At 34.4% G+C, this 72,089-nt stretch overlaps 6 protein-coding genes and 2 non-coding genes across 8 annotated transcripts; 2 read left to right on the top strand and 6 right to left on the bottom strand.

The window, feature by feature from the left end:
* Positions 1 to 1,617: 1,617 nt before the first annotated feature.
* Positions 1,618 to 3,153, bottom strand: LOC146903747 (callose synthase 3-like). The gene is made up of 5 exons (XM_085727914.1): positions 2,898 to 3,153; positions 2,545 to 2,645; positions 2,153 to 2,277; positions 1,973 to 2,066; positions 1,618 to 1,745 (listed from the first exon to the last, which is right to left on the bottom strand). The coding sequence occupies exons 1-5, from the start codon at positions 3,031 to 3,033 to the stop codon at positions 1,725 to 1,727; spliced, it is 477 nt and encodes a 158-aa protein (XP_085584040.1). The 5' UTR covers positions 3,034 to 3,153; the 3' UTR covers positions 1,618 to 1,724.
* A 4,741-nt stretch (positions 3,154 to 7,894) lies between these two features.
* On the bottom strand, positions 7,895 to 8,617 carry LOC146903746 (uncharacterized). The gene has a single exon (XM_085725377.1). It carries the CDS (start codon positions 8,615 to 8,617, stop codon positions 7,895 to 7,897), a length of 723 nt encoding a protein of 240 aa, XP_085581503.1.
* A 7,336-nt stretch (positions 8,618 to 15,953) lies between these two features.
* On the bottom strand, positions 15,954 to 16,060 carry LOC146903745 (small nucleolar RNA R71). Its single transcript, XR_015020759.1, has one exon. It is a non-coding gene; the product is annotated as a small nucleolar RNA R71 (small nucleolar RNA).
* Positions 16,061 to 22,727: 6,667 nt separating this feature from the next.
* On the bottom strand, positions 22,728 to 22,834 carry LOC146903744 (small nucleolar RNA R71). The gene has a single exon (XR_015020758.1). It is a non-coding gene; the product is annotated as a small nucleolar RNA R71 (small nucleolar RNA).
* Positions 22,835 to 36,062: 13,228 nt separating this feature from the next.
* On the top strand, positions 36,063 to 43,804 carry LOC146903743 (clathrin interactor EPSIN 2-like). Its single transcript, XM_085724702.1, has 14 exons — positions 36,063 to 36,159; positions 37,002 to 37,088; positions 37,240 to 37,291; positions 37,493 to 37,572; positions 37,648 to 37,726; positions 37,858 to 37,941; positions 38,078 to 38,223; positions 38,611 to 38,952; positions 40,368 to 40,409; positions 40,547 to 40,636; positions 40,712 to 40,932; positions 41,196 to 41,374; positions 41,748 to 42,843; positions 42,949 to 43,804. The coding sequence occupies exons 2-14, from the start codon at positions 37,054 to 37,056 to the stop codon at positions 43,413 to 43,415; spliced, it is 2,913 nt and encodes a 970-aa protein (XP_085580828.1). The 5' UTR covers positions 36,063 to 36,159; positions 37,002 to 37,053; the 3' UTR covers positions 43,416 to 43,804.
* A 2,870-nt stretch (positions 43,805 to 46,674) lies between these two features.
* LOC146903742 (pentatricopeptide repeat-containing protein At4g13650-like) lies at positions 46,675 to 48,044 on the bottom strand. Its single transcript, XM_085724703.1, has one exon. It carries the CDS (start codon positions 47,879 to 47,881, stop codon positions 46,814 to 46,816), a length of 1,068 nt encoding a protein of 355 aa, XP_085580829.1. The 5' UTR covers positions 47,882 to 48,044; the 3' UTR covers positions 46,675 to 46,813.
* A 3,059-nt stretch (positions 48,045 to 51,103) lies between these two features.
* Positions 51,104 to 51,538, bottom strand: LOC146903741 (uncharacterized). The gene has a single exon (XM_085725376.1). It carries the CDS (start codon positions 51,536 to 51,538, stop codon positions 51,104 to 51,106), a length of 435 nt encoding a protein of 144 aa, XP_085581502.1.
* Positions 51,539 to 52,726: 1,188 nt separating this feature from the next.
* Positions 52,727 to 54,235, top strand: LOC146903740 (uncharacterized). Its single transcript, XM_085727209.1, has one exon. The coding sequence runs from the start codon at positions 52,806 to 52,808 to the stop codon at positions 54,057 to 54,059; it is 1,254 nt and encodes a 417-aa protein (XP_085583335.1). The 5' UTR covers positions 52,727 to 52,805; the 3' UTR covers positions 54,060 to 54,235.
* The last annotated feature ends 17,854 nt before the right edge of the window (positions 54,236 to 72,089 follow it).

Here is a 72,089-nt window from a genome sequence, read left to right as displayed (position 1 = left end):
CGACAGTGAAATCTTTACTGCAAGAATCTTGAGGCAATATAGGTAGATCCAAATTCTTGTGATAACATTAGCTAGAAATAATTGGTACAATTAAGTTATCTAGCAAACCATAAAAGATTTCAAATTAGAATATTGGATTGAACACACAACCTTATTTATTATCATGTTTGTTTCTGGTAGTGCACTGATTGTTTCTAGAGTTCTTGATTTTCACATAAATATATGAATAATAAGGATCTTGCTTGTTTGTTTCTGGTGTTCTTTATGACCAAATTGACAAATCCAATTCAATCCAAAATCGCCACCACCATCGGCTACTGGGAAGCTAAAATTAAGGATCGAAGAAGCTTTCAATTTGGAAATTAACGAGATAACTGTCGGAGATGGTGACGGAGGAGAGAGAGCAAAGGAAGGGGATGATGGTTCATCGTGGAGGGTCGGATTGGGTGGTGGTGGTGATGGTGGTGGTGGTGGTGGATGGCCATGGAAGAGGCGTTGGAAGATTCAGTGAAGTGGCGGGGACAAGGAGGAATATGAGTTAGAGGGTGAGTTGTTTGATCTGATACTGAGACACTATGATAAAGAAATGTTCTTACCTTGATCTGACGGTCAAAAACAACTTTCCCATAGTGGGAAACTCTTTCCCAGTCCCACCCTAAATGCCACCCAAAATCTAATATCGGTAGTAGGTGGCATTTAGGGTGGGTGAGGGAAAGAGTTTCCCATCATGGGAAAGTATTTTTCAACCATTAGATTAAAACAGAACACTGATCTTACTCCAGGCTGTCCACACCATATATTTTGTGTCACTGTCTTCAATCTTGAGACACCAATAGACCCACCACCACCTCATCAGACCAACGCCTCCTTCCTCGGCCTCGCCGTCGACTCCCCTCGTCGTCGTCAACTCCAACCCTCCTCGTCCTAGTGAAAAATTCCAGATCTGAAAAAATTGGTACTCGCCATTGGAAAAAAGCTGTGGTTCTGGTTGTCTCGGTGTTAATCGTTGGCAAGCTAAACAGTGGTTGCTGCTGCAACCTTTGGAACCAGCACGAATCACAACCACCACCATCAAATATGACACAGTCCCATGATTTCTTATAAAAAAATTCATCACAAAAAGTCCATAATATTACCCTTGTTAATTTGCAAATCTGGATATTGATGAATAACATCTCACATGAAGTAGAAAACAAAATTAAAAAACCAAGAACTGTTAAAATATTGATTCGAACATGAATAACTTTGCAGACATTTTTTTTTTCTAAAGGTTGAAGACAATGTTAAAAAAAAAAAACTGTTGACCGACCATAATTGTGATTTAGTGGTGGTGAGTCAATTGTAGTCTGGGTTGAAGAACACAATGTGTTTTGGTGGTGGTGGTGATAGTGGTGGTGGGTGACTGGGGACATGAAAGAGAGAGGGTGGAAGAGAGTGTAAAAGTAATCTAGTGGTGAAGGAGTATGATAAGAGTGTGTTCTTCATTTGATCCAATAGTTAAAAATTATTTTCCCATAATGGGAAACTCTTTCCCTCACCCACCCTAAATGCCACCCGGTAGTATAATAATAAGAGAAAAGATAGCATGTGCTGCCGTCAGAGTAAACGAGTTTTACACAAACGTCCGATAAGAATGTAGTGTTTCAAAGTTATTTTAAAAATAAAGGTTACAAATAAATTAGGATAGATGACAACGCAAGTTTATCTCCGTCTTCTCAGCAACTTTATCCTCGTCTCTCCAAAATCTATTACAATGACAACGCAAGTCAATCATATGAATAGTACAACAACCGGCATAAATCTAACAAGCTATTGTAAAACCGGTTCAGAGCTAATTTTCAACCAAGTGACCTCTAGGAAAACCGGAAAATCTAACAAGCTATATTGAATATGGGCAAATAATATAGGTTCAGATAAAAAGGGAACACTAATAACAAAATATAAAACTTAGGAGCCATAGAAAATAACCTACCTCTTGATCAACTTCTATAGATTTGGTCATGATAACAGCCTTCAAAACATCAAAAAGAACATTAGCAATCTGATATGCCTTGGTAAGCTGTGTGCTGGAAAGAAGAGACAAACCATCATTATTCATCATACAATTGCAAGGAAACATTAATCAATCTGAAAAATTATGTAGAGAACCAACCAGTCAGTTTTATCAGCAGCATTTTGTAAAGCTTGGATATATTTTTTGTAGTAATGCGGATAAGAACTCTGCATCTCACGTGCATCACTTTTATTTACCCTTCCCTTCAAAGTTGGATAATTTTCCTAGCAATTATACAACAAATGAAAATCTTAGCATAAAATTATTGAAGTTACTTTTAAGAACAATGGTTGGTATTCAACGCGTGTCCGACATGACACATGTGATTACATTCAATTATGTCATTTTCTTAAATTACTACTTGTGTTGACGTGTCATTGCCTGTGTCAGTGCTGCATGAAAATAGCATATCGCGAAACAATACTGATTTGTTTAAATTCCGCTACGGTATAGCCACTATTTAACAACAATGAAAAGTAAAAGGATGTTACTCTTTCAAGGCGTTGAAGAAAGGCGGTCTTGAATTGGCGAACACCCTGACCACTTGAAGTAGGATCAAACCTATGAGCTTTCTCAAAGGCGTAAAAGCGACCTACAATGCAATAATATCGATATCACCAAACACAACATAGAAATAACCTATGAGCTATGAAGCACAGACACTCCTCGAATTACACATGTCTGACACCGACACAACACCGACACATATAATTATACTGAATTATGTGATTTTTTCGAATTATCGGTGTCCGTGTGTCCGTTTCCGTGTCCGTGTCCGTGCTTCTTAGCCTATGAGTAATTCGCTATAAAGAATGGAAGAAGTTGATTTTAGAAACAGACTTACATAAATACGCAACTCTAGGATGAGTCTTTTCAACTTCATTAGCAACACAAAGAATGGGTGCAATTTCTTCAACGAGAGAGGAAGGAACAACGTCACTATCAAACATTGACTCTACTACATTCCCTGCGGTCTTCATTGAGAGAGAAATAAGTAGCCGCAAAAGAGAGGGTTATTTCAAATTCTAGGTTTGGAATTGCAGGTACTTCTTTTTGCTTTATAATTAGAAAGATTCGTATTTTTGTTCCAAATCCTAGGATAGAAGGAGGAGATCTTGATTTTTTATTGTTTCAAGTAAAAATTACTCAACTAGTTTTCTATGGTTACAAAGATAAATCACTCAATTAATCATCTAACTTAATTTCAAATAACAATTCAAATATTTATCTTTTTATTTTTTTCATTTTTAAACTTCTATTTTCTATTTGTCAAAAAAAAAACTTCTATTTTCTAAAATGTTAACATTATTATTCTTTTTATGTGAAAATTCCTAAAATTTCAAGTTCTTTAAACAATATAAATAAATATAGTGTTTCTATAAAATATTTTTTTTATTTAATGTGAAAACATCGCCATGTGTTCATTGTGAATTTTTTATATGTGAAAACATTGTTGTGTGTTCATTGTGAATTTTATGTGCCCATATATTTATATGTACGGATCTTTTTAGGAGAAACAACTATTTTGGTCCTTAGATGTGCACCAAAAATACAAAATAGTCTCTAACTCTAAAATATGTTAGCCATTTTAATCTCCGACGTTAAATTTGGTCGTTAAGTGTACAAAAAAGCTGAGTTGACATTTTTTTGACTAAAGAGATGGTGTGACATGACATTAGGGGTGAAAGAGACAAAGACAAATGTCCACGTGGCACTGACATGACATGACATTATGAGACACTTTCACTGTTTAACAAAATTAAAGACATATTTGACCCTAAAAATGAAATTTACTTTGCTTTAATAAAGGGTCAAGTTGTAACTACATAAGTAATTAACATTATTAAAGTATACTTCATCGATCTTTCTCTTCTATCTTCAGGAAGGGGATTCTCGTTGATCCTAGATAAGGTCGGTTGTTAGTCATAAGAATTGTCTGCCTATCCTTGCCACCTAGTGTTTGTGGACATATTTGAATTGTAATGTATTGTCGTACTAGATTGTGAGTCATTCATCATATCTTACGAGAGTTTAATAGTTTTGAAGCCATTGAAGATTGGAACCTCAAAAGTGGTTAGCCTGCTGAATACTGATGATAAACAAAAAGCAGTCTTATTTTATTTCGTATATAAAAGAAGGAAAAGACAAAAAATAGAGAAAAAAAGCAAAAGAAAACACCAAGTTTATGAATTTTACATCTCATTACATCAAAGTGTAACATAAGACTAAGATAGGAAGGAGGAGGATGAGAAACCACAATAGTCAAATTAAAAGATTCACAATGCCCTAAGTTTGCTCAAAGATCCGCACAATTATTGACTTCTCTATAAATATGAGACACTTGCACAATCTAATCCTAGAGGTTGAGAGAATGAAGAATATATACCAAGATGTTGGAGTGTATAAGTGGGTGCGACACCCTTTTTTACTAGGCTAACGAAAGTCAAAATCTATAGATAAGCTTCTAGCAAGCTTTGTTTAATTGTGGCATCAGAGTTGTTCAAATATCTTGATTATGTCTAATCTTGTTTCGTTAGCTTAGCATCTGTGCTGGTCACGAATGTACATAATGATATTATGATATATGCTTTATTATATCTTGTCTAGTTAGCTTAGCAAGTTAACTCCAGCTGAAAAGGTGATTTTTTTAGAGATTCGCTAAAAGAAAGTTAAATGTAAGATTATTTATGTTTGGATACATCCATATAAAAGTGAATTGAACAATACATTTAAGACTTGTTACATCAAAAAAAAATTAAGGCTAAAATCAATTGTAGCAATCAAAAACCACAAATTTCGGTTTCATGTAAAGTCGATTCTACACGTAAAATCAATTCAACTTTAACACATCCAAAGATGTCAAAATCAATTCTTTTTTTTTTTGTCAGGTAGCCTAGTGGCTAGAATTCACCTTATAAGGTGAATAAGTGGGGTGTCAGGTGTTCGAACCCCTGCCCCTGCATATAATAATGCATTGTCCTACCAATTGAGCTAAGTTCACGGGACTTGTCAAAATCAATTCTACATCTCAAGAATCGACTTAAACCCCTCTAAAATTGAAACCAAACATACACCGTATCAATAGTGATAATGTCATTTGTCCATGTGAAAATATTAACCATTTGCCCACCTTTTAGAAATATTTTTTACATATAATCCTATCCTTTTTACACTGTTCAACAATATGTAAGGGGAAAAATGATTGTTTACTAATATCAAAAAATGTCATGACTAAAAAAACATAGACATTAAAATGTCTTTTTGAAGATAACTTCTTCTCAGCACATTTCCATCAACGTGAAGGCCCATACTTGATTCTAGAAACCAATAGATCTTTAGTAGAACTTCCTTGCTAAACTGCAATAACTAAATATACAAAGAAACAATTAGACCCTAATTCGCACCAGAATGAAATAAATAACCATTGAACCAACACATAAATTAATAACGTTCTTCTTATATATTCAGTTATTTTTAAAAGCATAGTTAAGTTTGAGTATAGCAAAACAATAACAAAATCTGAACCAAAATTCTTAAAAAATGTACAGTTAGGGGACATAAAAGGAAGGTAATCGAAGTACTTACGAAGCGATAAAAAAAATCACTAGAGCACATAAATCTTCAAGTAGGACGTGTAGAAGGCTTCTTGCAGTACTCTGGACAACAAATATAGGGAATAGTAGTATTAGGCACATGATTCTAATCAAAATCAACGGGAATAATTAAGCATCCAATAAATATAACTATATACAAGGAAGTGTAAGAAAGAACTAAGAATATGATAAGTCTGTCTGTGTCATAGCAGCCTAAAACAATAACTCTCTTGATTCTTGAAGCAGTCATGACTCAATGAGTAACCAAACAAGTTTTGGGCTCAGAAGCAGCCTTAAGGATAGTAAAAAAAGGCACCCATAAGATGTTTAGCTTTTGCAATTGTACCAAAACCTTTAAAGTTAACTATAAGCATTGTTTCGCAAATCGAGTGTTAACACTCCGAGTTTACCGAGTTTACGTGTTTAGGTACCAAAATCGTGTTAACTCGGAGGTAAACTCGATTTCTGGTAAAATCGAAAGGTTTGACGAGTTTGACCGAGTTAACACTCAGTAAACTCGTGTAAACTCGACCGAGTTTACCGAGTTTTATGAGTTTACAACTAACCAAAAAAATCGGCCCTTTTTTTGGGCCCTTTTTTTCTAAACCCAACTCCTTTTCTACAAGCCCAAAGACTGAAACGTTTACTAAATAGTTACCTTTACAGTAACACGTTGTTCCTGAGATGGAACATTTCTTTTTCTTTCTTCTCTAAGTTCTCAAACCATGAACAAGGGAGCACATATCAGTTAGGGTTGCGATTCCAACGGTGGAAATTCATATTTTGACGCCGATGATTGCGACGCCGGTTAGGGTTGCGGTTGTGGTGTTTATTGACCTTTTGAAGAAATTAACTAGTTTATTTTTTAGATAGTTTTATTAACAACTTTAGGAACTTGTGAAACTTGCTTTTTTGGATGGTTTTATGGATGGCTTAAACTTAGAGACTTATGAACTTATGATTTTGTGCGTTAATTTTTGTATTTTGATGCTAAGTTGAACACAATGTTTTATTATGGTAGTTTGGTATAATTTGCCTTTGTAATTAAGTCATATTTTGCACTATTGACCTATTTACAATATTATATTAGCTTATATATGTCATGCATATAATAAATTTTATATAATTTTTAATTTTAGGTAAACTCGTACGAGTTCTCGAAACTCGTACGAGTTTACGAGTCGAGTTTACCTAGTTGAAACGAGTTGAGGTAAACTCTCGAGTTGTAAAACCTTGACTATAAGTGACAAACTTTATTGTTCTTGAGCCACACATCCACTGCTCCGTAAAGTTTAAAACAATCCAGAAAGTCTAACTCCTATCATAATTGACTTAAAACAATCCAACAAAGTTAATTATAAAGCCTAAATAAAATAGGATAGAATAGAAGCAGCTAATTGTGAGTTAAGAAATGTAGAGGGATAAAAATGGAGAGGAAAGGCCTCTAGTGTAATGTAGGACCAAAACTTCGGATTCAAGGCATGTCCGACACCGACGTTTCAAAAGAATAAACATTCCTCGCCCAAATTTTCTCCCAAAATCCATCATCTAAAACAAACAAATCTACAAGAATCAGAGTAAGTAAGCTAATATAGCTATGTTGGTATGAGTTGGGTTGGGTTTGATTTGGTTAGCGACGATTTGGACCTTGTGGAAAATGCGGAATTTTAAGATCTTTAACGATGTTAATTTTGTGGTGGATGTTATTGTGGAGGATGTTAAAGTGCTAGCTTGGAAGTGGACGTTGAGTAGGATGAACATTACGGTTTGCTTATTTTTTGAGAGGTGTTGGGATCCTCAATGGTGCCTTCGTAGGGTACCTATGCGGTTGTAACTTTCCTGGTGTAGTTTCTGTTCATTTTCTGGTGGCTGCTGCCCAGCTGTTGCGCCTGCAATTTTTCTGCTTCTTTCCTTCTGCAGTAGCGTGAGGTGCCGTTTGGCACTTAGGGGAATGTTGGCTTTTTGTTTGGGTGGTTGTTCTGCTACGGTATTGGTCTTGAGGCAGGGGTATGCCTGTGTGTTTCGGCATGTATATGTCGGCCTCAAGGCTGGATTCTAAGTGGTTAGGGGTTTTTTTATTGGTGTTTTGGTGTCCCGTATGTTGGTATGGGCATATGACACAGTTACAAAGCAGAAATCAAGGTCAGTTTTACTAGATATCATACAGTTTATATGCAAATGAATGCCTTACAGCAGCATTAATAAAAACGAACATATTTTGTAGTATACACAACAACATTATTCAATTTTACATACCTCCACAAAGCAGTCCTGCTGCAAGTAAAACATCTATAAGTTTTGCACCCCAGTTGATTGTACGGTTCTGTACAGGGCCAGCTTCCTCGACAACGTTATTCAAAGGCTGATCGGAAACAATCTCTGAAACCGAGTCCACATCACTATTGCTATCACGAATAGTAAACCACCTTGCAATTTCAGTTAACTGTTGCCTGCGGATACCAGCCATGGCAGCATTTAACTGATTTTGTGAAGGAACAGGTTCTCCATTAAGTGCACTTTCTCTTAGTGCTTCATGTATCTTCAAACAATCAACAACTTTCTTGACATCAGATGTTCTAATATTAATCGCCACATTTTCACATATTTCACAAATGGTAGATCCAAGATGGGCAAACCATTTGAGAGCACAAGCATAGTGTACCATAGCAAGTTCATCTTTACAAGAACAACCAAGTGGAATCAATGTATCTTCATGGGACAAAGCAATCTCCAAACCATTCTTACATTCAAAAATCTCCCCATCAGGTCCAACAAATTCCATTATCTCGGATTCACTTTCAGAGTTGGCATCTATAACTGAGGCGATACCCATATATTCCAAGGCAGCATCTCCCCGTTTGTCAGACTCAGCACAGCGGCACACCCTACAACTCCTCTCCAAGCACATCATCTCCACCTTAGAGGAACTGCCATTGCTAACTTCTTTTTTTGCATTATTTTCTTTATCCATCTAATCACAAGAAATTTCAATTTCATTTCATCGTTATTTCCATTTCAAGTCTCAACAATTTCAAATACATGTACCTTAAATCTAAACAGCAGTAGAACAAGTTCAGATATCGAAACAGTTCAAATACATTTAAACCTAGATAGTAAGCAGAACAAATTCATCAAACGCCATAAAGAAGAAACAGTTCATAATCGTGTTTATCAAAACACTTGAGAATCGAGTTTACATCTTCTAACTTGAGCGAATTTCAATTAACCTTAATTTGAATTTAAACTTGTAAAATTTCAATGCAAGTGAATTCAAAATAATTTCAATTTTAAATACATACATTTAACTTTAACATAACCAAAATAGGAACAAATTCATCATGGAATCACCATAGAGATTGCAAACAAATATAGAAACAGTTGAGAATCATGTTTACCGACCGAAACGCAAATTTCTTGTTTCATTCCTTGAACTTCAATGCAATCAGCGTATCCGAACAATGAATCTGCAGTAGTAAGAAAGAAAGAAGAATAAGAAATCCAAAATCACAAAACAAACTCAGAAATTTTGAAAAAAAATCTGTAACATTGTAGAAATATGAGATAATAGGAAGAGAATCAAGAACACATCACGTAACAGAGACTAGAATGAAGATTGATCGAAGGTGCTTGAATTTTGGCGCCAAATGTTCTTCGGTTGGCACCTGTGACTCGTGCGTGAGAGAAGAAAACGTTAATGGAATTTGATTTGAAATCACGCTTGTGTTATGTTTGGGCTTATAAAGGCACATTTTCTCTTTAAATGGATGATTGCCCCCCCCCCCCCCCCCCCCCCCCCCCCCCCCCCCCACAAATACAATTCATTTTTAAAGACTAATTTGATCAACAAACATACATTTCAGGACTAAATTATTAAGATTTTAATAAGGGCTAAATAAGAAAATAGTCCCCCTAAATATACCAACATTTGATTTTAGTCCTCTTAATATTTTCTTTAGGCTTTTGGTCCCTCTAAAATTTTTCATCTATGAAATTAGTCTCTACTCTACATTGAGTATTACACTAGAGCATGGACTAATTTCATAGATAGAAAATTTTAAAAAGACCAAAAACTTAAAGAATATTTTAGGGGGACTAAAATCAAATGTTGATATATTTAGGGGGACTTTTTACTTATTTAACCCTTTTAATAATGACATTTCATAAAAAAATTAGTTATTTCTTTAGGGACAAAAATTGTGACTTTCCCTAAAATTAAATAGGGTTAAATAAGTAAATGGTCCCTCTAAATATACCAACATTTGATTTTAGTCCCTCTAAAATATTCTTTAGGCTTTTGGTCCCTCTAAAAATTTTCATCTGTGAAATTAATCCCTATTTTTTATTCAACTCATGTCTAACCTTCATATTTTTCAATGAAATTTTCCAGAAAAGGATAGAATATTATGACAATCTCTCCAAACAAATTATTTTAACAAAACATGAATTAAATACGAATTTTAATGTTTTTGTGCTAAAAATTTCATATTAAATTCATGTTATGTTAAAAAATTCTATTTTTTTTTAAATATTGTCATAAGTGTTAGTTTTATTTCTGCTATTGCATGTGCAAACCCACAGATATGCCAGGAATAATACCTTATTGATCAATTTATTTTTGCCAAGTTATCATATGGAGAGAGTCAGATGTTGAGCAAGGCATTCTTTGAGGAGGAGGAGGTCAAAAGGTAATTGCTTAGCATTTGACCACCAGGTTTATTTTTTAACAGTTCAGATTATCATAATTTAGTCCATGCAGGTCAAAAGTTAAAATTTGAATGGTTGGCGTCATTGCGCTAGAAGAAAATTGGTTGCTTAAATATCAAATGTTTGAGCTCTGTAGCACCAACACCTATGATGGAAGGTGTTTTCAGTGTCCGACACGTGTTGTATATGTGCCTAATTCAAAATTCACGTTATCCAATTGAAAATCATTAACTCATCAAATAACTAAGATACCACAAGTTTCTAACTCATCAAATGGGTGAAAATCACTCCGATCTAGCAAGTAAGAAATCTCCTATGTCATCACGGATAGTTGTACCAATCTCCATGCGATTACGAATAGCCAAAAAAGACGCGTTAATGTTACATTTCAATCAAATTGGGAAGAGGCTTGGTCCATCGATCTCGCATCCCATCTACTGGAGAGCAAGAAGGTTGTTGTCGAATGACCTGAGCACTACACCAACCTTGCAACAAGTGTTTGCTTCGCATAACAACATATTTCGCAGAATCAAATAAAGCCACCTGAAAAAATTTACAACTGAGAAATTATCTCAATATTCCAACATTTCCAATAAATAAATGATTAGTACAATATATCATACTAATAAAAGAACTAAGTGTTAAAATTATGTATTTGATTTGTTTTGATTCGACCGGTTTTCAAAATAGGAGATTCAAAAAACATCTATAAATATTTTTTGTGAGCTCTTCATGGGAGAATCAGTTTTAGATTGAAATTTTAAACCAAAATAAACGACTGAAGTTTTATAAAAGTGTTACCAAATTGCTAAATTTGTTTGAAGTTCAAGCTCTTAAAATGGACTGCGACAAGATTTGAAATGACTAATGTATGTAACTTATTGAAGACAGACAAAGTGTGTTTGAAATTCAAACTCTTAAAATTGACTACAACGAGATATGAAAAGGGGCAATGTATAGGATCTATTGGAGACACATAAAGTTGTTTTGAAATTATTATCCAAAAAAAGCGACTATTAAAATGATACACAATGAAGCATAACAAGGTAATAGATAATACAAGAACATAATTTTAAATTATTAGGATCCAAAATTTCACATTAAGTTTAAATTTTGTTGTCGATATGAAATTTTATCCGTGGTTTGTAAAATAAAATAAAATACTCCTTTAAGTCTTAAAGTTTGCCTTAAACCCTAATGAACTCGAGATATTCAACAAACTTAAACCTTCATTTGCCAATAAAAAATGTAAATTTCACAAATTGCAGATGCAAATAATAGTAAAAATGTACAAAAAAATCCAAAAACTAGGAATCGACATAATGTTAAGTTTGTGGGCACTCTATTGTATTCTGGTTATGTTTAAAATGCAAATAACTTGAAGAAATTAGGCTCAAGACTCCAAAAATCTACCACACGAACACTATAAAAATCTTCGTCAAAAGGAAACAAAAGTTCATAAAAAAAACTTTTTCTAAGGAAACAACTCCACTTTCCCACAAGCTTTTCCATATTGTAACAAACTTTGCATGTAGATCTTGAAGTTTTAGTGGTGAAAATAACTTGTGGTATTTGTTATTGTTGGTATCTCTTTCTATGATCAAACACATTCGTATTATACACTATGAAAATACAATATATCCATTATTTTGTAAGGTGTTGCATGTGTATTTGTGGGTTATATCCATTAGTTAATTTTGATATTGGTTAGACTATATATCTCAATTTTGATTTTTTAAATTTCACGATTTGCAGTAAAATTTAATTGTACACTAGAAGATAAAATAAGGATTCTTAATCCTTACCGAAAATTCAACTATTACAAGGATTAAAAAAAGTTAACAATCTCCTACTCGAATTGTATAAACATTCTCAATAATATCTTCAATATTTTGAACTCAATAAGGTAAAAGTCAATCTCATTTGCCACCCATACTTGAGAAAAAAATTATATTAGATTGCCAAAAATAAACACAACCTGAACATTTATTTTTGTTGCAACATGATACATATACTTTTTTTATGGACACGTGAGATCTATACTTAACCACTATCATTTGATTATATAACAAAGTGTTTATGAATAGCAAATACTCGGATTTTTTTTTATTGAAAAAATATATCAACTTATTCAACTAATCATATTTATCATATCAACTTTAACTGAAGGCCAAAAAAATAACAACTTTAATGTGCCTAATGGTGTAGCTTTTTGAGGGGTGCGGGTGCGCTTTAGGGTGTAGTTAAGAATTATTTTATGGCTAAATATATATTTTAAGACTTAAATTAGAAATATAATACCAAAAAAAAAATGATTCATTTAAGCCTATTCTCGTTATAAGATTCTAATAATCAAGTCAAGTTATCCTTAATTTACTAGTTCCTAACCAATTTTTAGATGATTTAGGTTTTTTTTTGCAAGAGAGATGATTTAACTTGTTGGTTAATATATATATATATATATATATGTGTGTGTGTGTGTGTGTGTGTGTGTGTGAAATATAAAGAAGGAATTGGTGTTTCTATAAACACAATTTTGAACTATTTCTATATTTATTTGCAATACCAATGTGTTTCAATGAATTTGTTTTTTATGGATATTTAGGTTAAAGTTAAATGCATTTGAAATTGAAAATTCTAGAAGTTTAAATTGAAATTACGGAAAATTGAAATTGAAATTCTTCTACAAGCACAAGTTAAAAGAATTATATTTATTTGCAATATCTATGTGTTTCGATGAATTTGTTTTTTGATGGATATTTAGGTTAAAGTTAAATGCATTTGAAATTAAAATTTTGATGAATCGACATAAATTGAAATTCTAGAAGTTTAAATTGAAATTACCGCAAATTGAAATTGAAATTCTTTTAGAAGCTCAAGTTAAAAGAATTATATTTATTAGCAATATCTATGTGTTTCGATGAATTTGTTTCTTACGGATATTTAGGTTAAAGTTAAATGAATTTGAAATTGAAATTTTGATGAATCGACTTAAATTGAAATTCTAGAAGTTTAAATTGAAATTACGGCAAATTGAAATTGAAATTCTTCTAGAAGCTCAAGTTAAAAGAATTATATTTATTTGCAATATCAATATGTTTCGATGAATTTGTTTTTTTATGGATGAATCGAAAAAATGGTTTCTGATTTTTCTGTTCATCTAATTCCATTTGTTTGACTCTATAAGTTCTCTCAATGATCTTTCCTTAACTGTTCCCTATAATAAACGAGCAAAATTTAAAAAAACAAACTTGTAGTAATAAACTTCCAATTACTAACAATATATAACACATGAATACAAAATAAAATGCATATTAATTACCTCCGAACATAATCGATATAAAGGGACTTGAGTTTTTTTTTCACCGCTATCGCGAATTTGGTCCAATGTCAGCATCTCTAATTTAGGATCCTTGATAGCACACAAGTTTTATTTAATAAATAATCAATTATAATTTCTTGTTACAAAAGGTTTTAGATGAATAAAAAACCTTATCAATTAGGTTCATGATACCTCAATGAATTAGCACATGTAAGATTCAAACTGAGACCTCTTGTTCGAGTAGGCAGCAAAAGAACAGATATCCCACTCTTTAGTTGGTCGAACATTTTCAACACATTTTTGTTCCTCCCAACTAGAATGTTCACCCAAGCGGTAGCACTCAAATCTATCATTGGTCTTAAAGTACTCTTGGATTATGTCGAGCTGTTTACTGAACTGCATATGAGCAGTAAAACGCAAATGAATCACTAGAGTAGATGCCTAGTAGAATATAATATCATTATAATTGATGAATCATAGATTAGTATATTTTAATGCTTTATTTAGTTTAGTTTTAAATAAGATTTGATTTTATTTTATTGCATTTTATTTCCTTTTAGAATATTTTACTTTAAATTGCTTTTTATTTTATTTTAGGAACGAATATATGGTGGAAGGTGTCTTGGAGCAAAAGAAAGAGGACTGGAGCAAATACAGTGCGAAAATACGAAGATACGGAACAAAAATATGTTCCCACCAAGTCAGAAGCTTGGCACGGCCAGTGCCAACATGTGGCACGGCCGTGCCACCTCCAGGAGCCTCTTTTGCTGCTTTTTCTTCGGGCCCAAGTTACCCTGTTGTAGCTTTACTGTTTTACCCTTTTAGTTGCTTAGTTTCTAAGTCGATTGTAAAGCTATAAATAGAGTAGCTCTCCACCATAAACATTCATCCTTTACTTTGTTTATTTCAAGTATTATTTCAATAAAAAGTCTTTATTTCCCTTTTACTTTCTTTGCAATTTATTTTACTGTTTTTCTCTCTTCTTCCCCCATGTCTACGATGAACATGAGTGAGTAGACTTCTTCGTCTTAGGATTGTTGGGGAGTCTAATGACTCAATCCTAAACAAAACAAGCCTAAACCCTAATTTCTATGTAACCCTAATTTCTAATCTAGATTCACCGTCTTAACGTGGATTAACAATTATCAAACTGTGGAAGCGAAAGCGGAGGGTTTGATAATCGTTAATCCATCATCCCAAACATCAATTCATAAAGCGAGAGCGGAGTCTTGATGTTGGAACAAGTGAATCTAGACAATAATTGCAAAACAGTGAAATAGTCTTTGCAATTATTGAGACAAAGAGTAGTTTCAATCCTCTATGCATCTTCTAGTAATCATGTCAGCGAAATAGGCTTGGTTGCTAGAAGTAAACTCTCACCGGACTTTCATCGGAAAGGTGAGGGGCTAAGGGAAACCGGTCTTTAGAAATTAGTGTGTAAACCATGAAATTAGATGTTTAGGTCTTTTCTAGTGAAGGATTTGTCATTATGATGAACCAATGATCCCGAGGCTTTTTATTAATATTGTTTTTATTTTCAGCAATCAAAACCCCTTTTTACTACTTTTCTCCTCATCTAATCATTCACTAAAGGTTAATTGAATTGAACAACTCCCTAGCGGAACGATACTCTTTCTTACTACTATTACTTCGATAGATCGTGCACTTGCGGTTTGGCCCTATCAAGTTTTTGGCGCCGTTGCCGGGGAGTTAACTAATTTAATTAGCTTTTTCTTAGTGATTAGAATTCTCTCTTATTTCTCTTTTCTTTTTATTTTTAACTTTTTATTTTTCTGTTATCGTTAACTTCTTGGGTTCTCAACCTTTTATGCGAAGAACTAGAAATCAAACGGTATTCATACCCGAGACCGAAAGGTTCTTACATAGAAGAAGGAGAGCAACACAAAATAACACCGCCATGGCCAATCGCACTCTCAAAGAGTATGCAACGCCGTCTACGGCTGAACCACAAGCTGTTATTGTGTACCCAACGGTTGAGGATGACAATTTTGAAATTAAACCTGCCCTACTTAACTTGGTGCAGCAAAACCAATTCTCGGGATCCCCCACTGAGGATCCCAATCTTCACATCTCTGTTTTCCTACGAATTAGTGGAACCATGAAGGAGAACCAAGAAGCCGTAAGACTTCATCTCTTTCCCTTTTCATTAAGGGATAGAGCTAGCGCTTGGTTCCATTCCCTCGAAGTCGGTTCCATTACTTCATGGGATCAGATGAGGCAAGCATTCCTTGCCCGTTTCTTTCCACCATCTAAAACTGCTAAACTTAGAGACCAAATCACGCGGTTCAACCAAAAAGATGGGGAATCTCTCTATGATGCGTGGGAGCGTTTCAAAGAAATGCTAAAACTTTGTCCCCACCATGGCCTAGAGAAGTGGCTTATAGTCCACACTTTTTATAATGGCTTGTCTTATACCACTAAGATGTATGTTGATGCAGCTGCAGGTGGAGCACTTATGAATAAGAACTACACGGAGGCGTATGCCTTGATTGAAGACATGGCTCAAAATCATTACAAATGGACCGACGAGAGAGCCACCACTAGTTCTTCATCCTCCAAAAAGGAGGTAGGTATGTACGAAGTCTCTAACTATGATCACCTTGCTTCTAAAATTGATACATTAACTGAAAAACTTGAAAAACTCAATGTTAGTGCTATCAATTCCGCTTCTACTCCTTCTTGTGAAATATGTGGTATAACTGGTCATGCTGGTGTTGATTGCCAACTAGGTAGTGCTATTAACGGTGTTGAGCAAATGAATTATGCTCAATACAACCAAGGGATGAGACAAAATCAAAAATTTTATAAAAACCAAAATCCCTTTGGACAAGTAGCACCACCCGGTTATGCAAACAACCAAAGATTCACTCAGAAATCCAATTTGGAAATTTTGTTGGAAAATTCTATTGCCAACCAAACTAAACAACTTCAAGAACTTAAAAACCAAACCGGATTTCTGAATGATTCTCTTTCCAAGCTCAATACCAAAGTTGATTCTATTGCTACTCACTCTAAAATGCTTGAAACTCAAATCGCTCAAATAGCCCAACAAGTGGCTACCTCTTCCCAAACACCGGGAGTCTTTCCTGGTCAAACCGAAGCCAATCCCAAAGCCCAAGTTAATGTCATATCTTTTGGGGGTAGTAAGTTAGGCGAAACTTTTGCTAAGGTTAAAAACATTGGGAAAGAAAGTGCCAAGCCTTTAGGTGATAAAATTGTGATAGAAGAAGCAAAACCGCTTGAAGAAAACAAAACTCCATCCCCCTTAAATCCTGATAAGCTTAAACTAGAGGGTAAGTTTGAAAAATTTGTTAACACACTTAGGAAGATTTGCATTAAACTTCCCTTTGCTGAAGCTTTGTCTAGGATGCCTCTATATGCCAAGTTTTTAAAGGAAATTTTTTCAAAGAAAAGGGCTATAGAGCATAATGAGACAATAGCCTTGGCCAAGGAAACTAGTGCAATCATCCAAGAAGCACCCCCTAAGCTTAGAGATCCAGGTAGCTTTGCCATACCATGTGAAATTGGGAATGAAACCATAAACAAAGCCTTATGTGACTTAGGAGCTAGTGTTAGTTTGCTGCCTTTATCTCTTCTCAAAAGGATAGGGATAGGAGAGTTGAAACCTATCGAAATAGAATTGAAGCTAGCTGATCGTTCTACCATGAAACTTGTAGGATTTGTCGAGGATATACCGGTTAAGATAGAAGGGATATACATCCCAACTGATTTTGTAGTCGTTGACATTGTGGAGGACGAAGACGTCCCCATAATCCTAGGTAGACCTTTCCTAGCCACTGCGGGAGCTCTTATAGATGTCAAGAACGGTAGGATAGTATTTCAAGTGAGTGATAAGATGGTAGGATTTGAGTTGGAAAACGTTATGAAAGGTCCTGCTCTTTACTCTTGTTGCATGCTTAACGATCATGTTGTGAAAGAACGTTTTATAGCGTCATCTACACAATATGATATCTTTGATCCATTCTAAGGACTCTTTCTAACCGTCAAGCTAATGACATTAAAAGAGCGCTTCGTGGGAGGCAACCCACGCATTTAATTGCTTTTGTTTTGTTTGTTTTTCTTTGTTTTAAGTTGTTTTGTAGGTAATTGTCCAAGTTTGATTCGAAAAGAATGAAAAAAAATTGAAGCCCCAGGACCAGAAGGTTGGCACGGCCCGTGCTAAGGCTGGCACGGCCGTGCCAGGTTTTCAAAGCAAATTTTGAAGCATGAAGTCAGTACATTGGCACAGCCCGTGCCAATAGGTGGCACGGCCGTGCCTGACATCTTGTAGCCTATAACACAAAAATTTCTTTCCTTCTTCCTCATTCACAAACCACAACCCTCTTTCATCTTTCAAACTTATCTCTAAACCCCCATAACCACCCATCTTCAAACCTTCATATCTCCCTCAAAACTTCACCAATTCACTCAATTCTTTCACCAATCAATCACAAACTTCATCCTAAACACAAACCACCACTCAAAAACAACTTTCATCCACCCAAACCAATAATTCACCAAAACCCTAATCTTTCAAAACCTAACCCAAACACCACAAAAACCTTAACCAATCTCCACATCCAAACCAACAAACCTTCCTTAAACATCAACCCCAACCCTAAACCAATCCTTTCCACCAAAAATCTTCCCAAACCCTAAACCTTCAAAACCAATTACAACAAGGGTCAATGGCTTCAAGAAGAAGTGGTAAGGAACCAGCAAGCTCTCAAGGAGGACTTCCCCCAAAGAAGCAAGCACAAGTGAAGAATCATGGAATCCAGTTCAAAAACAACAAGCAACGGGACATGTATAAAAATCTCATCTCTAAACACTTGCATCCTTCTCGTTATCCTGATCCCAATACTTTGGGTATGCTAGAGCTTTTTGATGATGTTTTTAGGCTGATAGGAAAGTTAGGTTGGACTGATTTGCTGAAACCTGTGCGGGGTTATGAAAATTTCACTTATGAATTCTTGAGCTCAATAGATTTTACCAAAGATAAGTTGGATTATGATAATCCTAACCATAGAGTTGTTTTCCGGTTGATGAATATTGATTATGACATGTCACTTCAGCACTTTTGTGAGGCCTTAGGTTTTGCAAATGAAGGATATATTCATGATCATTGGGATCCTAGTCTAAAACCGGTTAACTATGACCCAACTGCCTTTTGCAAACAAATCACCGGTCTTAACAAATACGTCCCTAGGGCGAACAAAGCTAGCAATATCCACAACCTCGTACTTAGGTACCTTCAGAGGGTAATGGCTTGCACTATTTGGGGTAGAACCGAGCTAGGAAACACTAGAACCGATGAGTTGTTCATGTTATGGGCAATGCTCTACAACCACCCCGTCAATACTTGTTTTTATTTGATTGATCACCTAGACTTTGTCGGTACTAGACCGGCCGGTAGAGGAGACATAGTGGTGGGTGGCATCATTACATATATAGCTAGGTGTTTTGGAGTGGGTGAAGATGAGGGAATCAAACCAATTGAGGGAAACAATAGGCTTAACATAGAAACCCTTATTGCTATGAATTTCATCAAACATCGTCCACCCCTTCATTACCAACTTAAGCTAAATGTACCAATCATGTTTTTATTGCCTAACCCATCTCGGACTACCACCGAGGTGGAAGAAAATTGGTTGTATGTTAATGATGTGCAGGTTCTTGGTGAGCAAGATGATGATGAGGGAGAAGGTGCAAACTTGCATCATGATGAAGGAGACGGTGCTAACTTGCACCACGAGGGGCACCATGGCCATGAAGCCGGTGAGCTTAATGAAAATCAAAGATGGGTATGGATTCACAATGAGATTGAGAGGATGAGCACTGAGCAACAAAGGCAAGGTGTTGAGTTATCCGGGCTTCGAAACGATGTCCAAAGAGGAAACCGTGTGAATAATGAAAACAATGAGATGCTCCGACGGATGATGCAACACCTCCAACTTCAAGGTCCTCCATATGGACCTCAATAAATTGTGAGCTTTCCTCTTCCTTTATTCCTTCTCTCCTCTCTCTCTCCTACTCTTCTTCTACTCTTTCTTTCTTTCTTCTTCTTCTTCTTCTTCTTCTTCTTCTTCTTCTTCTTCTTCTTCTTCTTCTTCTTTTTCTTTTTGAATCATTGAGGACAATGCTTCCCCTAAGTGTGTGTGTGTGTGGGGGGGGGGGGGGGGCTAATAAAGTGTCTAGAGTCGTAGTGTCCAAACTCCCTTGAACTTTATTCTTTTGTTTTGTTTCTATAGTGAAAGGCATGACTAGTAGCTTGTTTTTAATGTAAAATATGGCATAAATTTTTTTGTTTTGTCTCTTCTTTAAGTTGCTTCTTGTACATAAAAGTAGTTCCTTACGTTTCTTGTGTTCTTGCTATACCCATGTCTTGTTTTATTGTAAAATTTTCCAATGAGAAAAGCACCCGGTTGCAATCCTTGAGCAAATGTATGAATATGTATTTTAAGGAACACGTTCTATCTTTAGTGTTAACTTAGACCCTTTAAAGTCTTAAGAGTAAAAGTAGTATAAGTTTGTGTGGGAAATTAATCAATGTTCTTAATTGTTATATTCTTAAATTATTAAAGTTATAATGGGGCGGGAGAATGGCACCAACATGTGGGGGAAAGGACAATCCCTAACTTCCTAATTGTGGTGGTGACTCCCTAATTTGAACTTAAATTAAAACAAATTCATCAATGCTAGGGGGAAAGGACAATTACATCCAAAATGACTTCCTACGCGGAGATGAAATAAAATAAAATTTTGCAGCACTGCTTAGGGTGATTTTGAATCTAGGGGGAAAGGACAATTACATCCGAGAAGACTTCTTACGAGGATAGATAGCCCCTAAGCATCTGCAGCCCCTTGTGCTTAATTGTTAATCTAATCTAATTTTAACTTAAATTCCCATCACTCTTATATGAAATGAAGAAAGGACTTTTTTCGGTTACTTTAGCACTAAGGATAGAACCTATTCCTCATAATATCTGTCTTATACAGGAGCAATAAAAGGGTTGGACTGCACACACACACTCACTTGAGACTTGATGTTGGGTAGAATAGGTTCATGAGAAGCATTTGAAATTGTAATTAGTGTACTTGAAGCAAAGCCTTTCTTTTGAGACATGTGTTCTTAATATTGCCATGAATAAATCTTTTGTAGCTGCTATGTCTATTGCCTTTTGCTTGAGGACAAGCAAAGATTCAAGTGTGGGGGAGTTTGATGAGTCATAGATTAGTATATTTTAATGCTTTATTTAGTTTAGTTTTAAATAAGATTTGATTTGATTTTATTGCATTTTATTTCCTTTTAGAATATTTTACTTTAAATTGCTTTTTATTTTATTTTAGGAACGAATATATGGTGGAAGGTGTCTTGGAGCAAAAGAAAGAGGACTGGAGCAAATACAGTGCGAAAATACGAAGATACGGAACAAAAATATGTTCCCACCAAGTCAGAAGCTTGGCACGGCCAGTGCCAACATGTGGCACGGCCGTGCCACCTCCAGGAGCCTCTTTTGCTGCTTTTTCTTCGGGCCCAAGTTACCCTGTTGCAGCTTTACTGTTTTACCCTTTTAGTTGCTTAGTTTCTAAGTCGATTGTAAAGCTATAAATAGAGTAGCTCTCCACCATAAACATTCATCCTTTACTTTGTTTATTTCAAGTATTATTTCAATAAAAAGTCTTTATTTCCCTTTTACTTTCTTTGCAATTTATTTTACTGTTTTTCTCTCTTCTTCCCCCATGTCTACGATGAACATGAGTGAGTAGACTTCTTCGTCTTGGGATTGTTGGGGAGTCTAATGACTCAATCCTAAACAAAACAAGCCTAAACCCTAATTTCTATGTAACCCTAATTTCTAATCTAGATTCACCGTCTTAACGTGGATTAACAATTATCAAACTGTGGAAGCGAAAGCGGAGGGTTTGATAATCGTTAATCCATCATCCCAAACATCAATTCATAAAGCGAGAGCGGAGTCTTGATGTTGGAACAAGTGAATCTAGACAATAATTGCAAAACAGTGAAATAGTCTTTGCAATTATTGAGACAAAGAGTAGTTTCAATCCTCTATGCATCTTCTAGTAATCATGTCAGCGAAATAGGCTTGGTTGCTAGAAGTAAACTCTCACCGGACTTTCATCGGAAAGGTGAGGGGCTAAGGGAAACCGGTCTTTAGAAATTAGTGTGTAAACCATGAAATTAGATGTTTAGGTCTTGTCTAGTGAAGGATTTGTCATTATGATGAACCAATGATCCCGAGGCTTTTTATTAATATTGTTTTTATTTTCAGCAATCAAAACCCCTTTTTACTACTTTTCTCCTCATCTAATCATTCACTAAAGGTTAATTGAATTGAACAACTCCCTAGCGGAACGATACTCTTTCTTACTACTATTACTTCGATAGATCGTGCACTTGCGGTTTGGCCCTATCAAGTTTTTGGCGCCGTTGCCAGGGAGTTAACTAATTTAATTAGCTTTTTCTTAGTGATTAGAATTCTCTCTTATTTCTCTTTTCTTTTTATTTTTAACTTTTTATTTTTCTGTTATCGTTAACTTCTTGGGTTCTCAACCTTTTATGCGAAGAACTAGAAATCAAACGGTATTCATACCCGAGACCGAAAGGTTCTTACATAGAAGAAGGAGAGCAACACAAAATAACACCGCCATGGCCAATCGCACTCTCAAAGAGTATGCAACGCCGTCTACGGCTGAACCACAAGCTGTTATTGTGTACCCAACGGTTGAGGATGACAATTTTGAAATTAAGCCTGCCCTACTTAACTTGGTGCAGCAAAACCAATTCTCGGGATCCCCCACTGAGGATCCCAATCTTCACATCTCTGTTTTCCTACGAATTAGTGGAACCATGAAGGAGAACCAAGAAGCCGTAAGACTTCATCTCTTTCCCTTTTCATTAAGGGATAGAGCTAGCGCTTGGTTCCATTCCCTCGAAGTCGGTTCCATTACTTCATGGGATCAGATGAGGCAAGCATTCCTTGCCCGTTTCTTTCCACCATCTAAAACCGCTAAACTTAGAGACCAAATCACGCGGTTCAACCAAAAAGATGGGGAATCTCTCTATGATGCGTGGGAGCGTTTCAAAGAAATGCTAAAACTTTGTCCCCACCATGGCCTAGAGAAGTGGCTTATAGTCCACACTTTTTATAATGGCTTGTCTTATACCACTAAGATGTCTGTTGATGCAGCTGCAGGTGGAGCACTTATGAATAAGAACTACACGGAGGCGTATGCCTTGATTGAAGACATGGCTCAAAATCATTACAAATGGACCGACGAGAGAGCCACCACTAGTTCTTCATCCTCCAAAAAGGAGGTAGGTATGTACGAAGTCTCTAACTATGATCACCTTGCTTCTAAAATTGATACATTAACTAAAAAACTTGAAAAACTCAATGTTAGTGCTATCAATTCCGCTTCTACTCCTTCTTGTGAAATATGTGGTATAACTGGTCATGCTGGTGTTGATTGCCAACTAGGTAGTGCTATTAACGGTGTTGAGCAAATGAATTATGCTCAATACAACCAAGGGATGAGACAAAATCAAAAATTTTATAAAAACCAAAATCCCTTTGGACAAGTAGCACCACCCGGTTATGCAAACAACCAAAGATTCACTCAGAAATCCAATTTGGAAATTTTGTTGGAAAATTCTATTGCCAACCAAACTAAACAACTTCAAGAACTTAAAAACCAAACCGGATTTCTGAATGATTCTCTTTCCAAGCTCAATACCAAAGTTGATTCTATTGCTACTCACTCTAAAATGCTTGAAACTCAAATCGCTCAAATAGCCCAACAAGTGGCTACCTCTTCCCAAACACCGGGAGTCTTTCCTGGTCAAACCGAAGCCAATCCCAAAGCCCAAGTTAATGTCATATCTTTTGGGGGTAGTAAGTTAGGCGAAACTTTTGCTAAGGTTAAAAACATTGGGAAAGAAAGTGCCAAGCCTTTAGGTGATAAAATTGTGATAGAAGAAGCAAAACCGCTTGAAGAAAACAAAACTCCATCCCCCTTAAATCCTGATAAGCTTAAACTAGAGGGTAAGTTTGAAAAATTTGTTAACACACTTAGGAAGATTTGCATTAAACTTCCCTTTGCTGAAGCTTTGTCTAGGATGCCTCTATATGCCAAGTTTTTAAAGGAAATTTTTTCAAAGAAAAGGGCTATAGAGCATAATGAGACAATAGCCTTGGCCAAGGAAACTAGTGCAATCATCCAAGAAGCACCCCCTAAGCTTAGAGATCCAGGTAGCTTTGCCATACCATGTGAAATTGGGAATGAAACCATAAACAAAGCCTTATGTGACTTAGGAGCTAGTGTTAGTTTGCTGCCTTTATCTCTTCTCAAAAGGATAGGGATAGGAGAGTTGAAACCTATCGAAATAGAATTGAAGCTAGCTGATCGTTCTACCATGAAACTTGTAGGATTTGTCGAGGATATACCGGTTAAGATAGAAGGGATATACATCCCAACTGATTTTGTAGTCGTTGACATTGTGGAGGACGAAGACGTCCCCATAATCCTAGGTAGACCTTTCCTAGCCACTGCGGGAGCTCTTATAGATGTCAAGAACGGTAGGATAGTATTTCAAGTGAGTGATAAGATGGTAGGATTTGAGTTGGAAAACGTTATGAAAGGTCCTGCTCTTTACTCTTGTTGCATGCTTAACGATCATGTTGTGAAAGAACGTTTTATAGCGTCATCTACACAATATGATATCTTTGATCCATTCTAAGGACTCTTTCTAACCGTCAAGCTAATGACATTAAAAGAGCGCTTCGTGGGAGGCAACCCACGCATTTAATTGCTTTTGTTTTGTTTGTTTTTCTTTGTTTTAAGTTGTTTTGTAGGTAATTGTCCAAGTTTGATTCGAAAAGAATGAAAAAAAATTGAAGCCCCAGGACCAGAAGGTTGGCACGGCCCGTGCTAAGGCTGGCACGGCCGTGCCAGGTTTTCAAAGCAAATTTTGAAGCATGAAGTCAGTACATTGGCACAGCCCGTGCCAATAGGTGGCACGGCCGTGCCTGACATCTTGTAGCCTATAACACAAAAATTTCTTTCCTTCTTCCTCATTCACAAACCACAACCCTCTTTCATCTTTCAAACTTATCTCTAAACCCCCATAACCACCCATCTTCAAACCTTCATATCTCCCTCAAAACTTCACCAATTCACTCAATTCTTTCACCAATCAATCACAAACTTCATCCTAAACACAAACCACCACTCAAAAACAACTTTCATCCACCCAAACCAATAATTCACCAAAACCCTAATCTTTCAAAACCTAACCCAAACACCACAAAAACCTTAACCAATCTCCACATCCAAACCAACAAACCTTCCTTAAACATCAACCCCAACCCTAAACCAATCCTTTCCACCAAAAATCTTCCCAAACCCTAAACCTTCAAAACCAATTACAACAAGGGTCAATGGCTTCAAGAAGAAGTGGTAAGGAACCAGCAAGCTCTCAAGGAGGACCTCCCCCAAAGAAGCAAGCACAAGTGAAGAATCATGCAATCCAGTTCAAAAACAACAAGCAACGGGACATGTATAAAAATCTCATCTCTAAACACTTGCATCCTTCTCGTTATCCTGATCCCAATACTTTGGGTATGCTAGAGCTTTTTGATGATGTTTTTAGGCTGATAGGAAAGTTAGGTTGGACTGATTTGCTGAAACCTGTGCGGGGTTATGAAAATTTCACTTATGAATTCTTGAGCTCAATAGATTTTACCAAAGATAAGTTGGATTATGATAATCCTAACCATAGAGTTGTTTTCCGGTTGATGAATATTGATTATGACATGTCACTTCAGCACTTTTGTGAGGCCTTAGGTTTTGCAAATGAAGGATATATTCATGATCATTGGGATCCTAGTCTAAAACCGGTTAACTATGACCCAACTGCCTTTTGGAAACAAATCACCGGTCTTAACAAATACGTCCCTAGGGCGAACAAAGCTAGCAATATCCACAACCTCGTACTTAGGTACCTTCAGAGGGTAATGGCTTGCACTATTTGGGGTAGAACCGAGCTAGGAAACACTAGAACCGATGAGTTGTTCATGTTATGGGCAATGCTCTACAACCACCCCGTCAATACTTGTTTTTATTTGATTGATCACCTAGACTTTGTCGGTACTAGACCGGCCGGTAGAGGAGACATAGTGGTGGGTGGCATCATTACATATATAGCTAGGTGTTTTGGAGTGGGTGAAGATGAGGGAATCAAACCAATTGAGGGAAACAATAGGCTTAACATAGAAACCCTTATTGCTATGAATTTCATCAAACATCGTCCACCCCTTCATTACCAACTTAAGCTAAATGTACCAATCATGTTTTTATTGCCTAACCCATCTCGGACTACCACCGAGGTGGAAGAAAATTGGTTGTATGTTAATGATGTGCAGGTTCTTGGTGAGCAAGATGATGATGAGGGAGAAGGTGCAAACTTGCATCATGATGAAGGAGACGGTGCTAACTTGCACCACGAGGGGCACCATGGCCATGAAGCCGGTGAGCTTAATGAAAATCAAAGATGGGTATGGATTCACAATGAGATTGAGAGGATGAGCACTGAGCAACAAAGGCAAGGTGTTGAGTTATCCGGGCTTCGAAACGATGTCCAAAGAGGAAACCGTGTGAATAATGAAAACAATGAGATGCTCCGACGGATGATGCAACACCTCCAACTTCAAGGTCCTCCATATGGACCTCAATAAATTGTGAGCTTTCCTCTTCCTTTATTCCTTCTCTCCTCTCTCTCTCCTACTCTTCTTCTACTCCTTCTTTCTTCTTCTTCTTCTTCTTCTTCTTCTTCTTCTTCTTCTTCTTCTTCTTCTTCTTCTTCTTCTTCTTTTTCTTTTTGAATCATTGAGGACAATGCTTCCCCTAAGTGTGTGTGTGTGTGGGGGGGGGGGGGGGGGGGGCTAATAAAGTGTCTAGAGTCGTAGTGTCCAAACTCCCTTGAACTTTATTCTTTTGTTTTGTTTCTATAGTGAAAGGCATGACTAGTAGCTTGTTTTTAATGTAAAATATGGCATAAATTTTTTTGTTTTGTCTCTTCTTTAAGTTGCTTCTTGTACATAAAAGTAGTTCCTTACGTTTCTTGTGTTCTTGCTATACCCATGTCTTGTTTTATTGTAAAATTTTCCAATGAGAAAAGCACCCGGTTGCAATCCTTGAGCAAATGTATGAATATGTATTTTAAGGAACACGTTCTATCTTTAGTGTTAACTTAGACCCTTTAAAGTCTTAAGAGTAAAAGTAGTATAAGTTTGTGTGGGAAATTAATCAATGTTCTTAATTGTTATATTCTTAAATTATTAAAGTTATAATGGGGCGGGAGAATGGCACCAACATGTGGGGGAAAGGACAATCCCTAACTTCCTAATTGTGGTGGTGACTCCCTAATTTGAACTTAAATTAAAACAAATTCATCAATGCTAGGGGGAAAGGACAATTACATCCAAAATGACTTCCTACGCGGAGATGAAATAAAATAAAATTTTGCAGCACTGCTTAGGGTGATTTTGAATCTAGGGGGAAAGGACAATTACATCCGAGAAGACTTCTTACGAGGATAGATAGCCCCTAAGCATCTGCAGCCCCTTGTGCTTAATTGTTAATCTAATCTAATTTTAACTTAAATTCCCATCACTCTTATATGAAATGAAGAAAGGACTTTTTTCGGTTACTTTAGCACTAAGGATAGAACCTATTCCTCATAATATCTGTCTTATACAGGAGCAATAAAAGGGTTGGACTGCACACACACACTCACTTGAGACTTGATGTTGGGTAGAATAGGTTCATGAGAAGCATTTGAAATTGTAATTAGTGTACTTGAAGCAAAGCCTTTCTTTTGAGACATGTGTTCTTAATATTGCCATGAATAAATCTTTTGTAGCTGCTATGTCTATTGCCTTTTGCTTGAGGACAAGCAAAGATTCAAGTGTGGGGGAGTTTGATGAGTCATAGATTAGTATATTTTAATGCTTTATTTAGTTTAGTTTTAAATAAGATTTGATTTGATTTTATTGCATTTTATTTCCTTTTAGAATATTTTACTTTAAATTGCTTTTTATTTTATTTTAGGAACGAATATATGGTGGAAGGTGTCTTGGAGCAAAAGAAAGAGGACTGGAGCAAATACAGTGCGAAAATACGAAGATACGGAACAAAAATATGTTCCCACCAAGTCAGAAGCTTGGCACGGCCAGTGCCAACATGTGGCACGGCCGTGCCACCTCCAGGAGCCTCTTTTGCTGCTTTTTCTTCGGGCCCAAGTTACCCTGTTGCAGCTTTACTGTTTTACCCTTTTAGTTGCTTAGTTTCTAAGTCGATTGTAAAGCTATAAATAGAGTAGCTCTCCACCATAAACATTCATCCTTTACTTTGTTTATTTCAAGTATTATTTAAATAAAAAGTCTTTATTTCCCTTTTACTTTCTTTGCAATTTATTTTACTGTTTTTCTCTCTTCTTCCCCCATGTCTACGATGAACATGAGTGAGTAGACTTCTTCGTCTTGGGATTGTTGGGGAGTCTAATGACTCAATCCTAAACAAAACAAGCCTAAACCCTAATTTCTATGTAACCCTAATTTCTAATCTAGATTCACCGTCTTAACGTGGATTAACAATTATCAAACTGTGGAAGCGAAAGCGGAGGGTTTGATAATCGTTAATCCATCATCCCAAACATCAATTCATAAAGCGAGAGCGGAGTCTTGATGTTGGAACAAGTGAATCTAGACAATAATTGCAAAACAGTGAAATAGTCTTTGCAATTATTGAGACAAAGAGTAGTTTCAATCCTCTATGCATCTTCTAGTAATCATGTCAGCGAAATAGGCTTGGTTGCTAGAAGTAAACTCTCACCGGACTTTCATCGGAAAGGTGAGGGGCTAAGGGAAACCGGTCTTTAGAAATTAGTGTGTAAACCATGAAATTAGATGTTTAGGTCTTGTCTAGTGAAGGATTTGTCATTATGATGAACCAATGATCCCGAGGCTTTTTATTAATATTGTTTTTATTTTCAGCAATCAAAACCCCTTTTTACTACTTTTCTCCTCATCTAATCATTCACTAAAGGTTAATTGAATTGAACAACTCCCTAGCGGAACGATACTCTTTCTTACTACTATTACTTCGATAGGTCGTGAACTTGCGGTTTGGCCCTATCAATAATAACTAATCTGTGAAAATACAACAACTTTTTTCCTTTTATTTCTGAAACTTGAGTAGGGTTTTACAAACATGCCCCTTTTTTCTCTCAATTTTTTTTCTTCAAAAAGAGAAAACTTCGTATTAAGCATCATCAAATTGGATACTATGAATTTACTAAAGTAAAAACACTACCTGAATTTGATATGACATGGTTGCTAGATTTGAACAGATGACCACCATTAGCCCCTATAATCAGATACGGGTAGGCATGGCAATGGGGCGGGGTGGGGACGGGTTTTCCCTTCCCCATCCCCATCCCCTACTCCCATATACATACCTGTTACCCTAACTATACCCAACGAGGATGAGAAATTGAATCTCATCCCCATCCCCAATGGGTTCGGGTATTCCTGCCCCATCCTCATCCCTGCAGTAAATCAATTTTTTTTAATAAAAGAGTTTTTTTTAACATTTCCTTACCGAATAATTTGGTTGCTCCTTTAACCATCAATGAAAGTTCTTATATCATGATAGTTATCAAACCAAATAACATGACGTATCATTATCAACCAACTCAATAAAAACAAAAACATGACCTTTCTACATTCGGGTAGGGTTTGGGCATGGGTTTGTGATGGGTACATATATCCCCGTTACCCGTCCCGTACCCGTTTTATGAAATCGGAGAAAACCCAAACCCAGTCAAATCGGGGAAAACCCGTCAAATCAGGGTTGGTTTGGGCGGGTACCCATGTACATGGGAATTGTTGCCATGCCTAGATACGGGTGACTGCAACATTTACAAAGCTCAATAGCAAGTTTCAATAGTTCTTTTTTTCTTTTCTTCAGTGCAAACGTCTTTTTTTTTATATTAAAATACCATAGACCTGCCGATTTGACTTTATCAAAGGACGATAATATTGCATCTGAAATTGAGACATTCCAGCATTCAAAATGACTTCAGTAATTCTGGGTTATTCTGAACCAGCACCAAACTTAACCCATTGAAAAGGAAATGAGTTGTAAATCTGAAGTGTACACAGAATACGAACCACAAATATTACCCGTAAAATCATGCATTTCAATCTTAAAAACACCATCAACTACAAATACGAACGACAAATATATTTTGTTGAAGAATTTTAATTTCAATTTGCGTAATTTCAATTTAAACTTCCAGAATTACAATTTAAGTTGATTCATCAAAATTTCAATTTCAAAGGCATTTAACATTAACCTAAATATCCATAAAATACAAATTCATTGAAACACATTGATATTGCAAATATATATAATTCTTTTAACTTGAGCATCTAGAAGAATTTCAATTTCAATTTGCCATAATTTCAACTTAAACTTCTAGAATTTCAATTTAAGTCGATTCATCAAAATTTCAATTTCAAATGCATTTAACTTTAACCTAAATATTCATAAAAAAACAAATTCATAGAAGCACATAGATATTGCAAATAAACATAATTCTTTTAACTCGAGCTTCTAGAATAATTTCAATTTCAATTTCAATTTAAACTTCTAGAATGTCAATTTAAGTTGATTCATCACAATTTCAATTTCAAATGCATTTAACTATAACCTAAATATCCATTAAAAACAAATTCATCGAAACACATAAATATTGCAAATAAATATAATTTTTTTAACCTGAGCTTCAATAAGAATTTCAATTTCAAATTTAAACTTCTAGAATTTCAATTTAAGTCGATTTATCAAAATTTTAATTTCAAATGCATTTAACTTTGTCCCAAATTTCCATAAAAAACAAATTCATCGAAACACATTGATATTGAAAATAAATATAAATCTTTTAACTTTATTTTCTAGAAGAATTTCAATTTCAATTTGCCATAATTTCAATTTAAACTTGTAGAATTTCAATTTAAGCAGATTCATCAAAATTTCAATTTTGAATGCATTTAACTTTAACCTAAATATCCATTAAAAAACAAATTCATCGAAACACATAAATATTGCAAATAAATATAATTCTTTTAACTTGAGCTTCTAGAATAAACTTCTAGAATTTCAGTTTAAGTCGATTCATTAAAATTTCAATTTCAAATGCATTTAACTTTAACCTAAATATCCATAAAAAATAAACTCATCGAAACATATAGATATTGCAAATAAATATAATTCTTTTAACTTGAGCAAGAATTTCAATTTCAATTTCAATTTGCAGTAATTTCAATTTAAACTTCTAGAATTTCAATTTAAGTCGATTCATCAAAATTTCAATTTCAAATGCATTTCACTTTAACCTAAATATCCATAAAAAAGAAATTCACTGAAACACATAAATATTGCATATAAATACAATTCTTTTAACTTGAGCTTCTAGATGAATTTCAATTTCAATTTGCCGTAATTTCAATTTAAACTTCTAGAATTTCAATTTAAGACGATTAATCAAAATTTCAATTTCAAATGCATTTAACTTTAACCTAAATATTCATAAAAAACAAATTCATCGAAACACATAGATATTGCAAATTAATATAATTCTTTTAACTCGAGCTTCTAGAAGAATTTCAATTTCAATTTGCCGTAATTTCAATCTAAACTTCTAGAATTTCAATTTAAGTGGTTTCATCAAATATTCAATGCATTTAACTTTAACCTAAATCTCCTTAAAAAAAATCATTGAAACACGTTGATATTGTGAATAAATAAAGAAACAGTTGTGTTTATAGAAACACCAATTTCTTCTTTATATTACAAATACACACATATATTAACTAACAAGTTAAATCATCCCTCTTTCAAAACAAACTTAAATCATCTAAAACTTGGTTAGAAACCAGTAAATTAAGGATAACTTGATATAAATATGTATTAGTTAAATAAGTTGATATATTTTTTCTGTAAAAACAAATCCAAGTATTTGCTATTCATAAACATTTTATTATATACTCAAATAATAGTGGTTAAGTATATCTCACGTGTTCACTGAAAAAAAGTATAGGTATGATGTTGCCACAAAAAGAAATGTTCAGGTTGTGTTTATTTTTGGCAATCTAATTTTTGCTCAAGTATGTGTGGCAATTGAGAATGACTTTTACCTTATTGAATTCAAAATGTTTATACAATTTAAGTAGGGGATTGTTAATTTTTTTAATCGTTTTAATAATTGAGTTTTCGGTAAGGATTAATAATCCTTATTTTTTCTTCTAGTCTATAATGAAATTTTACTGCAAATCGTGGAATCCAATCCAACTATAGTTATGGTGCATCATTAAACAATGTGTGCTCAGTCCAGGTACGATGAAAACGACCGATAATAATTCTATATATCAAAATCATTTTTGACACTATCAAACTATTGATAATGGATTACGTAAAGAAAATATCGATAATGATTCTATAAAATTTATATTATTAATTTCCATCATTACTATGTTTTTTTTTGAACGGTTCTATCATCATTAGTAAATTGTATGTAGCAACTTTGTAAATACTGTAAAGGCAATCTACTCAATAAGGCTGGTAGAGTTTGCCTAGCTAAGTCTGTCACAACAGCAATGCCAGTTTACAACATGCAAATCCACTATTTGCCTCAAAATTTATGTGACCAAATTGATAGGATCACAAAGAGCTTCATTTGGGGTGGTAATGGAGTAGAGAGAAAGTGGAACTTGGTCAAATGGGCAATAATAACATCACCCAAGAAGTATGGCGGACTGGCTATCCGTGAAGCTCGTTTATCAAATATTGCACTTCTTGGAAAACTTATTTGGAGCATTCTCCATGACAAACATAAACTTTGGGTTAAGGTGCTTTCACACAAATATATTAAACAAGGTTCAATTTGGAACACTGAAGCGGGAAGAAACATTTCCATAGTTTGGAAGAGTATTTTAAAGGCATTGGAAGCTTTGAAAAATGGTTTCCAATTCCGTATTGGTGACGGTTCCTCCTCATTCTGGTATCATGATTGGACGGGATTGGGGGCTCTATGTCACTTGGTTGATTTCGTCAACATTTCAGATACCGTTCTATGTATTAAGGATGCTAGTAGCTGTGGTTCATGGGATTGGAACAAGATGATGACTATTGTCCCAAATAATGTCCAAACGTTGGTAGACCAGCACACACCGCCTCCATTCTTCAATAGTTTGGTTCCTGACAAATGGATTTGGGGAGTTTCCAAACAGGGAATTTATTCTTGTTCGTCGGCTTATGATTGGCTTTTGGAACAACATAGGAGTTGGGATACAAATGATAATTGGGATTGGATATGGAAGCTAAAAATTCCTAGAAAAATTCAACATTTCATCTGGTCTTGTATGCATAAAGCCATCCCAACCAATTGGTTACGGCACCATTGCAACATGGCTAATGCAGCCACTTGTCAAAGATGTTCAGAAAGAGAAGAAGATGTTATGCATTGTTTGAGGGACTGTCCAGACTCTCGTTATGTTTGGGCAAACTTGCAGTTACTTGAATCTCATGGGTTCTTAAGTTATCAAACTCCTAATACTTGGCTAAAACACATGGCTACTGGACCAGCAAGTTTAAAGTTTACTGCTGCTATATGGTGGATATGGCGTTGGAGGAACAACATTGTTTTGGGTGATAAAACTTGGAAAGCCAGTGATATGATCCGACAAATTAACCTCATGGTTGAGGATATGGCTTTGTTGTCTACAACTGATTCATGTGCAGTTAATAATAGAATCAAGATCAAATGGAAAGCTCCCCCATTGGGTAAATTTAAACTCAATGTGGACGGAAGTTGTGACCAAAGTGGTGTCATCGGTTCAGGAGGATTGATTCGAGACGCTGCATGAAATTGGGTGGCTGGATTCTCATCTAATGATGGTTGCGGTGATGCGCTTATTGCTGAGTTGTTTGGAATCTATAACGGTTTGGTCCTTTTGATAAACAATTCGGTGTTGCATGTTGAGTGTGAGACAGACTCCACTGAGATCATAAACCTACTTATGGACAGACAATCTCACTCGTTCCATGCTTATGCTTCTTTACTAGCTAAAATCACAAATTTGTTGGATCATCTCCCAGGTTTGGTGTTCAAACATGTGCTCCGTGAAGGCAATGTATGTGCAGATTTTTTGGCTAGGTTGGGAAGGAACTCTACTCTTGGAGTAACAACTTGGGTGACACCTCCTGATGGGCTGCTCTCGTTGCTCAACTTTGATGCTTTCGATTTCTAGTTAGCTTTGTTTTTTTTTTTTCTTATGACCTTCACCAAAAAAAAAATACTGTGCTATTATTATTGTAGCAACTACCAAAATTAATGTGTTTTTAAAATAAAATTTCATATATAAGAAAATGACATCTATCCATATATACTTTTTTGACTGAATATATATATATATATATATACACACACACACTTATATTAAATATGCTATAAATGAAATCTTGTTACGTTTAAAAATTCAGTTAAATAAAATGTCATATTTAATCTCAAGCAGTCTCATCATATTAATAAGAAATAAATAAATAGATTCGACCAAAATACCAAATATAATTACTCATTTTAGGTTCCTTAACATGTGCCCTTAGGGCATAAGTTAACATGACCCTTAATTTTTTTGTTGTTGTTTATATTCAGAGAGAGAGAGAGAGAGAGAGTACACATTTATATATTCAAGACAAGAGGGAGTACACCTATGAAACACGGACACTCCTTGGATAAGACGTGTCCCCGTGTCGTATCCGACACCGACACATATAATTAAATTGAATTATGTGATTTTCTAAAAAAATTAGCTGTATCGGCGTATCAGTGTCCGTGTCGTGTCCGTGTCGTGTCTGTGCTTCATAGGTCTACACATTTATATATGTTGGAATCTAAGACCTATAATGTTGGAATCTAAGACCTAATTACATATAATAAGTGTTAGTGATTTTTTATCACTTCACTTATTTTATTGAATTTTTGGATTTTTTTTAATTAAAGTTGTTATGTTGCCCAAATATCTTAAACTTTAATATTTTATCACTTTTTGGATTTTATTAAAAGGATTAAAAAAAATTAACAATCTAAGACCTAAAAAGTGGTTGCCCAAATCTTTTTCAAGTATTGGCGGTGAAAATAAAATATTGTAATCTTTCACCTCATTTTATTGGTCTCATAACAACAAAGTTTACCAACTTTGAACGCGTCGCATAACTTTGACAAAACCATATTATAAAAATCAAAATGAAAATATGATATGCACACACAAACAATATTCCATTCTGCCAGCCACCAAAGATTATAAAATTAGATTGCACATTTCTGTCAAACAGTGACAAACTTTGAACTTAGAAATGAAATCTAGACACCTTCCACGAATAAATACACTCACATCGTTGTTATTATTATTACCCAAATAAATCAATCTTTTTCAAAAGGAGCAAGTAGAAAATTAAAATACATTAGTGGCTGATATAAAATAATGAAAAGCATAACCAATAAAATAATGAAAAGTATAACCAATGAAAACATATAATTTAGTTATAATTAATTATCGTGATTATTATTAAATCAGAAATCATTTTTTGGTATTACTTCTTGTCTTGTCCATGGATGGAATTTTTCCGGATAGGCATTCACACATTTGATGATTTTGATCGTTGATTTGAGATTAGACAGTTAAAAAATCAAGTATATAATCTCCGTGAGCATAGCTCAGTTGGCAGAGACATACATTGTTAAATGTAGGGGCCGAGGTTCGAACCCCGGACACCCCACTTAAAATTGGACGACTAAAGATTTGGTATTTATACGCTTAACTCAACTAACAATATTATATACGCTTAACTCAACTAACAATATTAATGCGTTTAACTCAACTAACAATATCAACAACTTAAGCTAGACTCAACCCCTCAATACCTCGCAGTCGAGTCCCGTGTAAATTTTAATTGGTATTTGTCACTTCCAAATAAACAATATTAAAGCAATAATTAAAAAAAAGAAGGATCTAAATTATTCTTGTGAGCGTATAAGTTGTGTTGTCATTCTCGTCCTTTTTTGCTTTCCAATTTTAGAGAGAGAGAGAGAGAGAGTTTCATTTTTTTTTTTTTTAATATTTTTATTATCTTTTACAACGTAATTTTAATTTTAAATTTCATTTCATTATTAATTAATCTATAGAAACATACATAATAACAACAACAAAGAAGAGAGGTCTTTGCAAATTTTCTTTCTCTCTCTTCTTTCTCTCTCTAAGACTCTCTCTTCTTCACATTTCTACCGACGCACCAATTCGTTCCGTTTGGATCTGAATCAGGTTCGATCATTTTTTCAGATCTACCATTTCATTTCTTCGTTTTTTCTTCGATCTTGCTCAATTTTTCTTTAATCTTTTTGCTTCATAATGTTCATTATGCGATTATGATTATGCTTATGATTAGGATTATAATTAGAATTTGAATGTTTTAGCTGTGAGGATTTGATTTTGATTATTTTTTGATTGATTTCAATGCTCATCGACCTTGAATGATTCATGTTGAAGATTTTTGAATCTTTTAGTTTTCAATTTTGAGTTTTTGAGATGTGATGTGGTGTTTGAATGTTGATTTGATCTAAGAAATTTGTGTATGAATTGATTTTTTGGATTATTTATTTTTTTTATAAAAGTTGTTATGTTGATTAAATTTTTCTATGTAGGTTTTTGTATAATTGAATTTTTGATAAAGATTGAATTTTCAATTAATCACATGTTTGATGTTACGGAGACATTTATATTTTTATGTGTTATTGATGATTCTGAATCTGTTTTCGATAAATGTATTATGTTTGTGATTAATTGGCAATTTTATTAATATTATTGTGAACTGCTATATTAGCTAAACAACAATAGGAGGGATGCTTGAAAAATTATTTTTTGTAGTTCGAGTAACTGTTATGTTGTTGTGAAAATCTGAGCTTTTTATTGAGTTGGATATGTGGAAAAAATTTGAAGTGGATTTTATTGTAATTATCGTGAACTGCTATATTAGCTAACCGTCAATCGAGAACGGTGCTTGAAAATATATCTTTTGGAATTCAAATAACTTATGTGTTGTGAAAATCTGAGCTTTAATTGAATCGGATACGTAGCAAAAATTTGACGTGGATTTTATTTTGTAGATAGCAGTTTGAGCCTTTTGGTGCTGGCTCGTGCTGAACACCAGCTGCTACAATGAAGAAGGTTTTTGGTCAAACTGTTAGGGACCTGTAAGTGTTACCATTAATTGATAATTAATTATTTACTAATTTATCGTTTTATGGGTCGTGTTTAATGTATAGTTGCTATTTTGGGTGTTTATTACTATTTTCGACCCTAATCCTATTTTGTAACGGCTAACTCTTTGTCGTTTTCTTGTAGTAAAAGAGAAGTGAACAAGAAAGTGCTCAAAGTTCCTGGCATTGAACAGAAGGTAAAGTTTTTCTTATTTTGAACAGAAGATAATAAGAAACTATGTCTATGACTTTGCCAATCATATCTGAATAATTGGTGTGTAAGGATTTACGTGAAGAATTCCATATTATCATGTGATCATATTTCCTTAATTTTATGTATTATAACCTTATTTTACAAAATCTAAATTAGATTTGTTGATTTCTATCCCCTCTACCAGGTTCTTGATGCTACTAGCAATGAGCCATGGGGTCCTCATGGAACACTGCTTGCAGACATTGCTCAGGCAACTAGAAACCCGTAAGCTTTGGCATCTAAATTTTATGCTAGTTTACGTTTCACTGCATAGACTCTCATTTTTTTGTGTCCCTGCAGTCATGAATACCAGATGATCATGTCAGTAGTCTGGAAACGAATTAACGACACTGGCAAGAATTGGCGGCATGTCTACAAGGTATTAATTCGGAATACTTTATGTTCTGGTTGTTGTTACTCCCTTCTGCATCATTTACTTATTGATCTTGCTATATTAAATAATAGCTCCTTTCTTCGTTTCTGTATTAACTGCTCACTGTTCATTAACAGGCTTTGACAGTACTCGAGTACTTGGTGGCTCATGGTTCTGAGAGAGTCATAGATGAGATCAAAGAACATTCTTATCAAATATCGGTAAATTTTTTTTACTCAATTTTTACCTAATATTTATATGCTGTTAGTCAATTTCCACACAGGTACCTAGTTTTGATCAAATGACTGTAAAATATTATAATGTAACCTGATAAAAATGTAATATTCCTATGAACAGACTTTGTCCGACTTTCAATATATTGATTCCGGTGGAAGAGATCAAGGAAACAATGTCAGGAAAAAATCTCAGAATCTCGTTGTCCTTGTGAATGATAAAGAAAGAATCGTAGAGGTTAGGCAGAAGGCTGCTGTTAATAGGGAAAAGTAAGTCTCCTCTCAACAATTCTACTGATATCTTGTACATTGTTATTTTCTAATTATATAAAGCATCAGGTAGTCTATTATTATAGTTTTTTTTTTTTTAATTTCCCCCAGTTTTGGTAAATCGATAATCTGTCTTCTCTGTTTCTGGATTATAAATTTAAAAGGATTTAAAGGATATGCACTGTCGGAGTTTTACGCTGACATCCAATGAAAATCCTTTATTTTGCCACAACACCCAACTCTTGTAACGTCATTTTTAAACTGGTGGTATGACATGGAAAAATTGTTGGTCTCGTTGGACGTTTGTTTAAAACTGACAACGTATACATCCATTATACTCAACCTAAAATCAGAAAGGAATATTAATTTTCTTAAACAATTTTCCAGGTTTCGCAATAACACACCAGGTGGAATGTATAGACCTGGTTCACACTCAAGCATTGGAAGCTATGGTGATCGATATGAAGAAGATCGTTATGCGAGCAGGGAGGAAGATAGAAATGGCTATGGTTATGGAAGAGAAAGAGAAATGGGCTCTAGAGATGATGATCGGTACAATCGCGATGGAGATCGTTATGGTAGAGATTATGAGGAACGTTATGGTAGGGACGGTTACAGAGATGATGATAGGGGAAGAAGTCGAAGTGTTGACTACAATTATGATGATACAAGGAGCAGGAATTCTGATAGAGATCGTGATTTCGATGACGATGGCCAACACTCGTCTCGGTAAAGCCTATATATCAACTCTGATAAATTATTCTTTTAAATTTTATCCATAAAATCCAAAAGATGATTTTTTTAAAATGCTTGGCTAGGAAGATCACAAGGTTATATACTTTAGAGTCTGCACTGCACCGAGTTTTGGTCATTTTTTTTTTCTTTCTGAATTGGCATCTGAAAATACACACTACCTCAATAGTGACATCAGGATTTTCGATGGTTAAGCATTTAAGAGCACCAAACACGACGTTTGATTAATAGTTAGAGTTCTAGAAGTTTGCTTATTTCCGGATCCTAGCCTCATCCTTACTTTATGTTATTGCTTAAAGCTGATGAATTATAGGTTTTTCGTTACTCCAACTTTTTTACAAAAATAAAATCTATATCAAAGCATTTTCAGTTTGAAATTTTGATATATAGCACCTATATCATATATGGCTTTGATCTTTATTCATAATTGGATTAAAATGGAATATAATTAGAGAAATTTATTCTTATGTTTTGGTCAGTACTTCTGTCCTGCTTAAATTTGTTGCTTTGGATTTAAAACCAAAGGATGTACTGCCCAGTTGCCAACTCTAATAATCAATAAAGACAGACTTTAATAAATTTCTGTTTGAATATTATTTGAAATATTTTAGTTGATAATTACCTCCGCCTCCACAGATAGGCCCCCCTTGAGTAAACCACAGGAATTAAGAAAGTTAGTTATTGTGATATTAAATTTATTGACAATTGGTATTGCTTTTACAACGTTATCCTTCAAGAGAGAGGATTAATTATTGTTTACATTGAAGTATTTATTAATGGATGCCGACCCCACTTAGTGGGATAAGGCTTGGTTGTTGGTGAAGTATTTATACAGATTGCAGAAATACATGCAAATTAATTAGGGCTATGTTAGTAAAGAAATAAATAATGCAGTTGAAAATTCAAAAAGGATCTTATAAAAAGGCACTATGAAAACAAGTAATTTTTAGTTGATAGTTAATTTGTGTAGCTTACTTCTGATCACATTTTCGTCAATTATCAATGAAAACAAGTAAGCTACAACATAAATGGTATTGAGGGAGTACAATACATAAATAGTGTAATTAGAATTGCATATGCTTTTAAACATTTAGCATCATAAACAAATCGAGGCCGTGTAAAAAAACGAGTTGTTATGCTGAAGAATAATAAGGTTTACAATTTACATCTGTGCCCATTTAGAGTCTGTAGTCATGTGATATTTATTTTCATTTGTCCTTGACTATCGAATTATCAGAATAGGATTATGGCTTTAGGTACATCATTCTTTTTCTGAAATGCTTAATATTACATCATTCTTCTTCGAAATGCTTAATATTACATTCTTCTTCTGAAATGCTTAATATTACATCATGCTTCTAACTTGATCTTTTTATGCAATGTTTTCTCAGAGGTAGCAATGCTAAAGTTGAAGACCAATCACTGGAAGCAAGGTAAATTTGTCAGAGATGCTCTCTCTCTCTCTCTCTCACACACACACACACACACACACACACACACACACACACACACACACACACATTGTTTCTTGAAACTATGATGATTGATAATGTGCAATACAAACGAGCAGACTTCAGCGGAAACTTTCTGAGCAAAATTCGGGTGCTCCTCCTAGTTATGAAGAGGCTGTTGGTGAAGCTCAGAGCCCTGTGCCTGAAAGGTATGAACTTTCATACAAGAGGCTGGCACCACTTGTTCAAAACCGAACCTCTTATGAATATTATCTTGATTGCAGGGATGTTGAAACTTCGGTAGAATCTGCTCCAAGAGGCTCGTCCCCTCATGCAAGTGATAATCCTAGCCTAACCTCTGTTCCTACTGGATCTTCTCCTGTAAACAATAATCCAACTGAAGTAACTGCTGCTGCCAGTACATCTGTTGCTGCTAGTACTGCTGTTTCTACCCAGGAAACTGAGCCCACTGATGATTTCTTTGACCCACGTGGTCCTACATCAGGTCTGTAAAGTTGCTTGTTATTATGTTGTGTTGGTCACTTCACTTATGTAAAGTACTCTTCTAAATCTTTCCCTGTTTAAGAAATTATTATGCGATTGTAATGTTGAACTTTTATTTGCATGTCAAATTATTATGTTGTATATTATATTGTATTTCCTTTGGGGAGTTGGATCTTGGCATTTGGTTGTTGGATACATATTTTGTAATTTGCCCCGCTTAATGGGATAATGTTGAACTCATAACATCTGTATGTTTCTTACCAGCTGCTCCAACCACTTCTAATTTTGGCGAAATAGATTTACTCGGTTCTTTATCAGACTCATTCTCTTCAAATGCTCTGCCTCTTGTGCCCGCTACATCAGGAATTTCAACCCCTGAAGCAAACACTGGTTCAACAGCTTCTTTTGCAGCACCATCCTCTGGGTCCAATAATTTCAATCAGGTATGAATCTGTATGATTATTTCTAGGTTTTAGTTAAAGAACTCTTTTCTTTCTATGAAAGAAAATGAATTTGTAAATGACTTGGAAATCTTCTAGTGTCATGTTTACCTTGTCCCCACCCTTTTTTGATTTAGCGTGCATAACTGTAACTAGTGTGTGGGTGGGAGAGTTTCTGTCACGAAATGTACCATATGGCATGATAATAAACCTGGTCGTTGAACAAACTGAGTAGGTAGAATTCTGAAAAATTGGTTTTCAATTTTTAAAAAGGATATCTACCTCAGTTCTTAGCTTTGAATAATTTAAGATATATATGTTTCTATTTGTTAATTTTCATTCAAAATAATGTATTTGTTTGTTCAACTTTTCGCAGTCTTTTGAAGATCCGTTTGGTGATTCACCGTTCAAGGCTGATACTTCTGTTGAAACTGCTCCATCTCAACACCATGCACCTCAGACTACTGAACCATCCCAGTCAGATGATTTTAATGCCGACATGTCTAACTTTGGGTTTGGGGACTCATTTTCTATTGTACCATACTCTGCATCTGCTCCCAGTGACACTCAACCTTTCCCTGCTAACTCCCAGTTTTTGTCCCAAGATTCGGAAACTGATATTCTAGCTGACATTCTTCCTCCTGCACCATTACCTGAGATGACATCACAGCAGAAAAGTTCAGCTCCTACTTTTGGCCAACCTTCACCTTCCTTTTCAACTTCATCTGGACCATTTTCTGAACCAACTGGTCAACTTACTCCTCATCAAGGTTTCTCAGCTGCAACCAATCAACCTGCACAAACCCTTCCAAGTGGTCAATTTTCCCAGCCAGGCTTTTCAGCTTCTAGTTCATCTTTTTCAGCCTCTACCAGTCCATATGCACAGCAACCTTTTCCTTCTCATTCTGGTCAACCTGGCATGCCTGGGTTTTCGTCATCTACTGGCCATTCTATGCAGCCACCTTTTGCTTCTCAAGGCGGTCAATCTACTGCACAAACAAGCGGTCCTACCTACGGTGGATTGTACTCCCTGGATACATCTCTTACTCCAGGAGCTCCAAACATGTATTCTCAATCACAAAATGGATATAATGGATCTATGAACAGTGGGAATTACTTGCCACAGGGATCCTCAACAGGCTTTCCTTCACAAATGACTCCCCAAGCTCCAACAGCACAACCGGCACAAATCACAAACTTTCCCCATCATGGAGGATCTACTGCTTCTCCCTCTCCAACTGATCAAGCATCACAGTTCAACAACCAGAGCTTCTTTGGACAACAAGGGAATGCAGCTCCCTTTAGCTCATCATATACCCATCAAGTGCCTGGTCCCAATGCTTCACCGTATGCTATTTCAGCGGCACCAAATTCTTTAGTTTCTCAACCATCCAAAGATAAGTTTGAAACAAAATCAACAGTTTGGGCAGACACATTAAGCAGGGGACTGGTTAATTTAAACATATCTGGACGTGAGTGCTTATACCTTATCAATGCTTCAGTTTCTGCTATATACTAAAATTCTAATGTTGATCTTATCTGGACTAACTGTTAACTATTATGCTCTTCACTTGCAGCTAAAACTAATCCGTTAGCAGATATTGGCATTGACTTCGAATCCATTAATAGGAAGGAAAAGAGAATGGAGAAGCCCACTAACACACCTGTAACATCAACTGTAAATATGGGTAAAGCTATGGGATCAGGTTCAGGCATAGGTCGTGCTGGTGCTGGTGCTCTTAGACCTAATCCAAATTCGATGATGGGTTCTGGTATGGGCATGGGTATGGGAATGGGCAATGCTCCCGGTGGTATGGGCATGGGCAATGCTCCCGGTGGTATGGGTATGGGAGGTTACGGAGGAGGCATGAATCCATCCATGGGTATGGGTATGGGTGGTATGGGGGGAATGGGCATGGGGCAAGGATACCAGACGCAACCTCCTAATGGAATGCCTCCTGGTTCCAACATGCCAGGTAACTATAATAATAACATGATGCGTCCCGGTGGTTATGCTCAACAGCCATATGGTGGATACCGATGAGATTGAATTGAACATTATTCTCATAGATGGAAAGGTGAAAGTATTGTTGATTGTTTTGCTACAAGCTGAGAGAAGCCATATCAATACCAGTGCCTACTAGTAGTCCACATCAACATTCGGATTTTATAGCAGTGTATCATTGAAGTTGCAATTTTCTGTAAAGTGACCTAGTGTGGTGTATGTTTATTCTTATAAATGTGCTACTACAATTCTTTTCTTTTTTGGGGTCACCCTTCTTTAGGGTGCTTTGAGCATCAGTGTTGTGTACCAGTGACGGGATAGAATAACCTTACTTGGGTTATTGCTTCCTTTACATGTTCCTCATATTTTTTGAACACCAACAGGTGGTTTGATATATTAATATATTCTTTTTCACATTTTGCTTTTTACATTTGCCTCAAGCTTAAGCATGTCAATTAAATGGTTTATCTTTTAAGCCTTTGTTTATTAATTTCTTCTTGATAAAAATTCATCGTAGTCCATAAGAAAGGGCGGTAGGCTAAATATGCAACTGGGGATGCCAGTGTATATGCAACGGGATTCCAAGTATTTTCTTGTCTTTTTCCACTAGTTGAGTTGTCCTCCATTTTAATAATTTTGCGACTTAATTTTTTTTTTTTTTTTTTTGGGGTAGGAAACATCAAAATTCGAAACAAGGACCTATGACACCTCAGTAGTTTCAGAGTATTCTTACGATCTTTGAATCTTTTTAGTCGACTACCAAACTAATCTTAGTGTAGCAAGAAAGAAACATGTCAAGTGAGTTTTCCTTGGTCATTTTATATTTAGAGGTAGAATTGCAGTCGATTTGTTGAATATAGAAGCTGCTTGTAACCAAAAAAAGAATGTAGAAGCTGCTTGACAACAAAAAAGAAGGATGGTGATCGAAAACTTTTTTTAGGATAGGCAGGTTAAAGGAGATTCATTATTGAATGAATCATTGAGTGTAAGGTGCTAAACGCAAATAAAGTTTGAAAAGTTGACAGCAACTCAAAGTGCTGATATTGGTAGACCCAATTAAGCTTTTTGTGCTTTACTGTGACATTGTTAAATAAGGTTTGAGAGGTGTTTTGGTGTAAGATGGTAAGGTGGTTAGTTTGAAATATAGATAAACATGTCTAAATCTTGAAATAGTGCATGTTTAAATCCTCATATTTTGTACAAAAGGAACTAGCGTGATGGATATGTTCATGTGTGTAATGCATTGGTTGATATGTATTCAAAATGGGGTGAAATTGCAAAAGAAAAATTGATTTTTGAGGACATTACGGAAAAAGATACTGGCTCGTGGAATGCTTTGATAAACGGTTATGGAGTCAATGGATGCGCCAAGGAAGCGTTTGAGGTAGTTGCGTTCACGTTAAGTGAAGGATTTGAACAAAATGAGATAACTATGAGCAGTGTGTTATAGCAAGGGTGTTGTTTGGCATAGGTGAAGATGCTTCAAAGCAATCTAGAGATTTGGAATTGTACCTCAGATTGAGCATTATGGTTGTATGATTGATCTTCTAGGAAGGGACGAATGCTCGGATGAAGCTGAAAATTTGATTCAAACCATGCCAACGAGATAATATTGACTTCGTTTCTATTTTCTTGTTGTTACTGCGAAGATGTTTCAAGAGCTGAAAGAATGCTGAAATAAGCAGTGAAAATGTAGAAGGAAGGTCCTGGAGACTACGTGATGTTCAGAAATTGGTACCCCACAAAATGAAGGTGGGCAGATGTGGAGGATGTTAAACTTATAATGAAGAAAAAAGAGGATCAAATAAAGAGGTTGCTTGGAGTGTTATTGAGGTTGATGGTAGATTTAGAGACTGTGGCTGGATATTACTTGCATTCGCATTCGCAACTGAAGGTTGTTAAGTCAACATCGGGGAAGTTATGGAAGCACAAGAAAGTTGAAACAATTTATTGAAATTTCAAAGGACGAAAGCTGAAAGAGAGAGTTCAAAAGGAAAGCTAAAATTGGAAAAGGAATAAAAACATGTCTAGCTATGTATCTCTTTCAAAATCTATAGTCTATATAGGACCAAGCTCCTAACTCAACCAGAAAGATAGCGATCGTTGAGTACATATATGACCTGTCCCATGGTGCAGTTAATTATCCGAGGTAAATTGTTTAACCGGGTTTGTACACTGAGGAATTCTTCAGCTGAATTTCTATTGTAAATGAGGTACTGATCAGAACTTTAATACGAATTTCTCTATTAGAAACAAATGATAATACTTCTCTCCAGATTTGGGTACTCTAGAACTGAATTTTATAAGAGAAATGCTGTTTATTATGAAACAAACAACACACACGAAAGGCACGACAATGTATTTTCACTCAATTGCACGAAAGGCACATGATTTCCGTTAAATGAGGGTCTAGAACATGTAATTACTGAAACTAAAAAACGAGTCAGTAAACTCCCATTTAATCCCACTAACAATGTCTACGCGAGTCAGTATGTACTGAAAGAAATAAATGCTTAAACACAAGTGTCATGAAGGTTAATCATGCCTCCCTTAAGAAGTTTCGGGAGACAGCTGAAAACTGCTTATGCAGACAAGCCTTCCAGGGGAGATGACTTGTGGAATCTTGAATAAGCTCTGCGGCTCCAAGAGACCTAATTAGCACTCGTGGAACATGAATATCACAGTGCATACTTACTAATTACTATTGAAATTCAGTTCATCGTAAGTATTCGTAACTCTGGCAGTGATGATGATGATGATGATGCAGATGAGTTCCTCTTGTATGTCCATGATTCTGATTAGGTCATTAAGTGTAGTTGCTGGTGTGGCCTTTTACTAATTGAAAAGTACCTATTGATGAATGAAAGTTATTTTCTGTTTGGTTATTGCTTTTGTAATCCTTGGTATTTATGCCTATAAGCAAGTTAGTGTATAATATTTAACTGGTTACTCATAACTGATGAGTGCCAATTGTATGCAACTTAGTATTACATGACATAGATGGTTGCTTAAAATTGAACTCTTTTCTTGATGCAGCAAAATATATACCATCTAAGCCAGAATGAGAGAATCCGTGAAAACAAGAAGCAGCAGATATTTTATTTCTAATGGGAAGGTTTCTAAGGCAATCTCTAAGTAGGTCAGAAGTAGCAGAAAGTTTCTTCTGACTGGAAGTATAGTATCCACCGGAAGGTAGTCTCATAGTTTGATCATGAGGCTGAAGTACTGCCGAGTAGGCGGAGAAATTGGTCAGAAAATAGCTAAAAAAAGCGATTAAATTTAACAAAGATACGAGATATAATCCATTGCAAAAATAATCAACAACTGGTAACATCAAAATATAAAGAATTCAAAAAGACACATCAAGTACTACTTTTACCAATTCTTAAATTGAGTAATTATTCAACAGACATAAATAATATAAGTATCTTTGACCTCTAGAGTTCTCCAACTTTTAGAGATCCATTGGCTAAGGTAAAAACAGTGGCAGCCTTGTGATTCATACCAGAGTTTATAAGCTGAGTCATTATCATAATAGGGATTTGATTATCAAGTTGAACATCACTATGAGGATGCTTCATAACAATATCACAATACGCACTAACTGCTTCATCCATTCTACCATCAGCACAAAGAGCAGCTACTAGTTTTGCAAAACAATCTTTATCTGGTTCAAAACCTTCAGAAAGCATGGCATTGACCAAATGTAAGGCATCATCCACCTTGTTGGATTCCAGAAATGCCTTTAATAAAGCAGTGTGTGTGACAGGGACAACACTAGACGAACAATCGGTTTGAATCATGTTAAAGAAAAACTTGGTAGCATCATGGATTCTCCCTAATTCACAACATTTAAGAATGATTGAAGTCCAACCATTGGTAGAGAGTTCAATTCCTAACTTAACCTTTAGACCCAAAAGTTGATACACTTGTGGCATGCCATCATCATTCAATTTACAAATGGATTCCAAAACGTTGTTAAGAGTAATGTTACCAGGGTAATAACGCTCCTTCAACATGAGTCCGAGGAATTCTGAAAGAGTGAGAATGTCCATTTTGTCGCAGAGGTGATGAAGTGTAATGGTGTAAGTGTGAAAATCATGGGAATTCATTTCTGAGAGAACAGTTGTAGCAGCATCGTATTGATCAGTAGAAAAAAGGGAATCCATAAAAATATTTGAAGCAAAGGTATTTGGAACAAACCCATGAGAATTTACCATGTGGTGATAAGCATCAATGACCACCTCGTGTTTACCAGTCAGGGACAAGAGCGCTAACAAACGTAAAAAAGAGACAGATTTTGTGTTTGAATCATTGAATAAACCAATAGATTTCAAGTCTAAGAGAATAGACTCAATTGATTTGAAACGAGTGAGGCGATCTATAACGGGGTCCATTGAATCAAGGGTTAATGAACCGGGTACGAGGAGGTAAAGGCATAGTTTGTTTTCTGAAAAACGCGAAGTCGTTGTTTGTGGTTTCGATCTTCTTGATGGGAACAACATGGAGATTGTGGATTTGTGTTGTTGTCATATTTGACAAAGATTTTGAGGATGCGGTGTGGTCGCCTGAATAATATTGACAAACCTGAATTCATGGTTACGATCGATAAATAGATGAGATTGGGAGGAACAGCTGCTTAGGGTTTCTGGCGGCCTGACACGGAACAAAGTACAACTAACTTGAGTTATCTGATGTGTGTTTTGAGGGATAGCACTTGTGTGACATTGTGGTTGGTGATATTAGTGACATTGGTCAACCACAATGTTACATGTGGCTTTCTTCTCTCTTTCACAAGGTTTTTTTTTTTTTTTTTGTAGTACACTTGTGACATTATGGTTGGCCAATGTCACCAACCACAATATCACCCAAGTTCTACCCGTGTTTTGAGTTTGTAGGTTTATTTTGCAGGGCCACGAAATTAGCTAGTCTCATTTTAGGCTTAATACATTCCCAGGTCCCTTAACTTATTTTTTCTTCTCACTTCAGTCCCTTAACTATTAAACGTTTCAATTTGGTCCTTATCTTTTGTATTCTTCATCGATTTGGTCCAATTTTATTAATTTTAAATCCCTAAAAAAGAAGACCGTTGGATCAAGGAAGTCCATCAGATCTTACTGTGTACCACCAACACCTAAGTATCTGAAATTTAATTTTTAAAAATAATATAAATCCATTTATATTAATTTAGAAATAAAAAATTAAAAAATTGGAAAATTAATTTTCAAAAATAAAAAAATTCTAAAAAATTTGAAAAAAAATTCAGGAATTTTTTTTTTAAATCTGGAAAATTAATTTTAAAATTTTTTTCTACAAAAAAAAATTTGGAAAATATTTTAACTTTTCAAAATCTCGATACCAATTTAGAAAAATTCAGATTATTTTTTTTCAAAAATTTTATTTCAGAATCACGATTATTTTAAAAATCCAGATTATTTTTTTCAAAATTTTATTATTTTCGAAAAAATTCAGATTAATTTTTTTTGAGGGAAAAAAATAATCTGATTTTTTTTCCCGATTATTTTTAAAATCATTTTTTTACGAAATTATGAAGATTTTACGATTTTGGCTAAAATTTGAAAATATATTTCCAAAAAGTACAGATTTTTCTTTCCAAATTAATTTTCCAGATTTTTTTTAAAAAAATCCGTAAAAGACTCTGAATTTTTTTAAAAAAAAATTTCGAAAAAAAACTGACCTTTTTTGTAAAATTTTGAATTTTTGCTTTTTTTGTATTTTGAATATTAAATTCCTGAATTTTGTAAAAAAAAAATTAATTTCGAAAATTTAAAAAATTGTAAAAATATTTTCCAATTTTTTTTTGTAAAAAAAAATTAAATTAATTTTCCAGATTTTAAAAAAAAAATTATTTTTGAAAATTAATTTTCCAATTTTTTATTTCTAAATTAATATAAATGGATTTATATTATTTTTAAAAATTAAATTTCAGATACTTAGGTGTTGGTGGTACACGGTAAGATCTGATGGACTTCCTTGATCCAACGGTCTTCCTTTTTAGGGATTTAAAATTAATAAAATTGGACCAAATCGATGAAGAAAACAAAAGATAAGGACCAAATTGAAACGTTTAATAGTTAAGGGACTGAAGTGAGAAGAAAATATAAGTTAAGGGACCTGGGGATGTATTAAGCCCTCATTTTATCAGTCAGGCCCAAATTATGATAACATGAAAGAATCTTGCTCTTTACCCAAATGGTTTTTCTCATTCCGAGGTGAAAATATCATATTACCCTTACGCAGGTTAACTCACGTCAGTTATGATCTTAGCGTGACTTAAGTCATTTATCGCAACACAGAACACGAAAATTCCAAGTAAGTAGCAACTTTTTTGACAACTTTTGAATAACTTTGTTTCTCACACTCATGTGATGTTATCCTCCTTCTTTTGTTCTCTCTTTCTATTGTTTTTAACCAATAAAAAAAAACAGATATACAAATATCATTACTTTTTTATTTTATTTTTATAAATGACACATTAGAATTTGAGATTTACTTTTCCCATCATATGGCCTTCTCGCGCGCCTTGCAAAAATTCCAAAAATACCCCTCGTCCGGATTACATTTTCCGAACTAGATTGTTAGTAATTCCGGAATATAAACTCCGGACAAATACGATATGAATATTTTGTGTCTTTCTTTGATGTCAAGGGTCTCTGTTGACCGTTATACGACCCCCGCATAAGCTGCAATGCAATTGCAGGGGTCGTATGAGCGGTCAACAATGACCATGACACCACGAAAACTCCTAAAAGCTACCTAAAAAACTTAAATTTTTTGAAGAAATGTAAGAAAGGATGTGAAGAAGAATGAAGGAAAATGTTGAAGATCCAAGCCTTTTTATAGCCTAAAAAAAGTCCTAGGTGATTTGTAAGTCAAAGAAAACGTGTTTTTATTCAAAATCGTCCAAAAAACGCTTTAAAACTCCACTAACCGGCCAAACCTTTGGTGAAACGTCACTGGCCAAGTTGTTACTGAGTGGTTCTAGATTTTATACTCCGGAATGCATGAAGTATTTCCGGATTATATAGTCCGAACTACATCAGAATAACATAAATAATGAATCTTTTGGGAGATCTGCAACACGATGAAGAAATGCAAGGTGTTTTCAAGAGGATTTCTTTGAGTTAGATCCTGCTGCCTTGCCAAATGACATATTCATATGGCAGGCAGCAAGATCTAACTCATAGAAACATCATGATATTTTTTAGTTATCTCTCTAACAAGGAGGCATCAAGGACTATCTATATATTTTTGACAACATGTTGAGGATCTTCATCATGCCGTTATATAGAGATCTATATATTTAAAACAGCATGAGAAAGATCCTCAGCTTGATAACAAAAATTTGCATGGTTTGCTTTGGTGTGTTTGTGTGTTTTGATGATATTGAAGGTGAAAATCAGAGAGGATGTATTTATAGAGGTCCTTCGATGTTGTGGACCACATAAACTCTTAGTGCAATATGGTCCATTCAAAAGAATCCTATGCTTAGGGTTTCCGGATTCTGTTTTCCGGAATACTCTTACGCCCTATGTTATTTCGGATTAAGTAATCCGAAAAGCATATATTTGGTTATTTTATCGATTAAATGAACATCTTTGTCGTAAATTAAAACATAAAAAGCACGCAATTAAATTCAGAAACAGATAACTAACACGAAATTAAAACAACATAAAACACGTGATTAATTAAAACACAACACATTATCACGGATCATCTAAACTAACTTCTTCCTCCTCTGGTCCCTCCAGCAGAGCCCTGATCTCTTCGTAGTTCCTGGGCCGGTGCAAACTTTTCAAAATTTGTTCAGCAGATCTAACCAACGAAGCGTCCAACTCGATCGGTCCTCTAGCGCTGTGCTGATCAAAGACAGAGAACATGGTTCTCACGTCGTCGTCGTTTGTGAGTTTCATCCGGCTGAAGCGAAGAGATCCGGCTGAGTCGGACAATGAACATCGATATTCGACACCGACCACACTCCTTGTGTCTCTGCGGTTGAGTTGACGGTTGGTTTGATCCAGCTCATCCTTCAGCCCAGAGAGGGTGACATCGTCGCGAATCCTAAACAGATGGGGTGGTGTTCCACCGTTGTAGTAGACTGCCGCTAGCTTGGTGTTCGGATCAAAGCCAGGGAATTCCATGATTTTTTTTTTGGTGTAGTTTACTTGTAATGACAACATGGATCCCTATTTATAGAGGTATTTGGGCGTTGTGGACCACAAAAATTGTCGCTGCAATGCGGGCCACACAGGAGAATCCAATGCTGAAGTAATCCAGATTATACAATCCGAACCAACCCTCACCATACACAATGTCCCAAGTTTCACTTTGGGACACCTCATTATCGTCTTTTTCCGGAATACGTAATCCGGAGTGCATGTGTAATCCGGATTATATCTTCCGGAGTGCACCATAAGCTCTTGGCCGGTGGTCTGCACCAGAAAGAAAATGTTTTTAAAGGTTGGTCAAGTCAAAAAACGTGTTTTTACACGTTTTTTGACTGTATTAATGGCTTTCACACCTTTTTTTTTTACCCTCCCTCCCTATAAATAGGCTCATTTCCTCATAATTTCTCACACCTCTTCTTTCTCCTCTCCTCTTCTACAACAATGTGTTTCTATCGCTGGCCTTTCATAGAAAGAGGCCTCTTTAGAAATCCATCAGGGGCCATATGATCGGTCAATATGGTAGGGGTCAGTCTGAATCTGAGGTGGGTTTGCGTGGGTGTCATGTTGACCATCATGGTCTCTTGTTCTCTAGAGGCTCCTGTGCCCCCTCTGTCTCCCCACCAACAACATTTTTTCTTCCCCGCCATATTCTTTCCTCCCGCCCTCTTTCCTCTCCACCAGTGGCTGCAGCTGGAGCTGGAGCCACTGGTATAGCTTATGTAATAGGATATGATTAGAAATATATTTAGGATATTATGTAATAAGCTTAAAAAGCTTGAAAATTATTGTAATGTATTGTTCATATATTAATAAAATGAGTTGTTTTTATGTTTATGTCTTTTTATTTATGTTTTTTACTTTATTTGCATTTTCTTTTACGAATTGTAGAGCTTAAAATTACAAAAGTTCTGGCAAAACACTATTATGGATTATATAATCCGGATACTTTTGCAAAATACTAACAATGCAATCCGGAAAACGTAATCCGGACAAGGGGTAAAATTGGAAAAAAAAATAGGGTGCGCGAGGAAAGACATAGGGTGGAAAAAGAAATACTCTTAGAATTTTCAAGTTTTCATGATTTGGGCCTGACTAGCTAATTTCGTGGCCCAGCAGAATAAACTTACAAACTCAAAACACCCAGCAGATAACTCTCAAGTTAGTTGTACTTTGTACTTAGTTCCGTGTCGGCAGCTGTTCCTCCCAATCTCATCCATCCATCCATCGATCAATCGTAACCATGAATTCAGGTTTGGCAATGTTATTCCGGCGACCACACCGCATCATCAAAGTCTTCTCAACGACGATGACGACATCACAAATCCACACTCTCCAATTTGTTCCCATCAACAAGATGAAAACCAGTAACATCACGTTTTTCAGGAAACAACAAAATATGTATTCTTCAACCCTAAACCCAAATACTAGTTCCCCCGAAGATTTAATCCATCTATGTTATTTCTTGCACGGATGTTTAGACTGGAAGACATCAACCTACAATCTATTGGTTCCCGTTTTAGATCGCGTCACTAGTTCCAAATCAATTGAAACTCTTACATCAGAATTACAATCTGTTGGTCTTCTCAATGATGAGTCTAGCACAAACTTGTTATCCCTCTTGGCCCATGCAGGTAAAAAGGAGATGGTCATTGATGCTTATCACCACATGGTAAAATCTCACGGGTTTGTTCCAAATACCCATGCTTTAAATTTACTTGTGGATTCTCTATTTGGAACTACTCAAAACCTATATGCTTTTAGTGTCTTGGAACAAATTAACTCTCCAGATTTTTCCACTTTCGAGATCACACTTTTTCACCTCTCCCGATTAAACGACATAACAAATCTTTCATTTTATCTCAGACTTATGTTGAGTGTGCCTTATTATCCTAACAATGTTACTTTTAACAAGATTCTGATTTCCTTTTGCTGCAAAATGAACGATGACGAGGTCAAGATTGATGTCATGGCACAAGTGTACCAACTTTTGGGTCTAGCGGTTAAGTTAGGAATTGAACTGTCTACTAATGGTTGGACTTCAATCATTCATAAGTTTTGTGAATTAGGGAGACTTGATGATGCTACCAAATTGTTCTCTGACATGATTCAGACTCCTTATTCTCTTGATGTTGTCCCTGTCACACATACTGTTTTATTTAAGGCATTTCTGAATTCCAACAAGGTGGATGATGTGTTACATTTGTTCATTGCCATGCTTTCTAAAGGTTTTACACCTGATAAAGATTGTTTTGCAAAACTAGTAACTGCTCTTTTTGCTGATGGTAGAATGGATGAAGCAGTTTGGGCTTATGTTATTATTGCTGTGATGCATCCTGAGAGTGATTTCCACCTTGATAATCACATCCCTTTTATGATAATGACTCAGCTTTTAAATGCTGGTATGAATGACAGGGCTGAGATTGTTTTAATCTTGTCAAGAAATCTGAGAATCAAGGCATGTCTGCTAAATGAACGAAGGAAACATGTAATGTAATGTGATGCTTATCTTCAAAGGCTAATCAGATGCTAAGATGTGCAACAGAAATTGTGATATAGAGCTTTAGGAGTTCTTTAACTAGCTTATCTTCTATTTAGTTTATTCATGTGTTTTAGTAATAATAATAATAATAATAATAATAATAAATAGTTTCTTCTTAGGCTTGGGTTCAACTTAAGCGTTTGAGAATTTCTTGAATGAAGGAATAATAATAATAAATAGTTTCAAGAGACCATGAAACTATTCTCCACATACATGTTTGTTAATTAGTTTGCTTGCTTGACAGTTATATTTGAATTAAACGATCAAGTATAGCAAGTAAGAAACATATCAAGTGAGTTTCCTTGGTCAGGTAGAATTGCAGTCGATTTGTTTGAATGTAGAAGCTGCTTGATGATAAAAAACAAGGATGGTTATTGATTTTTTTGTTTGTTAGAATAGGTAGGTTACTAAAGGAAATTCAGATTCATTGAATGATCCATCGAAGGCAAATAAAGTTTGAAAAGTTGACAACAACTTAAGTATTGATATTGCTAGATTCAACTAAGCTTTTTGTGCTTTATTGTGACACTCTTGAATAAGGTTTTAGAGGTGTTTTAATGCAAGATGGTAAGGTGCTTGTTTGAATATACATAAATATGTTTAAATCTTGAGTGAAAAATAAAATGACCGAGTCAATTAGTGCATGTTTTATTCCTCATAATTTATACAAAATAAAATATTGTTAAATAGCGGTTTTTTCTGTCATTTAAACGAGTTTTGATTTATCTCTGTAAAAAAATAGATTTCAACCTTATAATGTATAGATTCTTTGGATTTAAACCCTAATGTCTTTTGATTGTATACTTAAGTTTATACGGCTCGATGAATCAGTTTTTAATTATGTGACACACTGAGTGAATATTATTAATTTATTTAGCTTTAGTTCAATACACTTGGTTTTTTCATTATCAAACATTCATGCGCTTGTGAGAAATAATACATTCAATTAACTTTATTTTTAGGCTAAATTACATTTTTGGTCCCTTAACCATTTAATTAGTACGTTTTGGTCCCTTAACTTTCTCTCCGTTACACATTTTGGTCTTTTCTGTTAGTTTTAATTCAAAAACGTTAAGGTTTCTTCATTTTCTTCTGAAATTTTACTGGGATTGTTGTTGTTGAAGGTTTTTGAATCCCATAAATTTCTTTATTGTCTCTACTACTATTTTATTTTGATATGTTTAAATTGTTCAAATATTATCTATCCCACCAATTCATATTGATCATATGATTAGGCAAGTATGTAATATGCTCACCGTTATGCTGCACTAAATTGGAGGGATAATAGTGGAAAGACGCACGACATAAGACTATTAGGCAGATTGTGTGGCAGAATTGGTTGGGATTGATGACGGTTCTGTTAGTGTGGCGTTAGGATTTTTGAAGTTGGCTCTGGTTGTGGGACTATTGGGGATTGTGAGGGAGGGAGGAATTTGGGGAATGTTTTGGGGGAGTTTTGTATGTTGAAGGAAGCTAGGTGGTGCTGACTGCATAATCTCAAGCTTGTTTTGCTAAAACTTCATCCTCAATGACTTAATAAATAAGTAATTATTGATAAGTCAATTGTATCATTGATGGTTATTTTGTCTATAATTTCACATTCCATAATTCTCCTAAGTACTAGGTATTGATCATTGCTTTCTTTTCATTTTTCCCATTCATCTCTATTCTTTTAATATAATGCTCTTTTTATAAATTTCATAACATATGGTGTATTTTTCTCTTCTTTTTGGTACAAAACATATGGTGTATTATTTTGAGTGAATATAATGGAAAAGTATCATTCTATTCCTTAATTCTAAGGAAATATATAGTCTATCTATTTTGTACAAAAAGAAAAAAAGAAGTAAAAATAGTCTTCTTAATTTTTGAAAAAAAAAGAAGTAAAAATAGTCATCTTAATTTTTGAATTGCGTTTTTTTATCTTCTTTTGTCCATAGTCAACCTTTTACACACAATCGGTTAAATATGTCACATTGAGCTCAAATGACTAATATCCTTCACAATTAATCAAAAACTTGAGTATTTTATCCAATACAATGATTTTGTATGATTCTAACCTAAGTTCAAAACTAAAGGTAAAAAATTAGGTAAGTTTTAAACTCTCCTTCCAACATGATATCTATGTGATTGGTCAGTTTCTAAAAGGAACTACAAAAACAAGACAGTGTCCCTCTTGATTTTGTCACAAGCTCAACTTCTCCAATTAACTATTAACAGCTGAAGAACTTCCTCAAGTCTTCTAATTGCTCTAATCAAGCTGCCTTCAAAAACTTGTGTAATCTCCATGATCTCATAGAACTTCGAACCTTTCGCCCAATCATACACAACCTTTATAATATCATGCCTAAAAGACTTCGCAGAAGTTTCAAGATGAATTTGCACATGTTTTGTAGGATAACAAGTGCGATAAAAAAAATAGTTGTTAGAGCATTTTACAGATACAAATGCGTATAAACTTTAACAAAGTATAAGATAGAAAACAGACAAGCTGAAAATGTTGTGAGTAGGTCAAATCATAAGTACTAAACAAATGGTGTCGTTGATTGGACACTATAGGGATATATAGAATTGTTATTGTGAAAGGAAAAGCCAAGGACCTAACTCAATTAAAACGCATCAAATAAATAATGCATCAAATGATGATATTCCATTCAATAGGAGAAAGAATAATAGATTTGCTTTGGAAAATATGCAATAATTAGAATGATAATAAGGTATAGATAATTATTGATTATCAAAATTGAACTTGTATGAGATTTTTTGAATGTTCGGCTAATACACTAATTTGACTAGAATTCCCCAATAAAATTGAAAACACAATCTTCAAATGCTATTAATGGTATGAATTGGGATTTAGTAATTACCCTCCATTCGGGCTGAAGATGGGCAACTCTCCGAGCAGTGTCTTGTAATTGTGCATAGAGAAGATCAAGTTCTTCCCAAGGTTTGGCAGCGTCATTGATTTCTCTTATACAGGAGAAAAACCAACCACCTCCTCCACCTTTATGTCCTTGAAGACCTATTGAACATGAGTTATGTTAATGTCAATTCATCTGTACTACATCACATTGTCACGTGTAGCATAACTGCATATGAAGATCTCACATTGGCATGTATAAAACCATACAAAAAATTCATACATCCATAAATTGGATTTGGACATTAATAAGTCAGCGATAGGAGATTAAGATCTATTGGATAGTTTTAAGCACAACATAAGAAGTATTCTTTCACGAAATACATATAGAAACTTTTTGATCAAAAGTTGACTTGGTTTCATAATGCAATGGAAGCAAGCGAAAACAATACCAAATGCGTGAAATAACAGAACCAGGAAATCGTTATGTACAGTGCAGATTAAAGCAGTAGGCATTCTGCTGCATTTCTTCATATAGCAGAAAATAGAAAGAAAGGTAATACAACAAAAGAAGGTAAAAAGGAAGTCATTGTATTGCATTTATGTATAACAATGAGGTATACATAATTCCATTCAGGACTAGGTAAATATAAACTTTTTTAGTATAAAGCAGCACGAAATATAACCTGAACAGATACCCCATGCCAAAACTTGAAGGTCTTGCAGAAAAACAAAATATGAAAGGAATAAGGAAAATAACAAAAATACTTCACAATTTTCATTACCCTAGCATCCGAAGAACGCTCTTTATTGCCTTGAGCTCATCCTTGAATGCTAAAGTAATAGACGATCTTAATGTTTTCTTAATGGACTTAATTTTTGCAATCATCTCTTGCTTCCTCTGAAAAACTGCTTTATAAGCGGTGACTTCGCAATTTCATGCTTTTCAAATAGGCTCTCCAAAGCCTTTATTCTACGATATGCTTTTTGGTGTGAGCTACTTTGCATATGAAAAATATAGGAATCAAGATAATGATAGTATAATTGGGAAATAATTAAAATGAGGAAAGTGAATGGATAAACACCACACTTTCATGTCATCTTCAGGATCTAGAAGTGGCAATCCCTTTCACTAAATCTAGAAAGAGTTTCCATAACTTTTTTCAATGTGTTTTCTCGAGATTTCGATGGTAAAAGATCCTTTGGTATGTATAGACGCATGCTGCTAATTGTTGCTTGAAATATCAATGGCTATCATTTTATAAAACTCTTGAAGCCTCTCATAAACTCTTGAGCTCCTCTTGTATGTCCATGATTCTGACTAGGTCATTAAGTATAGTTACTGGTGTGGCCTTTTACTAATTGAAAAGTACTTATTGATGAATGAAAGTTATTTTCTGTTTGGTTATTGCTTTTGTAATCCTTGGTATTTATGCTTACAAGTTATAAGCAAGTTACTCATATGACTGTTGTACTTTGAGTAAGAGCAACTTTTAACGCTAGTGGCTTATATTTGGATCACATAAACAATATGATTTCATTGATGCACAAGGCACCATTGTGGAGTTGACCTACATATCAAAGACTTTCTTTCTTTTAGTTTTTTTAATTATAAAGACTATGTGTGTGTGTTACAAATTCATGGACCAAAATAGCAATTTGCTCAAATATAAAAGGGTGTTCTACCCAAAACCAAAATATGAAAGGACCTGCTGCAATGACTTAATGGAGTATAAAAAAGAAAAAATTCATTCAATTAGTAATAATCCCCCAAGTACATTAAGAAACAATACTCTCTTAAAAAAGTTATCTCCAATAAATAAAAACAAAGCATCCTTGAAGAAAGAGCATAATCCACATAATGTAAATTGAACTCCTTTCTTATGCAGCAAAATATATACCATCTAAGCCAGAATTTATACATTATGATGTTGTAATTCATTGCATCCATTTATTTCTAATGGGAAGGTTTCTAAGGCAATCTCTAAGTAGATCAGAAGTAGCAGAAAGTTTCTTCCGACTGGAAGTATAGTATCCATCGGAAGGTAGCCTCATAGTTTGATCATGAGGCTGAAGTACTGCCAAGTAGGGGGAGAAATTGGCCGGAAAATAGCTAAAAAAGCGATTAAATTTTCTTCAAAAAAGAAAAAAAAAAGTGGAGTTAAGTGGACATTAATTGCGTTAAGGTGGATGGGAAGTGTTTGACAATTTGATAACAAAATAAAGGGAGGTTAGTGTTTGTGTTATGGAAGATCGAAAGCGAGGTCAATGTAATTTGCACTAAAATAAAAAGGGGTTAGGGTTCTTGTTGGAGGATTGCAGATAGATGATTAAGCTTATTCTTCAAATTTCCTCCCTTATCAGAACCCAGAACTCAATCCTTCACCTTGTGTTTCCAACACCCACCACACCACTCCACCCACTCTTCTTCACTGCCTCATAAAAGCTTTCTTCTCTCTCTTACTACAATAATCGTTCTCCTCCACATAAGTAAATGATAGAGAAGGGAAATGGTGTTGCATAATTTGCATCTAGATGATTGTCTATTAAGCACTATAATAGTAGAATTGTTATTAGTTATAATACACATAACATTTAACAAGGATACGAGATATAATCCATTGCAAAAAAAAATCAATAACTAGTAACATCAAAATATAAAGAATTGAAAAAGACGCATCAAGTACTACTTTACCAGTTCTTAAATTGAGTAATTATTCATTTGAAATAAAACATATAAATAAATATAAGGTGCCTTGACCTCTAAAGTTCTCCAACTTTTAGAGATCCATTGGCTAAGGTAAAAACAGTGGCAGCCTTGTCATTCATACCAGCGTTTAGAAGCTCAGTCACTATCATAAGAGGGATCTGATTATCAAGGTGAACATCAGTATGAGGACGCTTCATAAAAAACAATATTACAATACAAACAAAATGCATCATCGATTCTACCATCAGCAAAAAGAGCAGTTACTAGTTTTGCAAAACAATCTTTATCTGGTATAAAACCTTCAGAAAGCATGGCATTGACCAAATGTAAGGCATCATCCACCTTGTTAGAATCCAAAAATGCCCTAAATAGGACAATGTGTGCGACAGGGACAACACTAGACGAACAATCGGTTTGAATCATGTTAAAGAAAAACTTGGTAGCATCATGGAGTCTCCCTAATTCACAACATTTATGAATGATTGAAGTCCAACCAATGGAAGAGAGTTCAATTCCTAACTTAACCTTTAGACCCAAAAGTTGATACACTTGTGGCATGCCATCATCATTCAATTTACAAATGGATTCTAAAACGTTGTTAAGAGTAATGTCACCAGGGTAATAACGCTTTTTCAACATGAGTCCGAGGAATTCTGAAAGAGTGAGAATGTCCATTTTGTCGCAAAGGTGATGAAGTGTAATGGTGTAAGTGTGAAAATCATGGGAATTCATTTCTAAGAGAACAGTTGTAGCCGCATCGTATTGATCAGTAGAAAAATGGGAATCCATAAGAATATTTGAAGCAAGGTATTTGGAACAAACCCATGAGAATTTACCATGTGGTGATAAGCATCAATGACCACCTCGTGTTTACCAGTCAGGGACAAGAGCGCTAACAAACGTAAAAAAGAGACAGATTTTGTGTTTGAATCATTGAATAAACCAATAGATTTCAAGTCTAAGAGAATAGACTCAATTGATTTGAAACGAGTGAGGCGATCTATAACGGGGTCCATTGTATCGGTGGTTAATGAGCCAGGTAAGAGGAGGAAACGTGATGGACTAAATCTTTGGGGAAGGCATCTGAGAGGGTTGAATACATATTTTGTTTTCTGAAAAACGTGATGTTACTGTTAGTGGTTTTCATCTTGTTGATGGGAACAAATTGGAGAGTGTGGATTTGTGATGTCGTCGTCGTTGAGAGGATTTTGAGGATGCGGTGTGGTCGACGCAATAATATTGATAAACTTGAATTCATGCTTGCTTGCGATAGATGAGATTATTGGGAAGGAAAATATGAGAAAAAGAAGCAAAAGCTGCTTAGGGTTTCTAGCGGCTGACAAAGAACAAACTTGAGTCATCTGCTGGGTTAGGAACTGTTTATCTAGTCGGCCTAATAACCTTAAACCCTAAACCCTAAAATAGAAACTAGAGTCATTGATGCTTATCAACACATGGTAAAAACCAGCAACAGTAACATCACGTTTTTAAGAAAACAAAATATGAATTCAACCCTAAACCCAAATACTTCCCCCAGTGATTTAATCCAACTATGTTATTTCTTGCACGGATGTTTAGACTGGAAGACATCAACCTACAATCAATTGGTTACCGATTTAGATCGTATCACTCGTTCAAAATCAGTTGAAACTCTTACATCACAATTTCTAGAGATATTGGCTAAACTTATCTATACATGAGGGAACATTGCCGTTTAAATTGTTGAACGATAAATCAAGATGCATGAGTGATTTGAGATTGCATATGGATGATGATATTTCTCCTGTCAATGAACTATGGGAAACAATTAAGCTTTGTAGACTTGTTTTTCTCCACAACCAACTAGGCAGTGAAGTTATACTGTTGTTTTGACAAGATAATACATCTTAGATCTCTTATAAATGTTGGAATCTTGACTAAATTGCATGAAGCAAATTGTAAAACATGGACTCGAGAATTATCATAGGCAAACTTTTTGATAACAAAGCCTTCCTTAAATTGCAACAAGGCATGGCTTTCATCTTGATGACACTTTGACTGAACTAAAGGGAAACATGTAAATGTGGAAGAGAACAAAAAATAAAGGAAAAGAAACTGTAATAATAACACAAGAGATTTCATTGTATGTTAATAATTTAGCCTGAAACATTCACAGATAAAATATTAGGTGGTTCTTATCCATACTATTTAGCCTGAAACTTATGATGGAATTTCTCCGAAAAGTTTGGTACGAGAAGGTTTAAATTATTAACAGGAAAAGAAACTGTAATAATAACACAAGAGACTTCATTGTATGTTAATAATTTAGCCTGAAACATTCATATATTAAATACTAGACACACATCAGATAAAGTTTGAAAAGTTGACACCAACTCAAGTGCTGATATTGGTAGACTCAACAAAATGAGATAACGACGAGTAGTGTGTTATCTGCTTGCAACCATTGTTGTTTCAAAGCAATGTAAAGATTTGATAACATAGACTATATATATATATATATATATATATATATATATATATATATATATATATATATATATATATATATATATTAGTTGTTCGATGAATCTAAAAAATTATTTTTTAGCTTATAAATGTGATAGGGAAGGAGCATGACATAACTGACACATGTTAAAGTTTCCACAAATAACAAATATTTATTATGAAAAATTAAGTTTAACGTTTTGAGAAATAAACTGGCACAACTTCTAAGATAATGTACTGTAAAGGTTATTAATATAGTATACAAGAAAAATGTTATTAATATATCGATTTTGTGGTTGACAGCCCTATTTGTAATACTAAAAGAAATTGATTTTGTGGTGAATTTGAACCGTTAACGGACTATTAGTAAAAAAAATAGGAATAGATAATTAATAATTAAATAATAAATTTATGTTTTTGTCGATGAACTAAAATGTATCAAGGGGAGACTCAAACATCCTAACTAGAGGTTGACTAACTAGGTTGACACATTTAAAAAACCCATCATATGGGAGTGTTTGACAAATGTATTTTTTGACATGGGACAAATGTTTGAAGGTCATCGGAGTGTTTGTAGAAAGTTAAAGCTTAGTGGAATTTGAATGAAAAGTGATGCAAATAGTATTAATTAGAGGGTACATTTAAAATATTTAATTAATGTTGTATTAAAAATTAAAAACGAATCATTTCAAAACAATTTTTTTTACAAATTGATCACTAATTTTGAGATGGAAAGAGTACTTACTCTCAATATTAATTGTCGAGATTATTTTATACAAAATAATTAAATACTCTTGAAAAATAATTTAATATTCTAATTAAATTTATATATATATATATATATATATATATATATATATATATGTGTGTGTGTGTGTGTGTGTGTGTGTGTGTGTGTGTGTGTCATACACACAGACACACACACATATTAGAGGAGATAATGAAGTTGTGAGAGCTTAGACCATGACCTCAAATGTCTTGCCTTTTATATGGGACTGGATTCTCTCCCATGAGAATTTAACTATAGGGGGACCAGTGGCAATCGCAACCGCTCAATGTTTTTTTTAACAAAATAACTGTCTGCAAGAAAAACAAACGAATGACTTTGATTTAATTGGATACACTTTTCACGGGAGATAATCTCCACCCCTTTTATACCGGTATCTTTTGATCTATCATGTTGTTAGAGAGGCAAACCCATGTTTTTACTGTTATTTTTTTTTCTTCATTTTTTAAAAATATTTTATCGTATTTTAGCAACAAAATACTAATCGAAAAATAATAACATATATCCAAAACAATTTAAGTTTTTACGAGTGAAAGCTAACTCGTGTGTCGCGCAAGTTCGAACCTTATGTTTTTCATTTCTAAAATATTCATTAATTTCAAAATAAAAAAAATATAAATGAAATAACATTTGTTAAATTTGCCAAAAAAATAATAATGAGACATTAATTTCAATCACATGCTTTCATTTTATAAACAGGCATTAACTACAATTGTTTAAAATTTGAATTTGCGTTCAAATTTTGCCTAAAAAATACACATTGTTTAGCATTAATTTTTCCTTTCATATGTACTGAGAGTATGATTTTTTACTAAAAAAAGAGAGATGGTTGGACCTATTTTTAAGGTTTTTTTTTTTTTTTGTATAGCAATTACATTTTTTTTAGAAGGGGGGGTTTTATTAATAATAGTGACACTAATCACTAAATTACAACGGTCCAACAGTAGCTCATCAAAGACCTTACAACGACCCATCTATTCAAGACCCGTAGATTGAGATGTATGGATATTGTTGGTTTTGAATCCATAAATTTACAATCATTTTTATGAAACAAATACACTGGTAAATTGTTTCGTAAATGTTTATGATTTATTATTCGGATCTGAGAAGTAAGACGAGTATAATGTCATTGTAATTCTTTATAAGAAATTTATACAATACACTCGTAGATTGAGAAGTATGAATATTATTCGTTCTTGAATCTATAAATTTACAATCATTTTTATGAATCAAATACACTCGTAAATTGTTTTGTAAATGTTTATAATTTTTTTGTTCATATATGAGAAGTAAGACGTTCATAATGCCATTGTATTTCTTTATAAGAAGTTTCTACATCTATCAAAAAAAAAGAAGAAGTTTCTACAATACATTCGTAGATTGAGATGTATGGATATTGTTGGTTCTTGAATCTATAAACTTACAATCATTTTTATGAATCAAATACACTGGTAAATTGTTTCGTAAATGTTTATGATTTATTATTCGGATATGAGAAGTAAGACGAGTATGATGTCATTGTATTTCTTTATAAGAAATTTCTACAATACACTCGTTGATTGAGAAGTATAGATATTATTCGTTCTTGAATCTATAAATTTACAATCATTTTTATGAATCAAATACACTTGTAAATTGTTTTGTAATTGTTTATGATTTATTGTTCGGATATGAGAAATAAGACGAGCATAATGTCATTATATTTCTTTATAAGAAATTTCAACGATACACTCGTAGATTGAGATGTATGAATATTGTTGGTCGTCGAATCTATAAATTTACAATCATTTTTTATGAATCAAATACACTCGTATATTGTTTTGTAAATGTTTATGATTTATTGTTCGTATATGAGAAGTAAGACGATCCTAATGTCATTGTATTTCTTTATAAGAAATTTCTACAATACACTCGTTGATTGAGAAGTATAGATATTATTCGTTCTTGAATCTATAAATTTACAATCATTTTTATGAATCAAATACACTCGTAAATTGTTTTGTAATTGTTTATGATTTATTGTTCGGATATGAGAAATAAGACGAGCATAATGTCATTGTATTTCTTTATAGGAAATTTCTACGATACACTCATAGATTGAGATGTATGAATATTGTTGGTTGTTGAATCTATAAATTTACAATCATTTTTATGAATCAAATACACTCGTAAAATGTTTTGTAAATGTTTGTGATTTATTGTTCGGATATGAGGAGTAAGACGAGTATAATGTCTTTGTATTTCTTTATAAGAAATTTCTACAATACACTCGTAGATTGAGAATTATAGATACTGTTCGTTCTTGAATCTATAAATTTACAGTCACGAGAAAATTGTTTTTCTCTCCAAGCTTCTCTGTGTGCAACAAACACAACTAATATGAGTAAATAGAAATTCAATTCATGTAAGCTAAACTATACCCTTAATAAATAATTACCAGTCTCTTCAACTTCATACTCCTTCTCCAATATTTCTTCATACTTCATACATTGTTAGCGTTCACATTTTGGTTAGATTGTGCATTTTTTTAATTAAAGTTTTGATAGAGTCTGCGTATGAAACGAAAATGCTGAAAGATTGGAATGAAATGAATGAAAGTGGTGTGATGTGTACATGGTATATATTTATAGTGTATAGAAAGCGTAGCATATACGATATGGACACACGAATACTCAAGATACACTATCCAATTAAGATAACATTAACAAAATATTTCACTACCAAAGAAAACATTAACAAAATTTTATACTAAAATTTATATGCATTTAACTGTTGTTTGACCCTACGTCTACTTTGAAATAGAATATAAGTCAATTGGTATGGAGTCCGTGTCAAGCATGGGTAAATAAATCACTATTAAAAAAAGAATTTAGTTTGAGAGATTTATTTTAATGCATTGACGCCGTGAAATAAAGTTTAACTTTTGCATTTGGCTAAAACACGTCAAATAACTTTTGCATTTAACTCTTGCATTTTGTTGATTTCTATCCCCTCTACCAGGTTCTTGATGCTACTAGCAATGAACCATGGGGTCCTCATGGAACACTGCTTGCAGACATTGCTCAGGCAACTAGAAACCCGTAAGCTTTGGCCTCTAAATTTTATGCTAGATATTTTAAGTTCGTTGAAGAGGAACACAAAATAAGCGAGATGCTTTAAAAAGATGATCACGGTTATAAGAAATTCGTTGAAGATGATGCCAGAAAAACCATAATAAATGCTCGTAGTTTAAGTTTTATGAGAATAATCAACTATAAATCACATCTGAAGAAAATGTCATTGTATTTCTTTATAAGAAATTTCTACGATACACTCGTAGATTGAGATGTATAGATATTGTTGGTTCTTGAATCTATAAATTTACAATCATTTTTATAAATTAAATACACTCGTAAAATGTTTTGTAAATGTTTATGATTTATTGTTTGAATATGAGGAGTAAGACGAGTATAATGTCTATGTATTTCTTTATAAGAAATTTCTACAATACACTCGTAGATTGAGAAGTATAGATATTGTTCGTTCTTGAATCTATAAATTTACAGTGACGAGAAAATTGTTTTTCTCTCCAAGCTTCTCTGTCTGCAACAAACACAACTTATATGAGTAAATAGAAATTCAATTCATGTAAGCTAAACGATACTCTTAATAAATAATTACCTGTCTCTTCAACTTCATACTCCTTCTCTAATATTTTTTTCATAAGAAAGTTCAAGTGATTCGGAATGACATCCGAGTACTCTACATGTTCATAAAATCCCCACCTGTTACTGCCTCTGTCTCCACCACCGGTGGGGGGTAAACCTGGTGGAAAGGTAGGCGTGTAAAATATGAGTCTAGCGAAATCGCGACCGCCGCAACCGCGACCTCCTTGACCTGAACCTCCGCGACGGGAACCACTTCCGCGGTCATCGAAAGGTGAACCTCCGCTCCCTCTACCGAATACTCCTACACCGTTATTAGATGAAAACGGTTCACTGCCAATTCCTCCACCGGCGCTTCCTCTGTCAACAGAAAGTGAACGTCCTCTGCCGCGACCGGAACCACTTCCACCGTCACCGGAAGGTGAAACTCCCCTAGCTCTACCGATTACTCCTTTCGTTAACATTGTTAGCGTTCACATTTTGGTTAGATTGTGCATTTTTTTAATTAAAGTTTTGATAGAGTCTGCGTATGAAACGAAAATGCTGAAAGATTGGAATGAAATGAATGAAAGCGATGTGATGTGTACATGGTATATATTTATAGTGTATAGAAAGCGTAGCATATACGATATGGACACACGAATACTCAAGATACACTATCCAATTAAGATAACATTAACAAAATATTTCACTACCAAAGAAAACATTAACAAAATTTTATACTAAAATTTATATGCATTTAACTGTTGTTTGACCGTACGTCTAATTTGAAATAGAATATAAGTCAATTGGTATGGAGTCCGTGTCAAGCATGGGTAAATAAATCACTATTAAAAAAAGAATTTAGTTTGAGAGATTAATTTTAATGCATTGACGCCGTGAAATAAAGTTTAACTTTTGCATTTGGCTAAAACACGTCAAATAACTTTTGCATTTAACTTTTGCATTTTGTTGATTTCTATCCCCTCTACCAGGTTCTTGATGCTACTAGCAATCAACCATGGGGTCCTCATGGAACACTGCTTGCAGACATTGCTCAGGCAACTAGAAACCCGTAAGCTTTGGCCTCTAAATTTTATGCAAGATATTTTAAGTTCGTTGAAGAGGAACACAAAATAAGCGAGATGCTTTAAAAAGATGATCACGGTTATAAGAAATTCGTTGAAGATGATGCTAGAAAAACCAGAATAAATACTCGTAGTTTAAGTTTTATGAGAATAATCAACTATAAATCACATCTGAAGAAAATGTCATTGTATTTCTTTATAAGAAATTTCTACGATACACTCGTAGATTGAGATGCATGAATATTGTTGGTTGTTGAATCTATAAATTTACAACATTTTTTATGAATCAAATACACTCGTATATTGTTTTGTAAATGTTTATGATTTATTGTTCGTATATGAGAAGTAAGACGATCCTAATGTCATTGTATTTCTTTATAAGAAATTTCTACAATACACTCGTTGATTGAGAAGTATAGATATTATTCGTACTTGAATCTATAAATTTACAATCATTTTTATGAATCAAATACACTCGTAAATTGTTTTGTAATTGTTTATGATTTATTGTTCGGATATGAGAAATAAGACGAGCATAATGTCATTGTATTTCTTTATAAGAAATTTCTACGATACACTCGTAGATTGAGATGTATGAATATTGTTGGTTGTTGAATCTATAAATTTACAATCATTTTTATGAATCAAATACACTCGTAAATTGTTTTGTAATTGTTTATGATTTATTGTTCGGATATGAGAAATAAGACGAGCATAATGTCAATGTATTTCTTTATAAGAAATTTCTATGATACACTCGTACATTGAGATGTATGAATATTGATGGTTCTTGAATCTATACATTTACAATCATTTTTATGAATCAAATACACTTGTAAATTGTTTTGTAAATGTTTATGATTTATTGTTCGGATATGAGCAGTAAGATGAGCATAATGTCATTGAATTTCTTTATAAGAAATTTCTACGATACACTCGTAGATTGAGATGTATAGATATTGTTGGTTCTTGAATCTATAAATTTACAATCATTTTTATAAATTAAATACACTCGTAAAATGTTTTGTAAATGTTTATGATTTATTGTTTGAATATGAGGAGTAAGACGAGTATAATGTCTATGTATTTCTTTATAAGAAATTTCTACAATACACTCGTAGATTGAGAAGTATAGATATTGTTCGTTCTTGAATCTATAAATTTACAGTGACGAGAAAATTGTTTTTCTCTCCAAGCTTCTCTATCTGCAACAAACACAACTAATATGAGTAAATAGAAATTCAATTCATGTAAGCTAAACTATACTCTTAATAAATAATTACCGGTCTCTTCAACTTCATACTCCTTCTCTAATATTTTTTTCATAAGAAAGTTCAAGTGATTCGGAATGACATCCGTGTACTCTACATGTTCATAAAATCCCCACCTGTTACTGCCTCTGTCTCCACCACCGGCGGGGGGTACACCTGGTGGAAAGGTAGGCGTGTAAAATATGAGTCTAGCGAAATCGCGACCGCCGCAACCGCGACCTCCTTGACCTGAACCTCCGCGACGGGAACCACTTTCGCGGTCATCGAAAGGTGAACCTCCTCTCCCTCTACCGAATACTCCTACACCGTTATTAGATGAAAACGGTTCACTGCCAATTCCTCCACCGGCGCTTCCTCTGTCAACGAAAAGTGAATGTCCTCTGCCGCGACCGGAACCACTTCCACCGTCACCGGAAGGTGAAACTCCCCTAGCTCTACCGATTACTCCTTTCGTTAACATTGTTAGCGTTCACATTTTGGTTAGATTGTGCATTTTTTTAATTAAAGTTTTGATAGAGTCTTCGTATGAAACGAAAATGCTGAAAGATTGGAATGAAATGAATGAAAGCGGTGTGATGTGTACATGGTATATATTTATAGTGTATAGAAAGCGTAGCATATACGATATGGACACACGAATACTCAAGATACACTATCCAATTAAGATAACATTAACAAAATTTTTCACTACCAAAGAAAACATTAACAAAATTTTATACTAAAATTTGTATGCATTTAACTGTTGTTTGACCCTACGTCTAATTTGAAATAGAATATAAGTCAATTGGTATGGAGTCCGTGTCAAGCATGGGTAAATAAATCACTATTAAAAAAAGAATTTAGTTTGAGAGATTAATTTTAATGCATTGACGCCGTGAAATAAAGTTTAACTTTTGCATTTGGCTAAAACACGCGTCAAATAACTTTTGCATTTAACTTTTGCATTTTGTTGATTTCTATCCCCTCTACCAGGTTCTTGATGCTACTAGCAATCAACCATGGGGTCCTCATGGAACACTGCTTGCAGACATTGCTCAGGCAACTAGAAACCCGTAAGCTTTGGCCTCTAAATTTTATGCTAGATATTTTAAGTTCGTTAAAGAGGAACACAAAATAAGCGAGATGCTTTAAAAAGATGATCACGGTTATAAGAAATTCGTTGAAGATGATGCCAAAAAAACTAGAATAAATACTCGTAGTTTAAGTTTTATGAGAATAATCAACTATAAATCACATCTGAAGAAAATGTCATTGTATTTCTTTATAAGAAATTTCTACGATACACTCGTAGATTGAGATGCATGAATATTGTTGGTTGTTGAATCTATAAATTTACAATATTTTTTATGAATCAAATACACTCGTATATTGTTTTGTAAATGTTTATTATTTATTATTCGGATATGAGAAGTAAGACGATCCTAATGTCATTGTATTTCTTTATAAGAAATTTCTACAATACACTCGTTGATTGAGAAGTATAGATATTATTCGTTCTTGAATCTATAAATTTACAATCATTTTTATGAATCAAATACACTCGTAAATTGTTTTGTAATTGTTTATGATTTATTGTTCGGATATGAGAAATAAGACGAGCATAATGTCATTGTATTTCTTTATAAGAAATTTCTACGATACACTCGTAGATTGAGATGTATGAATATTGTTGGTTGTTGAATCTATAAATTTACAATCATTTTTATGAATCAAATACACTCGTAAATTGTTTTGTAATTGTTTATGATTTATTGTTCGGATATGAGAAATAAGACGAGCATAATGTCAATGTATTTCTTTATAAGAAATTTCTATGATACACTCGTACATTGAGATGTATGAATATTGATGGTTCTTGAATCTATACATTTACAATCATTTTTATGAATCAAATACACTTGTAAATTGTTTTGTAAATGTTTATGATTTATTGTTCGGATATGAGCAGTAAGATGAGCATAATGTCATTGAATTTCTTTATAAGAAATTTCTACGATACACTCGTAGATTGAGATGTATAGATATTGTTGGTTCTTGAATCTATAAATTTACAATCATTTTTATAAATTAAATACACTCGTAAAATGTTTTGTAAATGTTTATGATTTATTGTTTGAATATGAGGAGTAAGACGAGTATAATGTCTATGTATTTCTTTATAAGAAATTTCTAAAATACACTCGTAGATTGAGAAGTATAGATATTGTTCGTTCTTGAATCTATAAATTTACAGTGACGAGAAAATTGTTTTTCTCTCCAAGCTTCTCTATCTGCAACAAACACAACTAATATGAGTAAATAGAAATTCAATTCATGTAAGCTAAACTATACTCTTAATAAATAATTACCGGTCTCTTCAACTTCATACTCCTTCTCTAATATTTTTTTCATAAGAAAGTTCAAGTGAATCGGAATGACATCCGTGTACTCTACATGTTCATAAAATCCCCACCTGTTACTGCCTCTTTTTTTTTTTTTTTGCTAAGCAAGGAGTAATGGCCGACATCGGGAGGAAACACCGACATGCCAACTAGGTTGGCATCTAGGAAACCTCCGTCCTATGCCGCCAAACTCTAAAAATTTATTAAAAAAAAGGAAAAAAAATATACAAGAAGAGGGGGGACTAGGCCAAAACCCTCAGAAGAAAAACAAAAAATAAAAAAATGCTGAAAAAAAACTACTACAGACTAAGACAATCTGTAGTTAAACAAACCAATTCTATTACTAAGAAATCCAGATGTCAGCCGGAAGAGATTCTAACCAAATAGAACTTTGAATCCCATGACTCATACTCATCAATTTGTCCGCACAGCTGATACGGACATTCCAATATAACAAAATCATTTGGAAGATGGAAGAGGACCCTTTGCGCGGGTTTGATATGACGTGCCAAGGACATGCTTTTTACGAGCTTGCTTCTGCGCCTTGGTAAGAACTTGGGTGAATCCTTCATCAGCCATTCGTTGATCATATTCACGGATTCTAGCCCATAAATCAAGACCATCTTGTATGTTCTTGCTAACATGTTGCTGTACGGGTGGGACCGGAACCGATAAATTGACCTCTGCCTCATTTGTGATATGGTCCTTCTGAATCCGAGGATTGGTGTGTGTCATGCCCGCTTCTCTCTCAAAAGTGGTAGAAACTCCATCCCTAACTGTG

Source organism: Medicago sativa, chromosome 7, assembly GCF_051527215.1.
Source record: "Medicago sativa cultivar Bolivia chromosome 7, Bolivia_mono, whole genome shotgun sequence".
Lineage (NCBI taxonomy): Eukaryota > Viridiplantae > Streptophyta > Magnoliopsida > Fabales > Fabaceae > Medicago > Medicago sativa.
Note: the sequence above shows the minus strand (reverse complement) of the source record. Positions and strands in the feature narration are given on the sequence as shown.

Excerpts from the sequence above, each read along its gene's own strand:
- LOC146903747 (XM_085727914.1), bottom strand. The coding sequence starts at position 3,033 with ATGAAGACCGCAGGGAATGTAGTAGAGTCAATGTTTGATAGTGACGTT. Across the intron at positions 2,278-2,544 it reads TTCTTCAACGCCTTGAAAGA|GAAAATTATCCAACTTTGAA; the intron begins GTAACATCCTTT and ends TATAATTGCTAG. Across the intron at positions 1,746-1,972 it reads CTATAGAAGTTGATCAAGAG|ATTTTGGAGAGACGAGGATA; the intron begins GTAGGTTATTTT and ends TCATTGTAATAG.
- LOC146903746 (XM_085725377.1), bottom strand. The coding sequence starts at position 8,617 with ATGGATAAAGAAAATAATGCAAAAAAAGAAGTTAGCAATGGCAGTTCC.
- LOC146903743 (XM_085724702.1), top strand. The coding sequence starts at position 37,054 with ATGAAGAAGGTTTTTGGTCAAACTGTTAGGGACCT. Across the intron at positions 40,637-40,711 it reads CAGAGCCCTGTGCCTGAAAG|GGATGTTGAAACTTCGGTAG; the intron begins GTATGAACTTTC and ends TCTTGATTGCAG. Across the intron at positions 40,933-41,195 it reads CCCACGTGGTCCTACATCAG|CTGCTCCAACCACTTCTAAT; the intron begins GTCTGTAAAGTT and ends GTTTCTTACCAG.
- LOC146903742 (XM_085724703.1), bottom strand. The coding sequence starts at position 47,881 with ATGTTGTTCCCATCAAGAAGATCGAAACCACAAACAACGACTTCGCGT.
- LOC146903741 (XM_085725376.1), bottom strand. The coding sequence starts at position 51,538 with ATGGAATTCCCTGGCTTTGATCCGAACACCAAGCTAGCGGCAGTCTAC.
- LOC146903740 (XM_085727209.1), top strand. The coding sequence starts at position 52,806 with ATGAATTCAGGTTTGGCAATGTTATTCCGGCGACCACACCGCATCATC.